At 34.7% G+C, this 70,943-nt stretch overlaps 7 protein-coding genes, 1 long non-coding RNA gene and 1 pseudogene across 17 annotated transcripts; 5 read left to right on the top strand and 4 right to left on the bottom strand.

The window, feature by feature from the left end:
• The first annotated feature begins 1,021 nt into the window (after positions 1–1,021).
• Positions 1,022–7,979, top strand: LOC122281892 (mitochondrial import inner membrane translocase subunit TIM44-2-like). 2 transcript variants are annotated; one of them, XM_043093754.1, is made up of 14 exons: positions 1,022–1,384; positions 1,564–1,670; positions 2,615–2,698; positions 2,836–2,911; positions 3,298–3,342; positions 3,451–3,864; positions 3,983–4,051; positions 4,490–4,554; positions 4,672–4,740; positions 4,840–4,912; positions 5,182–5,286; positions 6,725–6,796; positions 6,926–6,988; positions 7,619–7,979. In XM_043093754.1, the coding sequence occupies exons 1-14, from the start codon at positions 1,139–1,141 to the stop codon at positions 7,748–7,750; spliced, it is 1,620 nt and encodes a 539-aa protein (XP_042949688.1). In that variant the 5' UTR covers positions 1,022–1,138; the 3' UTR covers positions 7,751–7,979. The 2 variants fall into 2 exon arrangements, with proteins under 2 accessions (XP_042949688.1, XP_042949687.1); XM_043093753.1 differs by having other exon boundaries at positions 1,555–1,670.
• Positions 7,980–24,315: 16,336 nt separating this feature from the next.
• Positions 24,316–27,916, bottom strand: LOC122282831. Its single transcript, XM_043094876.1, has 4 exons — positions 27,737–27,916; positions 26,623–27,596; positions 24,879–25,418; positions 24,316–24,544 (listed from the first exon to the last, which is right to left on the bottom strand). Exons 2-4 carry the CDS (start codon positions 27,532–27,534, stop codon positions 24,443–24,445), a joined length of 1,554 nt encoding a protein of 517 aa, XP_042950810.1. The 5' UTR covers positions 27,535–27,596; positions 27,737–27,916; the 3' UTR covers positions 24,316–24,442.
• Positions 27,917–32,656: 4,740 nt separating this feature from the next.
• On the bottom strand, positions 32,657–34,661 carry LOC122282448 (annotated as a pseudogene).
• A 3,061-nt stretch (positions 34,662–37,722) lies between these two features.
• On the top strand, positions 37,723–43,254 carry LOC122281798 (pentatricopeptide repeat-containing protein At3g09040, mitochondrial-like). Of its 8 annotated transcripts, none has more exons than XM_043093596.1 (4): positions 37,723–40,398; positions 42,147–42,561; positions 42,627–42,758; positions 42,896–43,254. In XM_043093596.1, the coding sequence occupies exon 1, from the start codon at positions 37,883–37,885 to the stop codon at positions 40,292–40,294; it is 2,412 nt and encodes an 803-aa protein (XP_042949530.1). In that variant the 5' UTR covers positions 37,723–37,882; the 3' UTR covers positions 40,295–40,398; positions 42,147–42,561; positions 42,627–42,758; positions 42,896–43,254. The 8 variants fall into 8 exon arrangements, with proteins under 8 accessions (XP_042949530.1, XP_042949529.1, XP_042949528.1 ...); XM_043093595.1 differs by having other exon boundaries at positions 42,147–42,758; positions 42,896–42,940; positions 43,010–43,254; XM_043093594.1 differs by adding an exon at positions 41,571–41,649 and having other exon boundaries at positions 42,147–42,758.
• A 1,253-nt stretch (positions 43,255–44,507) lies between these two features.
• LOC122281799 lies at positions 44,508–46,782 on the top strand. Of its 2 annotated transcripts, XM_043093598.1 has the most exons (7): positions 44,536–44,883; positions 45,011–45,397; positions 45,474–45,588; positions 45,690–45,771; positions 45,860–45,911; positions 46,045–46,099; positions 46,207–46,782. In XM_043093598.1, exons 1-7 carry the CDS (start codon positions 44,749–44,751, stop codon positions 46,383–46,385), a joined length of 1,005 nt encoding a protein of 334 aa, XP_042949532.1. In that variant the 5' UTR covers positions 44,536–44,748; the 3' UTR covers positions 46,386–46,782. The 2 variants fall into 2 exon arrangements, with proteins under 2 accessions (XP_042949533.1, XP_042949532.1); XM_043093599.1 differs by lacking the exon at positions 46,045–46,099 and having other exon boundaries at positions 44,508–44,883; positions 45,690–45,911; positions 46,207–46,348.
• Positions 46,783–48,462: 1,680 nt separating this feature from the next.
• LOC122280762 (beta-carotene hydroxylase 2, chloroplastic-like) lies at positions 48,463–50,440 on the bottom strand. Its single transcript, XM_043091779.1, has 7 exons — positions 49,796–50,440; positions 49,640–49,699; positions 49,478–49,549; positions 49,208–49,342; positions 48,924–49,049; positions 48,774–48,830; positions 48,463–48,694 (listed from the first exon to the last, which is right to left on the bottom strand). The coding sequence occupies exons 1-7, from the start codon at positions 50,189–50,191 to the stop codon at positions 48,617–48,619; spliced, it is 924 nt and encodes a 307-aa protein (XP_042947713.1). The 5' UTR covers positions 50,192–50,440; the 3' UTR covers positions 48,463–48,616.
• Positions 50,441–55,855: 5,415 nt separating this feature from the next.
• Positions 55,856–56,914, top strand: LOC122282447 (protein FAR-RED IMPAIRED RESPONSE 1-like). The gene has a single exon (XM_043094399.1). It carries the CDS (start codon positions 55,856–55,858, stop codon positions 56,912–56,914), a length of 1,059 nt encoding a protein of 352 aa, XP_042950333.1.
• A 19-nt stretch (positions 56,915–56,933) lies between these two features.
• LOC122282446 (protein FAR1-RELATED SEQUENCE 5-like) lies at positions 56,934–58,332 on the top strand. The gene is made up of 3 exons (XM_043094398.1): positions 56,934–57,689; positions 58,095–58,172; positions 58,258–58,332. The coding sequence occupies exons 1-3, from the start codon at positions 56,934–56,936 to the stop codon at positions 58,330–58,332; spliced, it is 909 nt and encodes a 302-aa protein (XP_042950332.1).
• A 5,346-nt stretch (positions 58,333–63,678) lies between these two features.
• Positions 63,679–66,446, bottom strand: LOC122280976. The gene is made up of 2 exons (XR_006230108.1): positions 64,723–66,446; positions 63,679–64,136 (listed from the first exon to the last, which is right to left on the bottom strand). It is a non-coding gene; the product is annotated as an uncharacterized LOC122280976 (long non-coding RNA).
• Between the last annotated feature and the right edge of the window lie 4,497 nt (positions 66,447–70,943).

Raw genomic sequence — 70,943 nt, 5'->3', positions numbered from 1 at the left:
TATTAAATTATTAATTGTTCTATTGGCCCACCATCTACTTCTTGCCCAACTTGATCACATCCTTATTTGTAATGACCCACCCTATTGGCCTAGGACGAGGCCCAAGTCCGCTCACCCCACCCCCAAAAAAAAATCAAAAAAGGTATTCGATCTCTCCCTCTATGTTCTCTTTGGCTCTTTGTTGCTCTCACATCTTTCTGTTGCTATCGCTTGTAACACGCAGTCCAAAATAGTTTATTGTCGGGCTCCTCTACCATCGGTATATAATCGTGGACCCAATTCTTTTTAAAGTGATTGCGCGATGTTTACAATTCTACGATTGTATGTAGCATTGCTCTTTTCTCCAACCGTCTCTCATCCCTCGTTCCATCTGCTTCTCTCTCTTTAAAAAATATATATTTAAAAGAAAATGGTTTTAAAAAATATAAAAATATGAAAAATAAAATGTTTCTGTCTTTAATTTTATTAGTAAGCCCCGTGACACGTTGAGTGTTATAAATTATAAGGCATGATAACATTACTCGATTGAAAAGAAGATCAATTTGTTGTACTTTTAATCATTTAGAGAAAATACAGTTACGGTGCTCAAGTGTAAAAATTCATAGAAATTTTATGTCATTGTCTATTATTGAATTAAGAAAATAAATTATAAATAATATTGTCCGTCTTATATAGTTATTAATTAGATTCATATCAAAAAGTTACAGTATCAGAATCTGAATATTTCAATAAAATATTACCTTTATTCATTTTAATTTTTAAATTTGATCAATTTCAGTTATATTTATTAACATCATACATTTTAAGTAATTTAATAAAATTGACGATGAGAAATAAGATTTTTTTTTTTTTGTAATATCATAAAATTTAAATTAAAAAATATGATTGCTCAAATCTAAATGATCGAAGGCCATCTTAGAACTAAGCAACTCAATAAGTGGGCCTGTCGAACCCTTAGCATCTGCCAATACTTGACCCATCAGTAATCTTATGGTAGCATGACCGGCCCAATCACGCTAAATTCCTTGTTCAGCAATCTTCCATCCCGGTTAGGGTTTTTCATACACCCATTTCTCTCCTCTCTGGACCGTATTTAACAGCGTATGGTGCATCATTCTGAAATCTTGCAGCAGAAAGGATGGCATATTGGGAACGAATTCGCCAATCGAAGCTGAACCTGTCGTATCAATGGAGGAGATACTATTTCCAAAACCCTTATGCCTCTTCGCCCAGTTTCACCGCTGCTCATGCAAAATCGAGTCTCTCTTCCACAGCTTCACATGGAAGATCATGTCTTTCGCGGAAGCCCTTTTGGGTTATCCAAAACAGTTACAGACCCTCTGATTATTGCAATAACATGAGGCTCTTCGGTGGTCCAGCTCAGGTATCTTCTGTGCATAGTTTGTTGATTTTTTGGGGTTCGATTATATTATTATTCTGGGAATTCATTGATTTGTTGTTGGGCGTAAGAAGAAACCCGTTTGCTTCTGTTTCAAACTTGGACGTGTCGGGGTTTTTTATTAAGCGATTTAAGTCTAAATTTGTTCAATTTAGCTGTGGCAGGCTTCAAGTTCGAGGTTGCGATTGCTTCCGGCGAATGGGACTTTGGATAATCGTCGTTTTAGTGTTTTCAATAAGTTCTCAGAAAAAATGAAAGGCGAAGCTACCAGGTATTTTAGTTTGTTTTTTCGCTTTCCTTTAAGCTTGCTCCCTTTACAAATATAGATCAGCAATGATGTATTGTTATGACTTATCCTTGCTAATAAAAAGATGAGGACTTTGTCAGCTTCTTTCTTTGGTTGCTTCTTGTTCAACAACTGTACTTGTCTTAGAGTTTACCTTTCAGAATAGATACATACATTTACACGGACATGCGCCCGCGCCCACACACAGTTAGTTGTTTATACACATACATACATTTATTTATGAAAAATTATACTCATCATCCTTACACCACATACCTACTTTGATTTTTTATCTTTTTATTTTTTATTTTTTCCGTTAGCAAGGACGTGGTGTAGGGATGAAGGAGTGGAAGAACTCAATTAGATTAGTAGGAATAAAATTTTAAAAAAAAATTAAAACATTTGTTGTCTGTGGTGTAGGAGGGCTGTGTAGCAAAACGCTTTATTTGTATATAGTGGCTTTGATTCGCTGACAGTGACAGCAGCATGAGAACTGATATTGGGAACAGAAAAAATAAAGTTATAACTTTGATATCTAGATACTTGGTTGTTTATGAATCGAGAAAAAAAAAAAAGACTGATGTCTGACTGAGCCTAGGTTGATTTTTAGTTTAGCTTATGTGAACTTAAAATCTTTCCATCTGCTTTCATGGGGTCATGAGGGGAGGATTTTTGTTGGACTAAGCAGTCGAATAATGGTGTCATTTGCTTGCAATGTTATTTCTTTGCAGTTTTGGGAAACTTCAAATTTTCATATATAATGTTTTGTTGTGTTTCTGGATGACAATGGCTCAAGACCCCATTCCCCACTTTGAAGCTGAAGAAAACAAGTCTTCTCTTACATTGCCAGTTTGTTTTTCATGTCTTCTTTGAAATGTGTTTGTGATCTTTAGTATGGGAAAATTCAGTTGTCATTCTATTGGTTTCAGAAATCCAGAATTTCAGCAGTCACTTAAGGATCTGAAGGAGAAAGCAGAAGAGCTGAAAGGGGTTAAAGAAGAACTGAAAAATAGGTAATATTGTAAAGTAGCCTCCTAATTTCCCATCTAATTTAAGCTTTTATCAATTAATAGGCTGAGACATACTGTTGTATGTCAAGGCTTAGTGGACACTCAATGGAGGGATTGAGATGGTGAAATGGCGAATGCAGAACGAAGCAGACAACTGAGCAACTCTACAAGCATGTGGATGGTGTATGGAATGAGGCTGAAGCTACAGCTAAAAAGGTTTGGTTTAAATATTTCCCCATACATTGCCGAACAAGTGAAAATACAGACAACTTATGTTTGCGATGATCCTTACAATACTTATGATGCTTTGCAGTGCATGTTTCCCATCTCTAGTGAATTTGTTTGAGTGCTTGGCAGTCTGTTCAAATATGTTTAAAGGTTATGTGTTTAGCTGGTGGGGTGGGCTGTAGGATTTTTTATTTGAAAATTTTGAAGTGTCCTTGGCACTCCTATTTGAAAAAGGTTATTTTTACACGCCCTGGTTGCTGCCATGTATGTATTGCCCCTTGTTAAGTATCCATCGTCTACACTAGAGAAGTATATATATATTTTATATAAGTACACTAGAGAAGTATAATTCATGATAATTTTGTTGTTTTCAGGTTTCTGCCAACATGAAAGAGAAGATTTCAGCTGCAACAGAGGAGGTTTTCTTTCTAATTGTTCTTAGCATATTGTTGGCGTACTGCTACATGCTTTGTGTTGATGATGGATGACAATATATTAGTTATTTATATCATGTGTTATTTTATTAGGTCAAAGAAACGTTAGGAGTTGGGAAGCAAGAGTCTTCTGAATTTAGTGGTACTTCAGCTAAACATGCTGCTGATATGAAAGATGGAAACACGGCCTCATCTGGGGAAGAGAATTATGAGCAGGCTGCAGCTAGTGGAACTGCAGAAACTTTGTTCAGCAAATTTAAGTCCAGTCTTCCCTCCCAGAAGGTTTCTTTGGCCTACCAAAAATTAAAGGAAGCAAAGGTCACTGATTTAGCAAAGAAGGGATATGATATTGTAAAAGATGAATTAAGCGGTACAACGAATAAGAAAAAGCACCTGCAACATACTCCTTCCACATCAACAGGTGAAAGAAGTACAAAAACTGACATTGTTGTTGTACCCGTAAAGCAGTCTCCATGGAATAAAAAGTGGGAGGCATTCAAAGAGAAGGTGATTTTTATCCTTGATGCTAACTATACTTCAAACATCTATAAGTTTAAGATATTGTCATATATTTTGTCGTCTCTTATCTGAAATGGATTTTTTTCTGTTCTTTTTATTTTGCAAGCTTCGAGGTCACCCTGCATTCAGGCGTGTTAGTGGGTTCAGTGAACCTGTTGTCACAAAGAGTCATGAGGTAATTTTCAGTCTCATAATGCTAAACCATTCTGCTTTGTTTTCTTGTTCTACTGTGGCTTTCTTTCTTGAAATGGCTCGTCATATGCCCATTCTTAAGTTTTAAACAGATATCAAACTGCCACTTAATGGCAAGACATATCAGATGTGTTTTAAAAGAGAATGGCAGTGGAACTAAACATGATTTCTTAGCTTTCTTGTCATTTGTTTCTTTCTTGGTATTTAAATTTTGTTAAAATTTTCTAACCAGGAAGGAATTTGAAGTAGTATGTCCTTATTGACTTCTGACATTTATGTAATTGTAAATACTGATTGATGTAAATGATAGCTGATAATGACATGGTATTCAGTTTTGCTTTCTTTATAATTGACTTTTCCATTATGTTAATACTCCCTTGCAAATGTGTGCTGTAAACTTTGTGTGGGTTGGAATGGGCAGATTGCAGAAGACATGAGGGAAAGATGGGAGACAAGTGATAACCCTCTTGTTCACAAAATTCAGGAGTATGCTTTTCAGCCTTGATACTTTTTCCCCTTGTTCCAATAATATTTTGTAAATATGATTCTCAAAAGAGTTATTTCACTTTTATTCTGAGTGCTAATTTGATGTCTTTTTGTCAGTCTCAATGAAAGTATCTTTCAAGAAACAGATGCTGCAATATCAATCAAGGAAATACGTCAACGAGATCCGTATGTTCATGTATCCATTGGTTTTTGTCTTATCATTCGTGTTTCGTAGTTTAACAGTGTTTCACTCTTTTGACTTTCTATAATATTTGTGTGGATTAGATCTTTCTCTTTACCGGAGTTTGTGACAGAAGTTCAGGAAGCAATCAGGCCTGTGCTTCATGCTTACATGAAGGTGAGATGCTGAGTTTTTTGAAGAATTCTGGAATGGTTTTCCCCTCTTATTGTGTTCATTTCTTGTTGTGTTCTTGGTACCCATTCGATTTTTAATGAGTTTCAAGTACTTATCCAAAAGATTACTGGTAAAAAAAAGATGTCCCCAAAAAAAATAGTTCTTCTTTCCTATTTCATTTTTTTGCAAGACATCAATATAAAAATGTGGCTCATGTTATCACCATTTAACTTTCTCATCTCTATGGAGTTACAATTGGATTATCTTTACAGGCAGATGTTGAAACTCTGAAGAAGTATTGTGGCCCTGAAGTGATTGAACGATGTAAAGCTGAGCATAAGGCTTATCAAAGCAATGGCATCTTTTTTGATAACAAGGTAAAAAAGTTCACTCAGCCCAAGTCAGGCTTACTGCTCTTAGCTGCCCCTTTTGGATACAAGAAGTGTTTCATCTCATCTCATATCATTATTATAACTTCTCCAAATTCCCACACAAAATATTATAATCAATTTAACTTTTTTAAATCTCAAAACAAGAATAATATTAAAAAATAATATTCTAACAATATTTTATTCAACTTTTAACTTTCATCTCAACTTACTATCCAAAACGGCACCTAAGTTAGTTTTATCAATGAAATCAAAATAATGAAGAAGTGTTTCCACACAACTATCATTCCATTATATAAACACTAGGCTCATGTCTTGACGCATCCTCCTCTCTTCTTTCATTTTCATGAGTATGTTAATGCATATAATGAGCATCTATCATATATTTTAACAAAACTGAGAAGTGAGAGATTTTGGAGGGAATGAGATATAAAATGTATTTAAACCTTGTGAAACCATATTACATCTTGGAACAATAATATAAAAACTGTATGCATGTGAATCTCTTGCTTGGATTTGGATCTCTGTCAATAATATTAGTCACTGTACAGTTTGATTGGATACCCCATTTGGATACACAGATGAGAGATATGTGAACAGTAGTGAGAGAGTTTGTGAATGGTAGTGAAATAGTTTGAGTTAAGATGTTTTATGGGATTTTGGGAAATGAGAGAAAAAATTGAATAGAAATATTATACAGTTAAAATATTGTTAGAATATAATTTTTTAGTATTATTTTTGTTTTGGGATTTGAAAACGTTGAATTGTTTTTGTGTTTTGTTTGGAAGTTTGAGAAAGTTGTAATGATTAGATAATGATTAGATGAAAAAGTTGAAAATTTAAAATTGAAAAGGGTGTGTGTTTGAATGGTGTTTGAATGTTTAGATGAAACCAAATAGGGACCAAGCCCTTCTAAATTTTCACTCCATTCTACTTCCCCTTCATAGTTGGCTTGTCCTTTTCTATAAGTTGGTTTGTTACCCCTATATCCTAGCCATCAAGTTGGGTTTCATTTATTTATTTTTGAGAATACATTATGAACTTAAAAGGTAGCTTACTTACTATTACTTGTTAACATCCATTTTTAGTCCAGTGAAATACATAATCATGTCAATCAGATAACCTACAGTACCTCATGAATAAAATCTTCTGTGAAAGGTTGATCATAACGGTTTTTTTTAAAGAGGATGAGATGTCACAAGGGATTGCAAAACTTCCTTCTATGTGAGTTGCGTGTGAATTAAAGGAAAATAGTCTTTTTATTAAACACATGGACGTTTTTAGAAATCAAAATGTTGATTGGATTTATGACAATGATTTATTTATTTTTTTGAAGTATGATGAGATAATGATTTCAAGATACACACTAGATGGTAATCGGGATATATGGTTATGATATTCTAATTTATGGCTTTTCTTATTGCAGATTCTCCATATTTCAGATGTTGAAGTTAGAGAGACAAAAATGATGGGAACTTCTCCCATTATAATCTTAATGGTATGCACTTTTCAAATAAATCTTAATGGTTTGCATTTTTTCTTTCTTTCAACTTGATGGCAAGCATCTCTAAAACTTATGTGGAAAATTTGTTGGCACCAATGATAATCTTCTGTGGAATTGTCACAGTTCCAAACACAGCAGGTCTATTGTGTACGTGACAGAAATGGTTCAATAACAGAAGGGGGCCAGGTAAAAGATTATTTTTTCAAACATTATGTCGGACACCAGAATATAAATTTATTAGTGGGATGTTCATTTGTTACTTGCCACTGTTATTATTCTCTCTGAAGTGGTATGGTATAGATGTAAAATGTACTCCTAACATCAACCACCAAAACAACTTGAACCTTATGTCTCTTGTAAGTAGAGCTTATGTTGATTCTTCAGCTGGAATTTCCTTTGAGAAACGGTTGTAATGTTTAGGTTTTACAATATTGTTTTATAAGCTGGAAAATAGAGAGACGAACTAAGCCTTTGCGATCATATTAGTTGACATGAATGAAGTGGACTTCCATTTAAGAAATCATGGTTTTGGCTCTGGTGAGTTCTGGTAGATGTCCATGTGCTCGGACTTCACTTTTTGTGTCTAAAAGCGTCATTCCCATGTACAAATGTGCTTGGACACTTGTCCTACTGGTCTACAACTGTACAATGTTACTATAGAAAAATTAGCTAAGAGGTGTTTATCTGATGGCATGGATGCACCTCTAACTATTTAGTTTAAGAAATATATAACATCCTATCCTTTGTATCTCATTGCAATGTGAATCAGAAATTTTAACGATGTTATAACCCTGACATATCTATTGGTATTTCTAGGATACAATCCACACTGTATACTATGCATGGGCAATGCAACTAGTGGATGCAGAAGAACTCGGAGATGGGGCGCTCTACCCAATATGGAGGTTGAGAGAAATCCAACAATTTGGAGTCCAGGCCCTCATCTAGTTTCTCTTTTTCTCCTTATTTAGGAATGTTGTGCAATTGGAACTTCACCGGCTTTATATCCTGTCCCGCCCGCCCTCTCTTTGGGGTATAAGTTGCGCCCCTTATTTTGTTTTGTTTCATAGATGAGGGAAATTTTAGTAGATATTTACTATTTACTTGTGACAAATAAAGGTAGGAAAAACGGGTACAAATACAATATTCATTTATTTGAATGAGATGTTTTTTGTCAGTCTCGGAATTTTGATATGTGAAATGAGCCATTTTTAACATTTCAATTTTCTTCTCTATGAATTAGTGCAAGACAATGTGGCAAAGTAAAATGTTTCAAGAATTTATAAATTGATGTTGTTTGATATGTTGCGTCAATTTTATTTTACGATAGAAATAGTAGTTTCAGTATTATATTGAGCCACGATGGTTTGTATCGGTGGATCCAATTACATTGGAAGAACATTGCAAGGCAATGCAATATCCTCCTCTAAAATTACGACATTTTGCCTTTTTTATAATTAAAAAAAAAAACATAATTGATACTTGCTAAAATACCTTAAAATTAAAAATGAAAATGAAAGAAGTGGCCACAGGCCCACAGAGCCTCCCCCTTTTGCCGACTTCCATGGATGACTGCATGTGGCTACTATCATAGTTTTTTTTTTTTTTTTTCAAGTTATCATTTTAAGATTTATCCTTTATTTAAGATCTCATGATTTTAGGGACAGATTATAATTTTAAAATAAAAAAATAGTTTTATAGTGTATTTGAAATCTAATTTGAAGAGATTATGGAAAATGCTAGTGTGCCCCAAGAATTTGCCCCCTCATTTTGATTGCTCATGTAATTTAATTTTTTTATTATTTTTTTTACTTAATGATTAAGAAAGTAAATATTAATGTATTGATGTAATTTTTATTTTTTTTAAATATTTAAATATGTTTAAAAAATATAGAGAAGAAAAATGAAAAAAAAAAAAAATTAAAAGTGACATTTAACCTATGAGGCACGCCCATCGGTGGGTGCTAGAGTAATATTACCTGAAATGATTTAATAAATGATTCTTTTGGAATAATTTAAAAATGAAAAATTCTATACATTACATTATCATCTCACTTTCGTCCTATCAAGTAAGATGTTACATTTATTACCATTGAATGCTCATTTATTGCATGTTTCTTTATCATTCAATGATGATGAATATGTCATATCTTATTTAAATAAGATGAGAGTGTGGTGTATAGTATTACTCTTGTGAAAAACTGGCCAATACATGTAGAGAAGTATTCAATTTACACAAAACTTTTATAAAAGTAAACTTACAAATTAACCAGACTTAGAGGCTGTTATGGATTGAGAAAATCCATATCATCTCATCATTACAATTTTTACAAATTTCCACATAAAACATAATTAACAATTCAGCTTTTTCAAATTTTAAAATAATAATAATATTAAAAAATAATATTCTAAAAATATTTTATTCAACTTTCATCTAAAATTATCTCATCTCATCTTATTATTCAAACAACTCATTAATTGTAGACATTAGCTCTATTTTATAATAAAAAAATTTACAATATGATATCTCATATTAAACTCCATTAGTTTATAAATTTCATTTTATAAAATCGGTGTAAATCAAGCATTTTTCGTACATATAAACATCTCCACATGTAAACCAAACTTTGGGAATTTTATAATGTAAAATCTCTTCTTTTTTTAATATGGTGTCTGGTGTGGTAGAGAATTACACATACAAATCATGATGAATTCTTTTATTGAAAATATAAGGAAGGGGGGTGTGTATGGAGGGGATGAGGTAAAGAAAAACTCTAGTTGCAATCGTTTAGTGTAAACGGCGTGTAAGCGGCTGCTGACGTAGATAAAAACAAAACGCACTATTTTGATTGGAACTGAATCCCTCATCTCTCGATTCCTCCCTCAGAAGTCCCTATCGCTTCATCCCTCAGAAGTCAGAACCCAAAATCCCGTTTGCTCTGATTCTCTCTCGATTCCTCCCTCAAAAGTCCCTCTCGCTTCATCCTTCAGAACTCCAAACCTTAAGTCCCTCTCTGCTTCTCTCTAGTTTCCCTCCTTGCACCCTCCCTCTGGCTTTCATTCCTCAGAAGTCAGAACCCTAAATCTCGTTTGCTCTGCTTCTCTCTCAATTCCTCCCTCAAAAGTTCCTCTCGCTTCATCCCTCAGAACTCCAAACCTTAAATCCCTCCTCTCTGCTTCTCTCTCGTTTCCCTCCTTGCCGAAAACTTTTTCTCCCTATTTCTCTCTTCCCTCTAGATTGGCCTGACATTCCATCTCTCCCATTCTCTCAGTTTTTCATTTTTTTTTTTCCAATTCCCTTACTGCTGTCATTTTTCCAGGGTTGTCGAAGTGCTCTCTTTGGGCATAGCTTAGGAACGTCGGGAAGGAATAATATGTTAGTATGGATTCACGTTTCCTTCCCTCTCTGCTTCTCTCTCGATTCATCCCTCAAAAGTGAAAACTCTAAATTTGCTTCTGTCTTCGCTCTAGATTGGCCCGAGATTCCATCTCTCCCTAAATCCCCATTTTTTTCATTTTTTTTTATCTAGTTTCCTTGCTGCTGTCGTTTTTCCAGGGTTGTCGGAGTGCTCTCTTTGGGGTTATCTTATGAACGTGGGGAAGGAACAATCGATTTCCCAGAGAAAATCGATACTGTTGTGGATTTTTGCCCTGATTTTTCACATAAAGGTAAGATTTTCGTCCACTCATTCATTTCAATACTCTAGAGTTTATTATTTTGTCGCGTATAATGAGTCTTGGTCAAATACTAGATCTATAGGTTTCTTTACTTTTTTTTTTCTTGTTGAATTTCTAGGTGCAATTGATGCTTCTGTGTAGATGTCAATTCTGACGTAAATACACTTTTATGTATTGTTCTTTTATGTGATAGTATTACTCATGGGACTTGCACTCAGATTTGATCATATTTTGATTTTCAACGTCTATTCTACCTAGGTATGCATCATTAATTTTCATTATTTTTTTCTTTTATTTTTTTAATGTTTTTGTTCCTCTTGTGTTATTGAATGATGGCCCAGTACATGTGTTGAATCTAGTTTGTGTTCCTAGTTTGTGAAGTTGAGTTTATGTGGTCTGCTATGTGGTCTTTTGAGTGTATGGCTATGTTGGTGCGACACTGCTATGTGGTTTCAAATGTGATTTTTTTAGAGTTGGTTTGAACTGTTGGTTTTATGAGCACATTTTTTAATTTGGTGCCCATCTGTGGTGGTCTACTATGTGGAATTTTGAGTGTATGGTGTAACAGCCCGCTAGAAATTTAATTGTGAAATTTCTATTAACTTTAGGAATCTCATGAAAACTCCATAAGTTTTCACGAATCCATTAATCGTATAGGTTTTTGTCTAACTACATAGTTAGTGTTATTATTTACTATGGTATCAGAAGTGTGTTTTTGATTATTGGAGATAGTTAGAAGTGTCAAAATGTATTACGGTTTGTGTCATTAGACTCGGAGGGTTATTTAAAGTCTTATAGCACAATAACATTTTTTTTCATATTTTCGGACAAAACGTCTGTTCAAAACTGTAGATATTATTGGATAAAAAGAAATATCTTGAGGTAATTTTCATGAATATTATTGGGTAAAAATATTTTGAGTTGATTTTTATAGATATTATTAGATAAAAATATCTTAAGTTGATTTTTTGTAGATACTATTAGATAGAATATTATGAGATAATCTTTTATAGATATTTTGGGTAGGAGAAAACTACACTCAACTCTCATCTCCAGCCTCATCTCTTCCATATCTCATCCATAAGTATCTCCAGCCATCTCTCCCCACGAAATTATCTTCATTTACACTTTCCATTGAAAGAATATCAAACACTCTCTCTCGGACAGCTTTTAGGAGGTCTTTTGCACACCCACTTTGAAGCTTTTGTAAGTATTTTATGATAAAGTCTCCTTCATATAAGTTGTTCTTTTTTGAGTCTAGTTTACATTGATATCTTATTTTCTCCATTTGAAGATCATTTGGTTAGTCAAATATTGTGTAAACTATAGAAAGGTCATTCTGGGAGATAAACTGGAGAATATGTTATAGTTTGGAGTTTTTGGCCAAGTTAATGGATAGATATTGGTCCGAAATTTTTATGGAGTATTGTTAACATGTATATGTGACTATTGGTAGAGGATTTTTGCATGATTAAAGGTTTTGATGAAATATTTTCTTAGATTTAGAAACTTAGAAACTGGAAGAAGAAAAACAGTTTCTGTTTTGAGAAAGTTTAACTCTTTGGTGGTCTAAACCTATTCTAATGACTTTAATAATTTTATTGGAGGATCCTAAGTATCTTATATACATGTTATATTATTATTTTGAAGATATTTGATGCTAGTTTCAAAAATATGAAATTTTATGCAAAGAGATATTCAAATAAGCCAAAGTGTGGATATTCTTGGCTAAATTTATGTTTTGGTTAATTTCTAACCATGTGATCTTGAATTAGAAGCTTATATATGTTTTAGGACATCTTTTTAAACCATGTGATGGTTTGGTTTGAAGATCATATATTTATAAGTCATAGATCAAGAGATTTATCAAAACTAGTTGAGGAAAAAGTTTCTGTTTTTGGACTAAGTGTAAAACCAAAAACTCTAAATGTTATTTTGTGATTTTGGTGACTTTAGTTTGATGATTTAAAGCATGGTTGATATTAGGATGATATTATGAATATGTTAGAAGTAAGATTTGATTTTTGAAATTCTTGGAGATGTTTTGATTTAAGGTCAAAACTTGTGATTCAAGTGCTTGGATCTTTTTACAAAAAAGTTTGATGTTAATTATTAGCTTTTTCTAAATGGATGTTTTAAGTATGGTTTTGAACTTAGGATTGGAAGATATTTGTTGCAAAATTTTGGTTTAAGCAGGAGTTTTGAAGTTGGAAGGAATTGTAACAAAAATCAAGGGAAATGGCCTATGGATGTTTCGGTCATAGTGTGTTCTTCATAGTTGTGTTTTGTTTTAAATTTTTCTGGGTTGATATTTAAGTTTAGGACAAAATTTACATGAGGAATGTAAATTTTGAAAACTTTTGGAGTTAGTATGCAAAATCCTTAAGTTATGGGTAAAACGGTCATTTTCTCACATGTAGAGAGTAAAATGAAAATTTTACTCTTTAAGTTAGTATTTTTCATATTTCAAATTATTAGTGATTTAGTTCTAACTTTTAGAATCACTAATTACAGTTCCTCGTGGTCGCACTTGAAGTTTTATAAGAAACGCGGAGATCGAAGTAAGTTAGCTTTTAACTTACTAGCAGTCTACTGTGTATGTGTGCTAAGTAAAAGAACTACAGTGTATGTATGTATGTTATCATATATGTCATGCCATGCCAAGTTATCACGTAATTATCTATTATACAGAATTTATTCTGTCATCAATTTTTATCTGTTACATAATATATTCTGTTATGTATTACTGTACATTACAAGTACGTCATGCTAAGTATGCCATCTATTACATGTATGTCAAGTCATGTAATATTCACTGTTGCAAGTATGTCATGTTAAATATGTTGTCTATTATATGTTATGCCATGTTACGAAATGTTTCTATCTCAAGTTGGTTATGTATTTTAAGTTATGTTCAAGTCACGTTATGTTACGTCAGGGTTTCAGTCCTTTCGTATTCCAGTCACGTTTCATCTTGATTACTTATGTATGGGGTTACAACAATTGTGACGCATACACTACGTGAGACACAACAATTGTGACACGTAGAATACATGGGGCCACAACAACTGTAGAGTATGTATTTAAGCAGTTAAAGAATAAGTTTCCGTAGAATACATGGGGCCACAACAACTGTGGAGTATGTATTTACACGTAGAATACATGGGGCCACAACAACTGTGGAGTATGTATTTTTCATGTTAAGTCAAGTTTGTGTAGAATACATGGGGCCACAACAACTGTGGAGTATGTATTTACATGTAGAATACATGAGGCCACAACAACTGTGGAGTATGTATTTACATGTAGAATACATGGGGCCACAACAACTGTGGAGTATGTATTTTTCATGTTAAGTCAAGTTTGTATAGAATACATGGGGCCACAACAACTGTGGACTATGTATTTACACGTAGAATACATGGGGCCACAACAACTGTGGACTATGTATTTTTCATGTTAAGTCAAGTTTCAAATCAAGTTCATGTCAAGTCAAGTTCAGTTCATGTTTCAATTTAAGTTATGTCAATTATGCTATGTTGTACGCCAAGTTATGCTTTAATTACTTATGAATTTGATTATGCATTTATGCTTTTACTATCATCCATGCATCATTAGTTTGAGTGGAAGTTTTTTGTTAACTTACTAAGATTTGTAATCAAATCTCACTTTGGTAGTCCCAACTACCATTCCCTCCGAATGGTAGATCTTGTTACAGGACCTGAAGGAGAACCAGGAGCTGATCAACTAGACACAGTTGACTAAGCGACGGTGCGACGTCAATGTTAATATAGTAGTTAACGTAAATTATTACTTGTACAATGGAGTTGTATTTTTAGTACTTTTTGGATCATAACTATTTTGGACTAGTGTTGTGATCTATTCAATAGGTCTTTATGTATGAAGTATGTTTTAAGCATTTGGGATATTTTCAATTTGGTGCATAGTATTGCTAAAGAAAAAAATTATCCGTTGCGAATATTGCATAATGTTATATGCATGTTAGGAACATTGCATCTTATATGTCATGAACGGGGGCAGGTAACCTTGTGTTGCATGTCTCGACGCTTCAAATGTCCGTCCGATCCCAAACAGAATTTGGGGGCGTCACATATGGTTAAGTTGGTTCTTAACTGCTATGTGTATTTTTCTGTTTGGTTGCTATGTGGTTTCAAATGTGGTTTTCTAAGAGTTGGTTTGAACTGTTGGTTTTATGAGCACATTTTTTAATTTGGTGCCCATATGTGGTGGTCTGCTATGTGGTCTTTTGAGTGTATGGTTAAGTTGGTGCTTAACTGCTATGTATATTTTTCTATTTGGCTGCTATGTGGTTTCAAATGTGGTTTTTTCAGAGTTGATTTGAACTGTTGGTTTTATGAGCACATTTTTTTAATTTGGTGCCCATCTGTGGTGGTCTGCTATGTGGTCTTTTGAGTGTATGGTTAAGTTGGTGCTTAACTGCTATGTGCATTTTTCTGTTTGGCTGCTATGTAGTTTCAAATGTGGTTTTTTCAGAGTTGGTTTGAACTGTTGGTTTTATGAGCACATTTTTTAATTTGGTGCCCATCTGTGGTGGTCTGTTATGTGGTCTTTTGAGTGTACGGTTAAGTTGGTGCTTAACTGCTATGTGTATTTTTTTGTTTGGCTACTATGTGGTTTTCCAGAGCTGGTTTGAAATGTATGGGTTTATTGTTGATTGTGTATTTGCAAATATATTGTGTATTTTCTTAATGTTGGTGTAATATATGGTGTATTTGCAAAAAATTAAAAAAATTATGACATAATTGCGAAATGTTATATTATTATTTTCTATTTAGGATGGATGTGGATCTATCCTCTATGGGGTAGTTACTATATATCTTCATTGCTTTATAATATGTCATACCTCTCGTGTATATTTCTTCTCCCATGCATATATATACTGTTTAATATATACTGATCTGGGGGCTCTTTTTACTTCAATATTATGATAGAAAATGAGTTCCGCTTCTCATTCTGGGTCAAGTTTGGAGAGACTACTTTGCTATTGTGGCTCCCAAGTGAAATTACAGATTTCTAGAAAAGCAAATACTTTTGATAGAAGATTTTTCAATTGTCCAAACTATAAGATGAATAAACAATGTGGCTTTTTTAAGTGGATTGATCTTCAAAGTGAGCAAAATAGTTGCGGTAAGATGACGTTGAAATTAGCTCAACGGAGGCATGAAAGGGTACTTCATGAGCGGCTGCGCATGGAAGAATCCAAATTTAAGGCATTGAAGAAGAAGTACAAGGGAGTCTTGAAAGTATTAATCTTGACATGTTTTTTTTTTTTTTTTTGTAATAGTTTGTGGTGTACTTTTGATGTATCTAACAAATTATAATGTATCTCGGCCAGATGTGTCATATGTAATGAGAACATCCAGGGACTTTTGTATGTATTTGAAATTTGCTGCCAATTTCTCAAACTTTTTATCTTTTCTTTCTTGCTGGCACTTTGCGTAGTGACTGCATGTCACTTTCCCTTTAATCCTCTATGTTGTTGGATTTATCTGTTCTTAGCCATGTTGAGTGAACCCAGTACCCAAGCATATATTTGAAAGTCTGTATGTTGCCGTTGTGATGCTCTCAAATTTTGTTTGGGATCGGACAAACATTTGAAGCGTCGAGACATGCAACACAAAGTTACCCACTCCCGTTTATGACATTAAGATGCAATGTTCCTAACATGCATCTAACATTATGCAAAATTCGCAGCGGATAAATTTTTTTTCTTTAGCAATACTATGCACCAAAATAAAAATATCACAAATGCTTAAAACATACTTCATACATAAAGACTCATTGAACAACTAAGATCACAACATTAATCCAAAATGGTTATGATCCAAAAAGTAATGAAAATGCAAGTCTATCGTACAAATAGTAATTTACGTTAATTACTATATTAACATTGACGTCGCACCGTCGCTCAGTCAACTGTGTCTAGTTAGTCAGCTCCTGATTCTCTTTCAGGTCTTGTAATAAAATCTACCATTCGGAGGAATGGTAGTTAGTACTAGCACAATGATATTTGATTATAAATCTCAATAAGTTAATAAAAAATCTTCACACAAGCTAATGATGCATGGATGACAGTAAAAGCATAAATGTATAATCAAATTCATAAGTAATTAAAGCATAATTTGACGTACAACACAACATAACTAATATAACTTAAATTGAAACGTGAACTGAACTTAATTTGACATGAACTTGATCTGAAACTTGACTTAACATGAACTTGCTCTGAAACTTGACTTAACATGAACGTGATCTGAAACTTATTCTTTAACTGCTTAAATACATACTCCACAGTTGTTGTGGCCCCATGTATTCTACGTGTCACAATTGTTGTGTCTCACATAGTGTATGCGTCACAATTGCTGTGACCCCATACATAAGTAATCAAAGCATAACTTGACGTACAACATAGCATAACTGACATAACTTAAATTGAAACGTGAACTGAACTTGACTTGACATGAACATAATATGTACGTAAACATAACATGACGTAACATAAACTTGATCTGAAACTTATTCTTTAATTGCTTAAATATATACTCCACAGTTGTTGTGGCCTAATATATTCTACGTGTCACAATTGCTGTGTCTCACGTAGTGTCTGCATCACAATTTCTATAACCCCATACTTCGTGTACCACAGTTGTTGTGGACCCCACGAAACTGAATGTAACTCAACTTCTTGGGTGCTACATGGGTCCCCTAAAGCCATGTGTCCCTGTCGATTACCGCATCACAATACAAGTATTTGAACCAGCTGTGAGTACGTTAATACATACTCCATAATTGTTGTGGCTCCATATATTTTATGTGTCACAATTGTTATATCTCACGCAGTGTATACGTTACAATTGCTGTGATCCCATATTTCATGTGCCACAGTTGTTGTGGACCCCATGAAACTGAATGTGGTTCCATCGGCGTTAGAGCCTGGTGCGCTTCGGTGACCTGCTAGTTAGGTCACCGCCCGCTACCTGTTGACAATATTTCGTCAACTCAGCAGATTTCACACCTATTTAAACACTCCAGTGTGAACAAATGAGTTTCACTAAGATATTACCTCATCCTAGCACTTAGGGTTGTGATTGACATGAATAACTTGACTTGATTGTTCTCGAAATACAAACATTGTACTCAATATGAGACGTGACTGAAATACGAAAGGACAGAAGTCTTGATGTAACATAACGTGACTTGAAAGACATGACTAACTTGATATAGAACATGTCCTAACATGACATAAACATGTAACACATAAAATTTCATAACATGGTATCACATGTAACAGAAAACACACTTAACATGACATATTTGTAACAGTGAACATAACATGACATACATGTAATAGATGATATATTTAACATGATGTACTTGCAATGTATAGTAATAAGTGACAGAATATCTTGTATAACAAATGAAAACTCATGACAGAATAAATTCTGTATAACAGACAAATGTGTGATAACTTGGCATGGCATGACATATATAATAACACACATACATAAACTGTAGTTCTTTTACTTAGCACACATACACAGTAAACCGTTAGTAAGTTAAAAGCTAACTTACCTCGATCTCCGTATTTCTTATAAAAGCTCAAGTACGATCACGAGGAACTGTAATTAGTGATTTCAAAAGTTAGAACTAAATCACTAATAATTTGAAATATGAAAAAATACTAACTTAAAGAGTAAAATTTTCATTTTACCCTCTACATGTAGTAAAATGACCGTTTTACCCCTAATTTAAGGATTTTGCATGCTAACTCCAAAAGTCACCAAAATTTACATGTCTATTTTATCTTAAAGTTAAATATCAATTTAAAAAAATTTAAAATTAATTACAACTATTAAAACTCCATAGGGCTGAAATTTTTATATGCTATTTCCATTGATTTTTTTGTTTCTAACTTGTTTTGATCAACCTTTTGATCTATGACTTATAAAGATGTGATCTTCAGACCAAACCATCACATGATTTAAAAAGATGTCCTAAAATATATATAAGCTTCTAATTCAAGATCACATGCTTAAACATTAACCAAAACATAAATTGAGCCAAAAACATCCATACTTTGGCCTATCCGAACATCTCTTTACATAATATTTCATATTTTTGAAACTAACATCAAATATTTTCAAAATAATATTCTAACATGTATATAAGAGGTTTAGGATCCTCTAATAAAATTATCAAAACCATTGGAATAGGTTTAAACCATTTAAGATTTAAACTTTCTCAAAACAGAAATTGTTTTTCCTCTTCCAATTTCTAAGTTTCTAGATCTAAGAAAATATTTCATCAAAACTTTTAATCATTCTACAAATCCTCAAAAAATTAATCATATACACATGTTAACAATACTTCATAAAATTTTCAGACCAAGATCTATTCATTAGCTTGGTAAAAAATTTTAAAATACAACATATTCTCCAGTTTATCTCCCAGAATGACCTTTCTAGAGTTTAAATAATATTTGACTGATCAAATGATTTTCAAATGGAACAAATAAGTTATCCACGTAAACTAGACTAAAAAAGAAATAACTTGTATGAAGGAAACTTTATGATAAAACACTTACAAAAGTTTCAAAATGGGCATGCAAAAGAACACGTAAAAGCTGTCCGAGAGAGTGTTTGGTGTTCTTTCAATGAAAGGTGTAAAAGAAGATGATTTCGTAGGGAGTGGACTGGAGATATTTATGCACAAGATATGGAAGAGGATGAGGCTAAAGTGAGGGTTGAGTGTTGGTCTTTCTTACCCAATAATATTCATAAAAATTAGCTCAAGATATTTTTACCCAATAATATCCACAAAAATCAGCTCAAGATATTTTTATCCAATAATATCCACAAAAATCAGTTCAAAATATTTTCTAAAGGTAGAGTGTAGACTTTGAAGAGTGAGGTGGCTAAGATCTTTCCATGTGTCCAATTAAAACTTTTCTAACTTAATTTAGACATTCCACACAGTGATTTTGAAACTACAGTGACAATTGTTTATCAATAATTAGCCCTAAAGTGACCCTAAAAATAAAATCACAGTTTCGAACAAGCATTTCGTCCGAAAATATGAAAAAGAATTATTGCGCCATAAGACCTTAAATAATCCACCGAGTCTAATAGCACAAACCATAACACATTCTGACACTTCTAACTATCTCCAATAATTAAAAACACAGTTTTGATACCATAGTGAGTGATAACACTAACTATGTGGTTAGACTAAAACCTATGTGATTAATAGATTCGTGAAAACTTATGAGGTCTTCACGAGATTCCTAAAACCAATAGAAATTTCATAATTAAATTTCTAGCGGGCTATTATAGCCGTGATCCTGTGTTTATATTGACTAACGATCCATGATCTACTACAAGAGAAGTGGACTTTTGTGACCAAAATGACTACTTCTTACCAAAACCGTGAAAAATAGTCATTTTGGTCATTAAATTTTGATCACAAAAGTCCGCTTCTCTTGTAGTGATATATCCTAGTTCTATGTGGAAAATTATAAAAAAAATGTAACTGCCAATTTTCTTATTAGCTTATATATTTTGAACTTCGAATCACCACCTGGGAATCTTACCCAATTGGCAGTGCATGAGTCATGAAGGTTATGATTTTTGAATACTTGTTAGTCAATATCGCCAAGCTGCAAAATATAATTAGAAATTGAAAGCTACATTAATTTGGATGTTACACATGCCATATCACACTGAAAATTGACCAAGTGCAAGGGTTAGCTTGAAACGGATTCCAACCAAGCTCGACATATGCAAATAAGTGATCACCTATCTCTTTCATCAAAAGAATACAGGGCATCACGGGAGAAAGAACACCAAAATCTTCACCACCTAGTCAACCCAACGTATTAACTTGCAATTACATTCTCAGGTGAAATCAAATAATTATCTCCTCCTTCTATCTACATAAATTCTCACATCAAATACACAAAAATATAACCAAAATATTCCTACTTATCAAATTACCTCCTTCTTCTATCCACATAAATTCTCACATGAAATATACAAAATACATCCACATATACAAAAAATCATCAACTCGCCTCCTCCTTCTATTCACATAAATTCTCACATGAAATATACAAAATACATCCAAATATACAAAAAATCATCAACTTGCCTCCTCCTTCTATCCTCATAAATTCTCACATGAAATATACAAAATACATCCAAATATACAAAAAATCATCAACTTGCCTCCTCCTTCTATCCACATAAATTCTCCCATGAAATATACAAAATACATCCAAATATACAAAAAATCATCAACTTGCCTCCTCCTTCTATCTACATAAATTCTCACATGAAATATACAAAATACATTCACATATACAAAAAATCATCAACTCACCTCCTCCTTCTATCCACATAAACGCTCGCATCAAATACACAAAATACATCCAAATAAATTCCAACCCAACGTGGCTCAACCAAGTAGCGCTACATTACTACCATGCTTGTGATCCATCTCCACCCAGGAAGCTCTGGTTGTGCGTCATCCAATCAAAAAACATCTGATAGGATAAATATGTAAATATTTATAAATAACAAATAATCGGTGGGTAAGTTTCGAAATCTTACACTTTCTTGACTACTAATCATAGGATGAACACTTTGCGTGGTTCCACTACTATCCATGACCTGTTTATAAATAACAAATTTGATCACAATATAAATATTGACCAACCATTAAACTATTACATTTTTTAATACATCCAAATATGATATATGCACTTGTCCATTATTGGTGATATCTACTTTTGATGGCCCAAATAAATTCATGCATATATTTCTATATTATAATTTATACTATAAATCTTATAATATGTTAATATATTAATATATAGTAGTACTATATATTATAGTTATACATTAAAGAATATAATAATACATTCATACTAAATATATATAGTTATACTTATAGCTAGTGATTTAGCTATAACCATATTAGTATTAGTATTACTTATAGTATTTAATATAACTATATAGTCTATATTAGTATAAGTATAACTATAGTATATTATAATATTAGACTATTAGTACTATTATTTTTTAATACCATATTAGACTATTAGTCTTAGTATAAATATTAGTATTAGTATATAATTATAAATATTAGTATTAGTAAAAAATTATATAATTAATTTATAAAATTATTTATATAAATGATATTTTATTTATTTATTTTCATTCGATTCGGTCCGGTTCGGTCTAAACTCATTCGGTCCTCTCAAAATGGGATCGAATCAGACTGGATCCAATTCAGTCCGTTTCGATCTAAAAATAGTCGGTCCGGTTGATTTGGCCGGTCTGGATCGGCCGATTCTTACCACTAGTTCAGAGGTCTCACGTGAATATTCTCGCGAATGAAAAAAGCGGGAAAGAAGACCCTATCGAAATGTTTTCAATATGCACTATTCAACCTTTTCATTCGTTTTTTGTTTTTCAATTTTCTTTTTTATAAATAGAGACTAACGTGGTGTTAGGCCATGTGAGCAACTGTATCCCGTCTACATTAACCGACTGTGTAGAACTAATGTAAGATAAAATGTAGATTAAAAATTTTATATATAATTATTTTTATAAATTTTTTTATACACTCTAATAATATAATTGATTATATATTAAAAAAATTAATTTAATTAATTATATTAATAAAAATATATAAAAAATATATAAAAATAACTATACTTAACATTATTTAATATAAATTCGTTATTATTTACGTTCTCTTATAAGTTCGTTATTATTTCCTTGAGAACGGAGGAGTCATCTTTCAAAGAAAAAACAAAAAAGCAACAGTACTTTAAATTTCTTATGGAGTGGGTTCGTAATAACAAGCATTAAATGCAATGCACGAGGCAATGACCCATATGTCAGTCAGCCTAGTCAGGAGTGGGAGACAGTCTTCTAACTGCTTGCACCGTACCTCGACAAACGAACTGATCACTTTTCCTTCATGGGTCCACACATCACCTTCAAATTCAAAGCCAACGGTAACCACTTCTTTCGTGTTTTCAACATTATTGGGACTTTTGTACACAGACAAGTACCTTCAGCTTTACCCCTCCAAATAATGTCTCGTCTTCCTTGCAGCACCCACACTTTTGTCTTTTTTCTTTGGGGTATGAATGAATGGTTTTTTCGCGGATGGATTATGGTCTTTTTGGTACAATTTACATCTGTATCTAACCTCATGCATAGGACAAAAGTCCACCCATCCCCATGCTTGTTTCTTTGGCATTAGGAGAATGAACTAAGCTTAAGGCATGAATTTTACTTTGGTTTTTTAATTCCAGTTGTTTAGATAAAAAAGAAACATTTCTAACTGAGAAATCCCTCACCTTGCACGTATACATGCATCATTGCATCCACAGTATCAGAGTCTGCCCATAAATCCATCAAATTATTAAATTATTATGTATATATGAACATTGAATAATACAGATTTCATATGTACTCTGATAATGATGAGTATCAAAATCGACCTAAATAATAATCCCAACACATTCCAAAAAAGCCTTGAAGCACAAGATGCAGCCAATAATCCCACGAGAAACAATTCACGAAAGATACAGTGACTGCACCAACTGGTTGGTAGCTCACGCCCAGCCAAAAAAATAATAATACAATTACTATAGGGTCACGTTTGACCTCATCTTGGCTGACACGACCAATCGACCATCGTCCTTCTCCCGATAAAGTCTCTGCTTAGGTTAGGTTTGGATAATTGAGTTTAGATGTGATAGTAAAAAAATAAAGTTGGATAAACTGTTATTGAAATATTATATATTATTTTAAAATTTAAAAAATTAACTTTTTTATTATATTTTATGTAAGAATATGTGAAAATTATAGATAGGTTAAGGGTCCTTTTCAAATTTCAATCCAAACTAAGCCTCACAGTTTTAACTCTAGATTTTAGAGAAATACTTTACATAATCATACAAAAATAAATTTATAAATTGATATAACTTGATATGATAATTTAAATTATAAAATTACTTTTTTTATAAAATTAATCTAACTTATTACATCAAATTACCTTAATTTATACATGACTTAGATATAGTAAGTTAAATTATACAATTATTATTATTGTAAAATAAATTTAACATAACACATCAATTTATAAAATTATTTTTATATAATTTTTTTATAAATATAGCAAATTGTAACGTTTCTCTTTTCTTTTCTTCTTTTCTCTCTCTCTCTCTATATATATATATATATATATTTTTTTTTTTTGTCGTTTGGGTATAGTCCAGTCCGGGGACCAGAAATAGAAAATCTAACCCTCATTTTGGATGCCCCAGAACCAAAGTCCCAGAACCCTGGAAATCGTACGAGATAAAGAGAGGCTTTTTATGCACTTTGAATCCACCTTCCTGTATTCCATTCCGGCAAATAACAAAACAAAAGGTTGTGCCAAAGTATTTAAGAATTTTTTGACCTAACATGGGTTTGCATTTAAACTAGCCAGAGCCAACTTTCGAACTCGAGATAGAAGGTTAGAAGTAGGGCTTTGTTTGTAGCATTATAAATCGCAGTGAGTTCTCAATTTGGTACCAAACAGGCACAACAACAGAAAGTGGGACTTTGTATTACTACATCAACTACGAGTGAGAGAGTCCCAGTCAGGCCTTAACTCCCTAGCCATCTGTAAAACGTATAGACTACAATTTTTGTATGATAACATGTTCCTTTTTCTTTGATCATTTCTTGACTGCTGACAACCTCAGGGAGCGACTTGCAAAATTTGGAACGTGAAGAACAATTGAAGTAATAGAATTGAGAATTGGGGAAAAAAAAGAAGGAAAAAAAGAAAAAGAAAAAAAAGAGGACTAACACGAAGAAGAGAAGAAGCTTACATCCAAAAATCGAATAATTATGGCTATATTTCACTGATCTCACCTTCACTACATACACCCACATCTATCACCATGGTTCCTTTCTTCGCCAAGTTCATGATTCGGCAACAGTTTCTCCGTGGGGACTGCCGAAAAGCACATGAAACCGCATTAGGAAGGTCATAATTTAGCAAAAGTGAATTTCATCAGTTTTCGATTTTTGACTTTAGAAGCTCCATGTAACCCAATAGGACCTCAAAAACTGTTAGGTCGTATTGGATGGCGCTTGAGCATGTTTGTTGCATAAAATTCCTTTTAGTTGTAAAATAGCCAGATCGTTCCACGCAACAAGGTCGTGAAACAACCAAGTTAGAGTAAAATTGAAAACTAAGGGAAACCAAGAGGCAGTATGGATAATTAGACCCATTGGTGTCAGTCCTAAAACAAAAGAAACAAACAGAGATCGAAGAAACTACTTACTCTATCCCATAGATGTGGGTCAAGCTTCTTGTAAACCTCCACTCTGTCAAGACTCGCAGGATCAGCCATTTTCCACTTGCATGCAGGGTGAGAGACATGATGCCGAACATATTCACTCATCGTCTGGTTCATCGAACTCAATCTTGCCTTCGACCAGTAAAATACAAAAGGCTTTTGGCAGGGGTTTCGGCTAACTGGACGTGTGTTGAATGCATATGCGGTGTAATCTGCCTTTCTGTACCAATTCAAGAATGTCCTTGCAGGCATTTCTATCTCACGGGGTGAAAAGACTCCACGAAATATTTGAACAGCAAATCCCCACGAGACAGAAATAGTCCACCTTTTGGATTGGTCATAACAAATTGATTGTTGCATGAGCCCTGCTGAGTCCAACTTCATAGGTACAGTAAGCCGCTGGAGTGCTTGAACCCGAGTCACATTGGGGAAGATGGGCTCAACCACATCAAGGTGATGCAGTGACACCAAGGGTGCCACCGGATGCGCGGCAAGAAGTCCGAACAAGTTCCCATACACATCGTACTGATTGTCATTGAACATAAACAAAAGCAGATACTGTTAGAATCAACGTTGTTGATCTTTCCGAATAATACATTAGGAAGGCTTAATGGCAAGAAACATCTCTAGGTAAAAACCACAGACAGGGCACCCTGCTATGAGCTTTCACTCAATCTCTTGAAACAGAACCATATTCCGCAAATGACATTTGGGTAACAACGTCAACATCTGTTTTCAAGGTTACAAGGGTACCCCTAAATTGCTAATGCTGTCTACATGTCTACCAGTAAATGCCAACGAGAAATTATTCTCTTAAGCCACTATTCACCACTGGACACCACACACCTTATGAAAAACACTCATATATCTTATTAAAAGTACCTCTATGCCCTATGAAAAAACTATAAGTGTGGTGTGAAAGTAAATAGTGACTGATGCATATCACTTCTCGATCGAGGGCAATCAATTATAAAAGCCAAAAAAATGGCATTTGAAGAAGTGGTTTATGTTAACTTTCCCAGTTCTACCGATCAAAATACTTTCCTTTTTCTGTCTGTGTAGTGTTCAACAGTAGGAATGTGACCTCAAACCAACCCACAAAATGCTCGTGGGTGCAGCATTTCAATGGGGACAAAACTAGGTCCAATGCCCTTTGCACGTAGGTCCCAACTCCACCAATTAATCTAGGGACGGACAGCACTGAGCTAACGTTTTCTGCTATTGCTAGACAGCTCCGAGATGATTGCCCGCTTGATGTTAGACCCCACGGGCTCCTATACACCGATCCTATGCTCTAGAAAACGCGAATGTACACAATCTCAGGCCAATCAAACTCTTGCCAGAATTTTCCCGATACCGATATATCGGAAATTCCTAACCCCCAAAAGTGATAAAATCCAAGTCCCAGAATCCAACGAAGGGCCCCCGATATTGTACAAATTCATCTTATATAATATCGGCCGATATATCGGCCATAAGAGGAAGATGCTGGAAAAGAACAAACGCACGCCACCGACTAGTAAATAAACAAATGGAAAAGTATAGTTGTAAATATAATTATACACTAATTTATGTATTAATATGATATAATTGGTCAAAAAATAAATTTTATTGAAAATAGTATTAATTTAAATTTTAAATATGAATAAATCAGTGTTGATACGCAGATTAGTGCACGATTATACTTGTACTTATCAAAACTCTAAACAAAAAAGTCCGAGTAGCAGACCTGGTGAAAACCGAGTTCTTTGGTGAGGGGAACACCGAGTTCAGCCATGCAAGCCTGCATTCGGTCATCGGAGCCGTAGAGCCCCGGGTATCTCTGTATACATCGGTCTTGCATTTTAGCGAGCGCCTTGGCTAATGGGTAGCTGATCGCGAAGCCTCCGCCGCCGTATGCCATCCCATAAGAAAAGTATATGTTCTGCAAGTGGCTCTCCGACAAGCTTCCGATGTAGTAGAACTGGTTGTGGTCGTATTTTCTCAAGACCCGAACCAGATTCTCGGTCACGAACACGGTGTCGTCGTCGCCCATCACGAACCAGTGCACGTCCTCCAGGCCGAGACGGAGCGTCTCGGATACGATCCGCGAGATCCGAATAGCGGACCGGTGGCCCTGCCGGTTCTTGTAGGGAAACCGAGACGTGTTCCCGGAGATATTCACCGGCGGGAGGTCTACCTCGTCGCCGTCGTCGGTCTTCACCGGGTGGTCCAGCCACACTACGCCCCGCATTTCCTGGGGCTTGAACCAAAGCTTGATGTAGTTCTTCCTTTTCTCCCAGAGCTTGGCCGAGGCCGCGATGCCAAAAACTATGTTCCTGAGCTCCGTCGGGAGGGTAGACTTGAACGCCAAGTGATCCCGAATCGAGTGTGATGATGAGGTGGCGGTGATATTCGTTTTAGAAGAAGAAGATGAAGAGAGTCGGTGGCGGGAATTGGGGAAAGGCTCTTCATCGCAGGGGCGTGAGGTGGAGACGAGCTTCAGTGTGTAGACGATGTATGTGAGGGAAACGAAGAGGATGAGCCAAACCAGGAGCTTAGGCAAGGCCCGGGAATGATGACCTGACCCGGAAATGGGGGTCGATGGGCTTCTCATCTGTTCCCAAATCACCTTCTCTGAATCCTTGTGCGCCCCTTTCATTCTCCCAATTCTCTCTCCAGCTTTCCGGGTTATCTAAATCTAAATGCAGACAAAGATCACAGCTATAACAACAACAACAACAACAACAAAAAAGGTGTTAGATGCTGGAGCAACCACCAGATCTCTCTGAGAATTAGTATTCCAATAGAACTCAAACGCTATCACTTCCTAAAAATGGAGATCAGTAGAGAATAAGAAAGACCTAGAAAGAGATGATGGGAATGGAGTGAGAAAGAAGAAGAAGAAGAAGAACAGCAGAGGGAAATAGGTAAGAGAGCATGAACAGGAGAGGAGCTGGAATGCACACTCGCAGCGAATATAGCTGTATTTTTCCCTCGGCAAATGTTTTGTAGCAAATTGTTGTTTTTATTTGTAACTCGTTCTGGATTTTGCAGTGACTTGGACTCAAAAGTCTTTTGAGTTTTTTGAACATTCACATCGTATCTTTGATAAAATTTCTTATAATTTAATTAAAATATATATTTTTTAAAATATTTTCTTAAATTTTATTTATTTTTTAAAAATCTCGTATATTTTATTTCTTATCATTTTTTTATTTTATTAAAATAATATTTTTGTAGTGACTTGGACTCAAAAATCTTTTGAGTTCTTTAGACCATTCACGTTATATCTTTTATAAAATTTCTTATAATTTAACTAAAAAATATTTTTTTTTATTTTTTTAAATTTTATTCACTTTTTAAAAATTTCATACATTTTATTTCCTATCATTTTTCTATTTTATTAAAATAATATTTCTGCAGTGATTTAGACTCAAAAGTCTTTTGAGTTCTTTAGATCATTCATGTCACATCTTTTATAAAATTTCTTATAATTTAATTAAAAATATATATTTCTTAAAAGTTTTTCTTGAATTTTATTCATTTTTTAAAAATCTCATACATTTTATTTACAATCATTTTTCTATTCTATTAAAATAATATTTCTACAGTGACTTGGATTCAAAAGTCTTTTGAGTTCTCTAGACCATTCACATCACATCTTTTATAAAATTTCTTATAATTTAATTAAAAAATATATTTTTTAAAATTTTTTCTTAAATTTTATTTATTTTTTAAAAATCTCATACATTTTATTTCCTATCATTTTTCTATTCTATTAAAATAATATGTCTCTATTCTTTCTTTATTATTTTTTTCTTTCACTTCTACTTATAAATTTAACTACTCAATATTTTTTATTACGTTTCGAACTATTACTCTATTAAATATTTTAAACAAAAATTTAAATTATTTTTTTTGTGGATATGATAATATTTTTAAAAATAATTTTTTTTATATTTTCGTAATTAATTAAATTATTTTTAAAATTATTATTTAAAAATATAATCAATATGAGTATGAGAGAAAATTTAGATAATTGAAAAAATATTTATTTTATATATTAGAATAAAATATTAATAAAAAATAATTTAAGTGATGAATAGTGAGTACATTCTCTAAATTCTTTTTCTAAAATAGGAATATGGATGAATGAGTATTTTAATCAAAACCTTATAATAAATCTTAAATTATGAAAAATTAAATATTTTAAAATATCGGATTTGAATGCTTAATCACGTATTTATTGCATTATAGCTATAAATTTATTGCATTATAGCTATAAATAACAAATATCAAAATATTAATATTTATAATTTCATTAAAAACTTTTCATATTACCAAAGTATTAGTATGTCGACAAGTAAATTTATTTAAAAATAAATAAATATAAAAATTATATGAAAAAAATATTTTATTTACAGTAAAATTTATTTTTTTTAAAAGAATCTACAGAATTTACAAATCTTAAAATTATATATAATATTATTATAATTAAATATACCATTATCGAGACAATTTAATTAATTCCAATTAAATGATCAAAATGTTAAATTATTTAAAATATATCACTTTAATAAATATGATTAGATGGATAAAATATAAAATTTAGGATTTAAAAGAGTGAGATTGCGGTTTGTATTTTACCAGCTTCTGTCAGTGTATGCGAGGGAGTGTTTTTGTCGTCTCGTTTAATTATATAGTTTAGATGAGATAAATAAAATATTTTATTAAAAATTAAATAAAATATTATTAAAATATAATTTTTTTAATATTAATTTTATTTTAAAATTAAAAAAAATTAAATTATTTATTATATTTTATATAAAAATTAAAAAATTTTATAATAATAAAATAAAATAATTTAAATTTAAATAAACAAATCAGGCCTGCTATATATAAGTGATACGTGTAGAGTGAATGGGTGATGTGCGCGATCTCTGTATGGTTTTGGGTCCCACGCGGGAAAAACTTCAATAATTTGTGGTAAGAAGATGGGCCCATAAGAAACGAATTTTTCATGTATCCACCGGCGATCAGGATCTCACCTCAATAGACTGTCCGTACCCGGACCGACGAGCTCTCGTGGGTGTGACAATGATAATCCTCTTTATTTATTTATTTTCGACAATTCTCTTCGTCTTAATTTTTCACAATATTTTAAATAAATTTTTCTAGCAATTATTTAAACGAAAATTATTATATTACTGAAAAGAATTTTAAGTCTGACTAAATATGATAAAATATATAATGAACAAGGGTATACTATCTTGTTAATTATCTTTACGTGTGTGTATACGTACACGTGTGTATTTTATTCCAAGTATAAGCCTCCACTGGTTAGAGACAGTAAACAGAGATAGCGCACCACCAAATCTATGCTTTAGGCTGTCCTTTTCGTGGACCAACTCAGCACTCTTTAATCTTTTTTGTTTCTCTCTCCACTTGGGTTTTTTTTTTCAACACTGGTGAGAGGTGTGCGCCCACCTTTGACAATTTCTTTTACAAACGATTTTTTGTAATTATAGAAGGCATAAGTTTGATATATTTTTTAAAAAAATAAATAAATATAAAATTTATATAAAAAATACTTTTTTAATAATAAATTTTAATCTTTTTTAAAATTAGTGTGTAACACTTCTAGAAAGCCGATCAGATTTAGATTTGGGAGAAGCTTGGGGCTGGTTAGGTGTCATACCATTTATACACCAACAAATGAGGTGCTGCTATGTATAGCTTTAAACAAAGTAGAGAATGTGTCTGCATGCACATGATCACATTTTTTGCATTGTCATTTTTGCTCATTCTCCGTGTAAAATAAGAGTTTTACTATATATAAATAAAGTCATGTATTAATCTGCATATCAATACTGATTTTTTCATATTTAAAAATTAAATTAGTATTGTTTTTAATAAAATCTACTTTTTGATCAATCACAATAAATTGGTGCATATATTAGTGTACAAATGTACTTGTAACTAGACTTTTTCGTAAAATAAAGCATTGTCTTCTACTCCCCCTACCCTCGTCGACCTACTCTACCCGTTAGTTTGCGGTTTTATCTCCACTTCCGTCCCTTCAAAAACCCACTTTCTCCCTTCCTCTCTTCCAATTGTCGGCCCCTCAACTAGATATGAGATTAATTATTCCCTTTCTTCTTGGTTGGAGAATGTATTTTTCTTACATAAATTGTCTCAATCATTTTATGAGTTAATTTCTTTGTGATGTATATTTTAATTGGAAATTCAAAAATTTTGAACATCATATTGGCATATGGAAATGGTGGATCTCAAATATGGGCCATTATTTAGAGCATCTCAATGGATATCCAAGAGATTAGAACATCTCTATATAGGATTTGAGAAGCTTATAATCCATGGAAAACCTCAAGTCAAAAAACATACTTTTGGATCGCAATTACCATCCTTACATCTCTTACTTCGGCTTTCATCTTCTAATGAATGCTACTGCTAGTCAAGAAATGCTTGAACCTTCAGCAGCTGAGGGTTAAAAGACTCCAGAGCTAATCAAAATGAAAGATGCGAGCGAAGAGACTGATATATACAGCCTTGGGGTGATCTTACTTGAACTAATTTTATGGAGGGAGCCTATCATTGATAACCCAACTTCTAATGAGGATTTTTATGTGCCCAACGTCATAAGGAATGATGTCCTTTAGAGGTGTAAAAATAAACTGGAAAATAGGTCCAAACCGGTTGGTTTGGTCCAGCTTTTGACCTATTCGTTCTTGAATCGGTTCATTCATTTTAAAAACTGATTAAATTCGATTCGGAATCGGTTTTACGATTTCCAACACAGGATTGGATAGGTTCACATATTATATATATTTTTATTAATTTTTAATATTATAGATAATATATTTTATATTATATATTATTTTTTTATGTAAAATATATATAATTATGTATGAAATAATATATTATAATTTATAACATAACATTTTAATCTTAAACATGAATATTTATTTAATCATACATTTTAAATATAAAATATATATATTAAATACATTTTATTACCTAATAAATTTTTAATATATTTCTTTTGATAAATATATTAGTAATATACTTAAGATACTAAAATCGAAAAATCAAACTAAATTAGACCGGAATTAGTAAAATTGGAAGTACTAATTTAGGGAATAACCACTATATAATCAGTTTTAAAAAATATAAAATTAGTGTTATTAGTTCAGTTCTAAATTTTGTTTAAAATTAAATTAAATCGGATCAATCACACCTCTAATATCCTTGGCCATATGATTAGAGACTTATTATTTCGTCTTGATATACTTTTCAATGAAGATAGCTGGAATCAATTTATAGCATGACTTTGTACGTGGATCTTTTTGAGAGGGGCGATGGCGAAATAAGATAAAAGATGAGAAAAAAGGGCGAAGAAAAGAATAAAGAGATAGCGCTGGGAGAGCAGAGAGAGAGAGAACAGAGCTGATTCTATAAACTAGAATTACAGTAAGATAAATAAATCTCATATCTATTAAAATTTTATTGACTGGTGTAAAATATGTTAATGACACCCGAAAGATTCTTAGCTTCTCTCTTTAGACGAGTGTTGTCTCTGTTTATTGCAATTATGTTGTAGTGCTGGTACTACGTTTCCCTGTCGGTAATGTTGTCGTAACGCTGACTTTTTCCTATTTGTAATAATAAAGGGTAGAAAAGTTAAATGAAAGAGAAAAACTAAAAAAAGAAATGATTTTTAATTAATAAAATGGTAGTACTCAAGTTTTGAGGAACTTTTTCGGTAGGACTTTCGATAATTCTACAGCTAGATTGATTAATATTTTGTTATTCATGATATTGACAACTCAAAGAAGAGTGGGGGTCGGATTGCACACCATTAATAAAACGGTGCGTTTTTATTTTGGAGTAATAAATTGAGTTTTGGACTGGAAAAAATTTTGTCATTCTTCTTCCGCATTCTCTCTCTCTCTCTCTCTTCTCCTTTCTGTTCCTTCTCTCTCTCCACGATCAGGTCACGACAGGGCGGTGTCTTTTTGGCTAATATAACGGTACTGACGAGGCAGTGGCTTCGATGGTTTCTGCACATTCACGGCCACGACGGCCTTTTCATGATCTGGACGTGGAGGCTTACATGGGCATGACAATGCTATAAACTTTGGAATCTGATCTCCGGGCATCAGTACAGGCAAAATTTGGCTCTGATTATGCTTTAAATCCTGTTTTAAAACAAAACATTAGTAAATATGATCCAATTCATGCAGTGTTTTTTCTTTTTCATAAACTTCAAACTTTTGAAAAGATAGGTCTTCGAAAAGAAAGAAAAATCTGGGTGAATTTTATTGGCTAGGGAGGAGGAATATATATTAATATATGTACCGTGCATGTGGGTTTGGATTTGGATGTGAAGCCGCCTCGATATCTTGATCGGCGTCATGATCTTGGTCACGGGAGAAAGATTCACGTAATGATCTGAGCCTGTCCCAACGGTAGCAGAAGGAGAAGATGTCGCTCAAGCTAAAGATGACAATCAAGAGGAGGGCAGTATGTTAGGTTCCTGTTCTTGGGTTATGATTGTAATCGAATGTGGGGTTGGAAATGTAAACTGTAAACACAGTGAAGAGTGATGAGAGTGGACGAGAGGTGTTTTTGAAAAAGACTCATTGAGAGTCACAAGCTTGTACCCAGACACAAGACGTGATAACGATGTTGTTTCCAGTTCCATTTTTTCTTCCTCACTGCAGTTCCTCATCTCCTCACTGTCGCCGTTTACAATTCCTTCTTCTTATTCTTCTTTCTTTTTGTTCTCTCTCTTTTTAAATCTAATTACAATCATAATTATGTACTAATATGTACATCAATCTAATATGATTAATCAAAAAATAGATTTTATTAAAAATAATATTAATTTAAATTTTGAATATGAAAGAATTAATATTGATACGCAGATTAGTACACGGCTTTACTTATATATAATAAAATTCTTTTTTTTTTTTTGTCGTGATATGAAGCATGCCAGGTCATCTTGGTGGTGCGCGAATTGGTCCGCAAAACACTTGTACGTAGAAGAATTGGGTGAGAAAAGAGAGAGTCATGAAGTGTGAGAAATGGTTAGAAGAAAAATATAGTTGTAAGTATAATTATATATTAATATGTGTAATAATTTAATTTGATTTGTCAAAAAGTAGATTTTATTAAAAATAATATTACTAATTTAAATTTTGAATATGAATGAATCAGTATTAGTACACATATTAATACGCGACTTTATTTATACGTAACAAAATTCATAGTTAGAAACTTAGAACTAAGAAGAAATACTACGTGGAAAAATCTTATTATAAGTAGAGTTCGTGTACTAATTCGCATACTAATATTAATATGTAAGACATAATTTTAACGAAACGATATGAATTGAAAATGAAAATAATTTTCATAAAATTTGATATTTTATTCTCCTCAAAAATTTTTTTATATATTTTTTAAAATAAAAAAATATTATCAGTGTGTGAATTGGTGTGTGAATTTGCTTATACCTAATAAAACCCTTTCTCACCTTATCTCCCACTTCCCACACTTTTTTGTCAACCAACAGTTTCTTTTTCCCACCACGCCAACAGCGTTGCCCATGTATGAACCAACAGCCAAACTCCTTACTCCAGGAGCAAACTAGCCACCGTTGTGAACCACCTTCCACCTTCAGACCATGCAAAATGCACGATGTAAGCCACTAGTCGTGCCTAGCTGCAGCACCATGGGACAGCCCCCATAGCCTAGCCCCTCCATGTCCTTAAAAGGGAAGCAGCCCCACGCATACGACAGCCTCAGGTGGAGGAGAACCAGACCAAGCCCACCCACTGCCAAAGCTCCTCCACACCGCTGCCACCCTGCACGAAGAACCACCAAGCACCGCCTAGGGCCTCCACCTCACCCCGTTACTCCACACCACAGTCAAGTAAAACACACCATGGTTTTCTATTCCAAAGCAGAGCACTCTGCTAATGCCAACCGAGAAGCTAGCAAGCTGAACAGCCACTCCAAGCTGTTGACTGACCACAATTGTATGTCGGAGAAGCCCAGGGTACCACATATAATGCCGATCAACGCAGCGTTTCACCTTCAGAAGTATGAAGGGGTTCAATAGATTATAGGGCTATGTTAGCCAAGCAAGGGTGGAGGTTGGGCTTCTCCGACATGGTTTCCCTCCACCTAAAGAGAGGACTCCTTGAATATATATAGTGGACCTTGTCCACCTTTTATTTTTTTTTAAAAAAAAAAGGGTGGAGGTTGGTTCAGAGGAATGATTCTCTTGTTGCAAAAATTTTCAATGAAAAATATTTGAAGGGCAGCTCTTACATTGATGCAAAAGCTAGAGAATTCTCCATCCTTGATATGGAGGTGTATTTGGTCTGTGAGATATGTTGTAGATTTGGGGCTAAAATGGAGAGTGGGGAATGGCAGAGTGGTGGAAATATGGGGTAAAAAATGGCTTCCTTCCCATACCTCATATTGTGTCCAATCTCCCATAAAAATTCTGGATGTTGAGGCAAAGGTGGCTGAGATGATTGATGTGGGACTAAAGGAGTGGAGGGTGGATCTGATTCAGAGCATATTCACGAAAACTGAAACTGCTCTAATATGTACTATATCTATAAGCTTATTGGGGGCAAGTGATAGAATGTATTGGGGGTTCTCAAAGCATGGGAAGTTCACGGTGAGGAGGGCTTACCATGCCTTGATGCAGGAGGGGAGGGCAAGAAAAGGCAGTACCTTAATGAAAAGAAAGGATACTTATCAGTGGAAAAAGGTATGGTCCTTGGATGTCCCTGGGGTTTTTAAACACTTTTTCTGGAAAGCTCTAAACAACTTGCTCCCTACAAGGGTGAATTTATGCAAAAGGAGAGTAATAGAAGACCCCTTATGTCCTATATGTAGGAGGGAGGAGGAAGATGTTATATATGTATTGTGGTGTTGTCCTGCGGCAATAGATGTTTGGGCTGAGAATGAGAGCCCCGTGAGAAAATGGGAGAGCTATGTGACTGATTTCCCCAGTTTATGGAGGGAGATGAGTAGTAGATTATCAAAGGAGAACTTGGAGAGAACAGTTGCTATTCTAAGATATATATGGGGGTGAAGAAATGTGTTAGTTTTTGAAGGAAATTTCTCTAATCCATCCAAGGTAGTGAACTTGGCAGTGGCTGGATTAGAGGATTATCATCAGGCACATGAGAGGAATGGGGAGCAGCAGAACAGGGCAAGCACGAGAAGGGAAGCTAGAAGGTGGCAGAAACCTACTGGTATGACTTTAAAGTTTAATTTTGATGCTGCTGTAGATATAAAGGCACAAAAGATTGGTTTTGGTATCATTGTTAGAAACTGTCAAGGGGAAATAATGGTTTCTTTATGTTCTCACCAATAGAATGTGGCTTCTCCTTTCATTGCTAAGTATCTCGCTCTCAGAAGATCAATAGAGCTATGTCTGGAGTTGGGATTCAGGAGGGTTATGATGGAAGGGTATGCAAAAGGTGTTATTGATGCACTGTTATCCGAAGAGTTGGATGAGTCTGTGAATGGCCACCTGATTGAAGATGTAAAGATGCTGTTAGCACAAGGTCACAATTGGACTTTGAGCTTTATACATACAGAGGGTAATACAGTTGCACATAGTTTAGCAAAGATGTCATTACGAAATGATGGTGAGTTCTATTGGATAGAAGATGGACCACCAGAAATACGTCAACAAATTGTAATTGATAGTGGTTGTAATGTTCCAATCCTATAAATGCAATGAGGTATACTTTGATTTATATATATATATATATATATAGTAAACACATGATAACATTAGTTTAGAAAGAGTAATATCAAAGAAATTCCAAATTTTACCATAAAATTTTTGCAAAATGACATGTTACAACTTAAAAATTAATATCAAATGATGAGTTTCAATTATATTTATTTTATTAGATGTGTCATATCAATTACAAAACTTATTATTAATTTTTATTAATAAAGAAATACTTTAACTACAAAAAATTTTTAGAAAAATAATTTCATAACTTAACATAATAAGTGAGACTGTAAAATTATTTTTATTATAAAGTAAATATAATATATAACTTGAAATCACGTCAAGTCTTGAATTTGCTTACGTATAATTTTGTTATGACAGTAATATTTTACTTAGTAATAAAATTTATAGGTATATTTATTAAAAAAATATTTTAATTACATAAAATTTTTATAAAAATAAATTTATAAACAAAAATATTTTGATGTAGTACGAGAAGTTGTAAAATTAAATGAGTGCTGCTAGAGATATAAAGGAATCTCATAAAACTATCTCATACATTGATGTAGTACACTATCAGTGGCCACGTGTCTTCTTCTTCTTCTTCTTCTTTTTCCTCCTCGCCTCCCCTTTCCCTCCCTTCCCAGCGCCAGAGGTTGCCGACCACCTTGGCCACGAGCTCGTCGACCACACATGCTACAACCACCTCAGCCATGCCACGACCACCCCGTGCCTCTCCACTCTATGACCTGTGTTGCGACCACCCCACCACGTCGTGCCACCTTGGCCACCAAACAATGATGCTTGGACCGCCGGCGGCTTCTGTCCATCCTGAGGTGATCCTTGACCATCATGGCTGGTGCAAGAAGGGAAAAGAGAGAGGTACAGGAGAGGATGGGAGTGGAAAGGCACAGAGAGAGAGATAAGGGGAGAATGGAGAAAAAAAAAAGGGACATATAATACATTATTAATGTGCCACATCATACACAAAAAAAAGGGACATATAATACATTATTAATGCGCCACATTAGTGTATGAATCCCTTTATGCGATCCTTTACGCCTACATTATTTTCCAAATAAAATTCCTACCTGGTTTCCCCAGCAAGCCAATTTTCGGCAGTATCAGGATGTCTTTTTTCTGTCTAATATTTTTCACGTACGAGAACACGAGTCAAGTGTCGTGAACGCAGAACTGCAAATCACCACCACCATGCATGAAGAGACTCGGGCAATCCATCAAAACCCTACTTACCAATGGTCTCTACTCACAAGCCCTCAAAGCCTCTACAGCTCCCATCCCCTACCTCCTTGACCAAACCTACGCCCTCTTTATAAAGTCCGGCCATCCCCTCGACCCATACCTCTCCGCCACTCTCATCTCCCACTTCTCTAAACTCGGAGATTTCTCACGAGCTACTAATTTCTTTTCCGACACCCAGAACCCCGACATAGTCTCCTTCAATGCCCTCATTTCCGGTTTCGCCAGGTTTCGCCTACCCAAATTGGTTTTCGAGCTATTTGGCACGTTGAGACATCTGGGTCTGAAACCTGACGTGTTTACTTTGAGCTCTTTGGTGAAAGCTTGTGAGAGTTTGGAGGAAAACGAAGCTGCCCATGGAGTTTGTTTGAGAATGGGGTTTGGCTCAGGCGCATATTTGGTGAGTGGGTTTATTGAGAATTATGCAAGAGCTGGTGATGTTGAAAAGGCCGAGAAGTGTTTTGGGGAGTGTTTGGAAGTCGATAATGTGGTTTGGACGGCGATGGTTTCTGGGTATGTGTGGAATGGGGAGTTTGAGAAGGGTAAGGAGGTTTTTGTGGGGATGAGGGGTTTGGCTATGGATCTGAATGAGTTTTGCTTGACTGGGGTGCTTGGCGCATTGTCTGATGTCAGAGAGGGGGAGCAGGTTCATGGGCTTGCTATTAAGATGGGTTTGTTATTTGGCGCTTCGATACATTTGAACAACGCGATTATGAGCATGTACGGTAAACGGGGGAATAAGGTGGCTGCTGTTAGGATGTTCGATGAAATTGCTGATCCAGATGTTGTATCTTGGACTGAGAGGATAGGAGCTGCTTGTGATGGTGTGGAAGCTTTGGAAATATTTCAAGTATTGCACTCTGGAGATTTGGAGTTGAATGAGCATACAATGATCAATGTTTTGTCTGCCATTGCTGGCTCAAGGCTCTTAATTTCTGGTAGGCAAGTCCAAGCACTTTGCCATAAGGTGGGGTTTTTGCAGGTGATTTGTGTTAGCAACGCATTGGTATCCATGTATGGGAAGTGCGGTCAAACGAATGATGCTAGGCGCGCTTTTGATGATATGCTTCTTCGGGATTCTGTTTCTTGGAATTCTATCATTAATGTGTATTCTGAAAATGGATTGAGTGGGGAGGCTTTCAAGGTGCTTTCTCAGATGCGTGGCCTTTGGATACAACCAAATGAGTATACTTTGGCTAGCATTCTTGAAGTGGTTTCGAACTCAAATTCTGTAGAGGAGGCAATGCAAATCCACTCACATTTGATTAAATGTGGCTTCATGTCAGATGATTCCATGGTGTCTTGCTTGATAACAACATATGGTAAATGCAGTGGGATTTCCAAATCAAAAGAGGTGCTCTCAGAGATTGATGGTATTAATGTGGTACATCTCAAGGCAATGGCAGCTACTTATGTTTATGCTGGTTGTCATGCCGATGCTATAAAATTGTTCCACGCCTCAAGAAGTTTGTACCTTAATGTGGACGTCACAATCTTCAGTATTGTCCTTAAAGCTTGTGGTGCTATGACAGATTTGGTACAAGGAAGAGTGGTACAATCTCTGTGTCTCAAATTTGGATTTGATCAGGACAGCTTCATTGAAAGCACGGTTGTTGACATGTACTGTAAGTGTGGAAGCATAGGTGATGCAGAGAAGGCTTTTGGGATTACATATAAAGACAATTTGGCAGCTTGGAATGCCATGATGATGGGATATGCTCAACATGGCTGTTTTCATGAAGTTTCAAGGCTTTTTAATAAGATGTACGAATTTGGAATAGAACCGGATGAGATAACTTTTCTTGCAGTTCTTACTTCATGCTGTCATGCTGGGCTGGTGAGAGAAGCGCATACTTACTTAAACTCTATGTTTCAACTTCATGGATTAATCCCACATTTAGAACACTATGCCTGCATGGTCGACCTGTTTGGTCGAGTTGGACTCCTGGAAGATGCAAAGAGAACAATTGATCAAATGCCCTTTCACCCTGATGCTCAAATCTGGCAGATTCTTCTATCAGCTTGTAACCTCCACGGCAATGTAGATCTGGGGAATGTTGCAGCCAGGAAACTTCTTGAGCTGCAGCCTGATAATGAATCTGCCTATCTTCTTCTATCAAATCTATATGCTTCTGCTGGTATGTGGAATACCGTTGGGAAGATGAGGAAAGAAATGAAAGAAAAACTAGTTCGCAAAGAACCTGGTTCTAGTTGGATTCAAGTTGGAGGCTCTGTGCATTACCTTTTTGCGGGTGACACGTCACATCCTGCGAGTAAAGAAATATATACGGTGCTAAGAAGGCTGTATGAGCAGATACTAGCATTACCAAAACTAGAACAAAACAACGCTTTTCTACTGGAAATATGAAGCATGAAGTGAAGGAATTCATTTTTATTTTTGCAGCAAGAAACTAGCTGGGGGGTTTGTTTTTCCCGAGCTCATCATGTTTGCTTTCAGTGTCATATCATCAGGTTCGTATATGAATATCTATTCAGTCATATATATTATAGGGTTTCTTCAAATTCCTCTGACAGGCAAAGAGTGACAGAAAAATGAAAAAAGAAATAAATTTTAGCTGCGCTGCTGTGCATTCAAGTTATCTAAAACAATCCTGATCTAGAATTCTCCACGAAAATTAAAACTAGCCAGAACTTATCGCTGTAAGCTGTGCGTTGCCTGCTAAAAGCTTTAACCTACCGTGGCACTCCCTACTGGTTGCAGATGATAGGCTTAATCATTGGTTTCTTACTTTCATCCTGGATGCTGTTAACAAATATGAAGTTCATTCGACTGAAATCTACAAATGGGTCCATAATAAAGAAAAAAAAAAAAAAGAGAGATTGAAATAGGAATACATCAGATTCTGTGCTACATTTGAAAAAACATTTCTATTACTTTTATGACTCTCAAGGTGAGATTTTTCATTGGAATGTAAGTGCAAAAAAAGTAGTAGAAAAAGGGGAGACAGAAGATTGAGGTTGTATGCAGTTATCCTTGACTTTATCTGCCCTCTTTTTGGCTATGGCATTCAGTCCCTGATTTTTTTTCGCTGAATTCAGTATCAGGAACTTCACTGATCTCCCTTTTCATCTGTAAATCTTGGATAAGATCACCTTACTTTGAAGTGTCCTCAAAATTTGATATGGTATATCACTTTGTTGTGTTAAGTTAAAAAAGAAAATTCATGCTTGACAGATAAGTTGGGAGTTGGGGTTCATGCAAGCCAATAGATAGCTGTACTAGATTCCTTTCAGACCAACTTTGGTACTCATTGAATTAATAGAACGACTTTTCATTCACTTGATAATTGATTCATAATTAAATATGCAATGGTTGTGAACCATTCTGATCCTTTACACATGTGGGTTGAGGTCCTGAGGATAATATTGAAGATCAAGTTACATTATATGGGATAAGGGATCTCTGATTGATGGGAAAAGACAATATACAACTTACAACGAAAAACAAATAGATTTAGGAATGCATATTCTTAGCTGTGTTTCATTTTATGGTATGGAGTAAACGTAGATTATGGAGGCAGCTTTACCCTGAGTGGCCTTCAGTCCCGGTGAGAGCAAGCTTGGCTTGGGACACCTTTCTACACATATGACTCTTACGCATTGAAATTTGGTTGATAGGTCAGTGATGGGTGGCATTCATCCAATTTTACAGAACATTCAAACTTGACGAGAAGCTGGATGTAATCTCTTGGCTTTTGTAAGGTAGAGGTAATGTCAAGGGAACTGATGCCTAAATGCAGGAAACTACATGCCATATGAGTTTTATGACCCAGCCTTTCCTTTGAATTCCATCTCACATTGTTTCTGACCTATGTATTTACGTTTCATGCTTGGCTTCGATTATATAGTCATGATCTGACGTGCTAAATTCTTATAATGTTTCTCCTGTTTCATAATATCTGCCAATCACAAATCTTGCATATCCATTTCCATGGGCTGACATGCATGATTATCATGTCCATTTCAATGCTATGAACAACATGGATATTTTAATCATCTTTTTGGTAAAGTAGAATATATCAGACTAGAAACACTCCATTAGCGGGAGGAAAGGGGAAAAAAAAAATGGAAAAAAAATGAATTAGAACAAGAAAATTTTGTTGGTACATGATGAAGATAATCTCAAGGATTAAACGGTGTCCAATGTGATTCTATTCTTTCTACTGTGTCAAGCCTCCCTCATTTAGCTTTTCCTGCAGGAGTGCTGCCGATCTGAAGATCCTCTAGACAGCACTGAGACTATGGAATGGAAAGCATATGCTGCTATCTTAGACTTTATCTGCCCCCTTTTTGGAAGAGGCCTGCTTCCCCTCAAACTTTTGGTGATTGCAGTGGCGGGAACATCACTGACCTTGTTCCTCATTGTGCAAACAGAGTCAATTTCACCTTCTTTCTTCTAAATACTCTTGTTTGATAGATGTGGTTATGTGATCCATCGTGAGTTTATATAGCATCACATCTTCCCCAATAATACCAGTGATGGGGATGATTGATCTTGGTGAGTGAAGATAGAAACAACCTTTTCAGACTGGCGGTGGTTGGGGAGCATGCCAGCACGATTGTCTGGCTGTACAAGATTCCTTTCAGCTCAACTTGAGACAACTTGAATTCAAGGTTGATTTGATGACTGATTGATTAAACAAAATGATCCATAGTTTATTGTGCATTCTGTTTTTCAGCCTGTCGGATTATGAACACGTGTGGATTCAAGACATATCTAGGAGCTCTCTTGTAGACCTTGGCCCTGGTTTCTGGCTTTCTTTAGTGGATAAGTGGATAAGGAGTACGACAGGATTTGAATTCATATAATGGTGAGGGTTTAGTGATTTATTTATTTATTTATTGTCATTTTGACAGATATAATTTGTTAGTTTAAATCCAAGTTGGGCGGGTTTCAGGGAGCAGAGCTTATATTTATAAAATTTTCAATGACTGGCCTTATTTTCAGGGAGATCTCCTTGGTAAAATCAAATGGCTTTGTTAATACCTACAGGTCAGTCCACCTTGCTCAATTACGTGTATTCTTATGTTGAAGCACATGGTGAACCAGTTTATTTCCCAGGAGAGAGTAATGATGATGATGCTGATGGATGTAGCAACGGTTATGGTGCCCATCTCTTTAATAACTTGAGGTTTTATTTATTTTAGTGCTTAGCAACAATCATCTTGATTAGTCAACCATTTGAGCAGATTATTAAAATACGTTGCCCTCATATGATCTGTAGTCTTGAACAAGTCCTGAAGTTTGTGGTTATTTTGGAATTGGAAGCTACTGGACATTTTGTTTAAAATGCTGTTTTTTGTGTCTCCCTTTGCCGATAAATCTCTCTGGTTTTTTTTTTGTTCATTTCAGCCATCTTCTTATGCACACTGACACTTCTGCCATCAGCGCCATGTGCTGCAGAGTCATATGCACAATAATTTATAAGAAGCCTCAACATAAACACCTGACAGTCTCAATTCATGTTAACAAGAGCAGCAGCCATCCCTATAATCATTCCCAAATAGGGGCATGCTCCTCCCTGTATTCACAAACGGTGACAAACTTTCCTCTTACAAATCTTGAAAACCCGGAAACCAGCCTCATATCTAATGTACAAGTTCCATTCAAATACCCTATATTCCATCACTCATTTTTTATGACGAGAAATCTCGGAGACAGTGCAAACATAACATGTCCTTTTATTCGCTTAAAATCTGGATCCATGTAATGCGTACACACATATGAATCAGGTAAATTATCGACTTTCCACTGGTGAATGACAAAAATAAAAGGAAGACAGTTTGATGTCAGGCTACCTAAACTTTTAAACAAAACGTTATGTTAGGGGGAATACAGTATTACCAAATGATTCCCAAGACCTAAAACTATAGCCTCTTGAAGCTATATATTAATATAGCCAGAGAATAACGCTGGCATGCCTCCCAACACCCACACACCGTTCTGGTGATCCTGTTTCGATTTTCGTACCGTCCATCAATTGGCGCTCACAATTGTTGTGGGCTGTGACTTCCAAACGAACGAGGATAAGAAATTGTAGAAAATAGTCCTGAGCGTTTTGATTGTGTCTAAAAAGAGCAAATACCTTTATGTGAAGTAGAAGTCTAGAAGATGGTCGTGCCCCCAAAGCAACACGCCAACACCTAAATGAACTCATCTCAATTCATATGCAGTGTCACTAGAATGTGAGCATTTGCAACCTAGGTAAATATCTCACTTCCTCGTTTTTCAAACTTTGGTTTGTAAAAATGTCATGTTTGACCTCGAATCCCTTGGGGTTGTGACATAAATTATGCCAAATCATGCCCACACAAGTTCATTTAAATTAAAGAATGCCCCATTTTGTAGCTGCCAAAACCGCGGCAAAAATGTTACTCTTATTGGCAGCACTCGTCCACATGCAATGGCGGTCTCAGGAAGCGCTAAACACTTCCCCCCCCCCAACACAAAAAAAAAAAAAAACCACTAATTCATAATTGGCGTTTTTTGGGCCTTCGGCAATGGGTTTTTGGCCGCCACTGAAGGCCAATTTTCTTGTTGAATGTGTAACAGATGAAACTATGTGAGCTTTCATATTTTGTTTTCTTTATGAATGGCTTCTGGTCAGCCATTTAATCCAAGAATCAGCATATCTATGTTAGAAAAGTTCGGTATCTAACTCCATACATCACATTTGAGTTTTGGATTCTCTCAGGGTGCCTAAATAATATAAAATATGGAGTCTTTTGATTGTTTCACGTGTAATTCTTTTGAAAATACGATGACCAATAATGCCAATGCTCATGTGATGAGTGTTATTGATGATGCCATTAAGATTTCCCTATATGCAACTAGGACTCACCATTGATCATATTCTTAGATTTCATCACAAGGAACAAAACACTGGAAAGCAAAAGAAACGACAAAATCCCTCTAGCGAGAGATTCCTTGTTGAGGTAAAAGGCATTTCATTATTCTTTGCTCCATTCTGTGGCACTAGCACCAGTATTAATCCTCCTTCCCTCCCAAACTTCATGTTTCAACCCTACGTGTTAACCATCCCCACTCATCATTCGATTTCAGAGGGCAATGGCTGCCGTTGTCAATTTCTCCAGCCAAACCCCATGCCCACGTTTGAGCTCCAGGGCAGAGGCATGGCTCGCCCACGGACCCAGCTTGCTCTACAAAGGAACTTGTCATTTTAAGAACAACAGCAAGATAGTACCTCAGCATGGCCTTTATGTAAGAAGGCAGGCAGAAAGCAGAATGTTCAGAGGCCGCATACCAGTTAGAGCTACTTTCTCAAATAGAAACTCAAGTTCTGGGTCAAGTTCAACGTCTTCATCAGATGCAATCAACAGATTCTACACGTGCATCAATGAGAAGAACTTGAAGCAACTACGTGAAATCATATCCGACGACTGCTATGTTGAGGACTGCTCCTTTCCCCAACCATTCCAGGGAAAAATGGTCTCTTTTTTTCCTTCCAATTTTTCTTGATAATTACTCTCATTACCATAACAGGGCTTCGAATGAACTATTGCAGGAGTTTATGCAGTTTTTGGAACAACTTACTGCATGCATGGGCCAGAATGTTAAGTTCACAATTGGACCTGTTTGTGAAGGAGATGAGTTGGCCGCTGGAGTGAAATGGCACTTGGGTATTCTCCCTCCCCTTTTATCTCCTTGTTTCATCTAGTTGTTGTTTGCGTGTGCCTACAAAATAATTCATCACTGACAAAGATCTTCTGTGATATGTTAGAATGGAAAAAGAAACAGATCCCCTTCACCAGAGGCTGCAGCTTCTTTGAGTGTTCAAAACAGGGAGAAAGAATAATTATTATGTATATCAGAAGAAACAAAACTAACTCACTTTACGCAACTCATTTGCCCAAACAAACCATTTTCTCACAAGATGGTAGTTATCTGCAGGAAAGCGCAAGTCGTGATTGAATCACCATTCAAGCCAGGAGGCTTTGCTCTGGTAATACTCAAAACCATTATTCTCATTAAACAAAATAGTGTTTGACAATATTGTGAATAGTGATGGCTCTTATCTAGTTTTCGACCCTTGGATTTTGTTAATCTTGTGGGCTTAATTCCATCATTAAATTCAGATTCTGTTGAAGACTGTGACATCATTATTTGATGATTTCCCCAAGGCCACCGAATGTATGTTGTTTAAACTTCAACCGATATTCCAAAAAAACTTAGTTTAGCAAAAGCATCATATCCTTCTCGAATCACCAGGAAACATAACTGATATATACTTTCTGTAGGGTTCCTGAGTCGTCCCCACGTAATAGTACAATGGATACTAAGGATTTACGCCATTCTTGTGGCACCTTTTATCAATCCTCTACTGGAAAGCTACATAAAGTTTTGGAACGTTGTGGCTCGAGCTCTTCTCATGGCAATTAACATTGTGCGCTACATTTATAAATTCTTCTTCAACTAGACGAAGGCGGCATGCAAGGCTAGCAGTACTAGAGAGAGCAATGGCTTCACGTCACCTGTCAGTGATCAGGGAGTCATCAATGTTAATACAATTGGACCAGGTGTCTAACAACGAAAGAACCACCAATGGTCTAAGAAAAGGAGCTGGGAAAGGGCGGAGGCCTTCCAATTAAGGCAACAATGGAACCATTCTTCTCTTTTTTCTTCTTTTTTTTTTTAAACTGGTTTTCTCTTGTTTCTTTAATTATCTCCGTTGTCAGATAATTAAGGTATAGAAATACAATTATATATAAGAGCATCAAAATTTGGACAATTACCCTCCATGATCCAGACTTTGGGTATATATATTTGTCTGAATTTGCATTTCCCAAGTGAAAATTAACACAGTTGTTCATGCATGTGGGCTTTAATTATGGAAAATTTTACTTCAGCACACACCATAGACAGTCAAAACGAATAATTTTTATAATAAGATAAAAGTAGGATTAGAATGCGGTACGTAAAATTTTATTTTATAGTCTCTTCTTCACTTCATATCCAGCAAGTATAAGAGAGAAACAGCATTATTACATATTTGATCACTTTTGTTATGTCGACAATTCAAATCTTATCTTACGATTCCTACCCTCTTATGACGTAGAATTAAATATTTAAAAATAATTTATTATATTTCACTTAAAAAAAATAATAATGATAAATAAACCAGATCACTCCAAAATCTTTGCTTTTGTAACACTTAATCCGTAGGAAGTTGATATGTGCACAGGGGGGTTTTTCCCCTTATAATCCCACTTATTGGTAGGCTGGTAGCAATTCCTTGCACGTCATCTCTTCCTGGTGAAGTACGAGTGCCTTGGACGCCAACATATGCCCCCAAATCCATTATTAAATATCATAAGGAAACTGCTCCTGTCTGTTTCCACTTCGGCCTATCATCACCTTTGGGTCCACCTCATTGTATTGGTCTACTACTTATGTTTGTCTGTTTTCACTTTGACCTATCATGACCTTTGGGTCCACCTCATTATATTGGTATACTAGTTATGTTTACTACCTTCCAAAAATAGAAAAAAAAATATACAATTGTTAGCTGGGCATGCTAGGCTATATGAATTATATAATAATAATAATAATAATGAGATAATTTTATAATCCAAACAAATAGTAGTTTCACTCTATTACACAATCTCATATCATTAAAAATTTAAGACCATATAAATAATTTTAACTATACGACATGATCGCGTTACGTTTTAGATTAGTGTTTAATTTGTGCATAAATCTTGGATTAACATCACAAATTAGTTGGGTTTTGATAATCTACAAGAGGTACAGTACCTGAATGGAAGCTGGACCCTGAAAGTGCTTTGGATGCAAGACCTCGGTCCTCGGTTTTCCCTAGGAATTATAAGAGATCGATCTCCATGTAGATGAATATCTATGAATATGTTGGGGAAAATTACATATATAAGTGGAAGATAATACTGGTAGCGGTGTTTAGTAAAAACATTCTGTAAAAACTTGAAACTTTTTGTAAGATTGTGCAACAATTGACAAGTTTTTATGGCTTTCCCACCAACTCATTGCTTTCAATTTTAGCAGACAATTGCGGATCTGGCGGCTTACCTTACTTGCTCAGTCCACACACATGACATATATATGGAAGTAACCTTACACACAACGAGTCGTAGTTCATGCTTTAGGGTTATCTTGCTTGGAGGTTTTGGACTGCACGGTTCTAGAAATAGTCACTTTCAAACTGGGCAAGTCAAGTTGAATTTAATCCGACGTGTCATTTACTCATCGAGCAAATATCAGTTTTCAGGGGCGATATCTTTTTTTCTTGTAGGTTGAATTCCATTTGAGTTTAATAGAACGGTATCGAGCTATCAACGAATTAATTCATTTACTATCCTTCAATCAATTTAGAAATATGTTTAGATTGTTTTGTGGTCACGTGGGTTAATGATAATGTCATTGGATGTGAAAACCATCAAAGTTAGTTACAGAAATAGCTAATTAATAATCTTGCATTGTCTTTGTTGATTGGGTCAATATCCATTTACGTTCTACATCAATGCAACAAAATCAAAGGGCTTATCATTGCATGTAAAACGTCAATTCAGACTAAATAACTTGAAGTAAGACACAAATGAATCGTTACGAATGAGTTTAATTTACAGATTTTGACAAAAGATAATTAAGTAGTAATCCCTTTCTATAGTTGACCATTCAAGAACCTTTGGATTGCTTAATCATTCGTTGGATTTCCTTCTCCAACTCTTCCATTCCTCCAACTTCTTCTAGCTCCTGCAAATAGCATTAGAGATACATGCATAAATAAGTAATGACAGAAAAACAAACTAAAGTCCTTGGATAATGCTCTCACCTTTGGACCCAAAAACAACCCGTATGGGACGCCACGAAATCTGTCCGAGTGATGAAGCTATGCAACAACAGAAAGGGGAATGAGCATGTGAGAGAAGAGGTAGGTAGGTGGGTAGAGAGGGAATCAATGCTCAAAATAGATTGTGTTTACATGGTGGGCTGCAGCAACTCTTCGTAAATAAGGGACATTGGCAATGGGTCCTACTGGGAATCGACGGTGGACGAGCCCGTCGTGCACAAACATGTAGGCCATCCCAAACACTGTGATTCCTAGACCCTGTTTTTTGTATAAAAATAAATTTAACAATGCAAAGCAAGGTGGGGTCCATAAGTTCTCCCCACGGCACCGGTCTAAGATCCGGTGACCGGCGTATAACAGCTATAACAACGACGTCGTTGAACGGGAGAGAGAGAGAGAGGGAGAGAGAGACTCACGGCACCGAAACAGAGTCCTGGAATCAGACCCTTGTCAGAGAGGCCGTAAAAAAGAAGAGCAATCGCTGGAACCGCATTGATTATGGCGAAAACATCGTTGAGCTCAAAGGTACCGTCCCTCGCTCGGTGGTGCGACTGCAGATAAAAGTCAAACCACGTAAATCAAACCAAAATAATTACCAGCGCTCTGAACTTAAATACAAAAGAAACAGGCTGCAAATCCAAACTTAGTACAGGAAAAATTCACTGCACTGCAGTTCTATGACCGACCTCGTGCATATTCCACATTGAAGCGTGCCACAACGCTCTGTGAGCCCACCTAGCCCAAAACTCCATCCCCACCTGAAACTCAACAATACCCAGAAAACAATATATCACGGATGTATTAAATTGTCAAGTTACGCTTATTGGAAACCGAAGAATTTGACTTACAGCAGCACCCACAGAAAGAGCAAACGTACCCAGCATTTCGAAGAGTGGGAATTCTCCACCCTGTCCATCAAATGTAATCCGATACGTATTTAAAAGCAAAAACATAATTAGCAGAAGAGTAAAGAAAATTAAGTTAATTTTAGAAGAAGATAGTACCTCCATTTGCCAAGAAAGTTTGTAAAAATTGGCCACAGCTGCCGTGGAAGTGACTCCGAGGCTGGACATGATTGCAGCGACCAGGTACGTGTATCTTTCGAATCTTTTTCTTGCTAACCTCTCTGTCACACGGGAGGTTGCGACCTGGTTCTTTATATTATCAGCCGAGTCGACAGTGTTTTCCTTCTCGACTTGAATGATATCCTCTGTTTTCTTCTCCATGACCAAGCATAGTCTCAAGCTCTTGGCTTTCCAACTTTTTCTCTGCAAACGGGTAGGCAAAGTTAGTCTAAGCTCGTAGGGGATCGATCTAGAATTGGGTCGGGGAATCCGGAAAGTCCTTTGCTTGAAACGGTCTGCTATTGAGCTTGAAGTAACCGAAACACCGGTGGCCATGGAATCTCTGTTCAAAAACAGGGTACTCCAACGAGCTCCCCAAAACGAATTAAAAAGACGATGGATTGGTGGGGGTACTTAACAAAGAATTATTCCCTTCAATCTTCGTAGTTTCTGTTATATACAAATAGAAACTCAGACCCTTGAAGATATGGTCGTCCGAGTAATAATACGTCCGTCTTGTTTTAGACCACCATGGAGTCCAAGGGTAGATCGAAGAGAATGACGTTCCTTTCTTATGTTTTTTATTCCAATACTACTACATACAACCGGTTTTGCGGAACGGGTGCGACATCGGTGACGTGTCAGTACACATCAGTTAATATTTTAATATTAAAAAAAAAAAGCAGAAAAAGAGAGGGAAATCAAAATGTTGGAAAGCTGGTTTCGTTTTTCATCCTCGTCTGAAGCAGAGAGAAGACCGGATACTACCGTGGCCTGAAAACGTCGTCTGAAAGTCGCCGGCGTGGACAAAACCGGCTGTTGAGGTCTCCGTCCGTCACTACTACTAGATCTGAGGGGCCTTCATACTCATTGTGGTCTATTGATTCGGTAATGAGTACAGTTTTTATTTTTCTGTTTTGTTATTTTTATTTTTTTATTGTTGTATTCTTTCGTTTCGTTTTACACAAACTGATTTAGCCTTGGTATTTTGTTTAAAAGGTTTTTTGGTCTATAGTAATGATGTTGAAATATGGTGTCTCCAGCTCCAGTCACGGCAAAAGTAGAAAATGGTTCTTCCATTACGTGTAATTTAATGAAAATGCATATCTAATATAATTTTTACAACTATAACACACATGGACTTGAAGCTAGAATAAACTTGCTTCTATGAAACATTAAGTTTTTAATGCCCGTGATAATCTCTTAACCGTAGGGTAGTTGATTGATTAAATTTTCAAATATAACCTAAAAATCTGACTAAATATTAGCTGACTAAATATTTGCTATATTTAGTCATGAGCAAGTATTCATATTTTCGGATGACTATATTTTCGGATGACTAAATATAAATTTAACCATGTGGCTCCAAGTCTCTTTACTATATCTAATGATGCTTTTATTGGTTGATATGTATTGATATCTCTCAAGAGCAAGTCTTCATGTCTAAAACAAACAATCAGTCCACTATAGAAATTGCTTTATGAATTAAAATAGAACATGTCACTAATTATTTAGATATCAAATCCGAGGGTGAGTAGGATAGATATTTAGAGATCAAATATCTAAAGAGGGAAAAAAATTGACAACACAAATTGAATGTTTGCTAGAAGAAGATTTTGTCAACTTGGAAAACCATACTTAGTGTAATAGCCGCTAGAAATTTAATTGTGGAATTTCTATTGATTTTAAGAACCTCGTGAAAACTCCGTAAGTTTACACGAATTGATTAATCGCATAGGTTTTAGCATGTCAACCTAGTTAGTGTTATCACTCACTATGGTACTAGAAATGCGATTTTAATTATTTGAGATAGTTAGAAGTGTCAGAATACATTATAGTCTACACCACTAGGCTTAATTGAATATTTAGGATTTTTCAGTACTAAGTTTGTTACGTTTATTTTTGGAGTGAATAGTAACCTCGGTAAACATACTAAGCACAGTGTTTTTCAAAATCACAGTGTGTAATGTCCAAATTAGGTTAGCAAAATTTTATTTGAACACATGGAAATATTTTAACCACCTTACTCTTCCAAGTCTACTCCACATTTGGAAAATATATTGAACTGATTTTTGTAGACATTATTGGATAGAATATTTTGAGATAATCTTTTATAGATATTTTGGGTAGGAGAAAACCACACTCAACTCTCAACTCCAGCCTTATCACCTCCCTTATCTCGTCCATAAGTATGTCCAGCCAGCACCCATGAACTTATCTTCAATTACACATTCCAATAAAAGATTATCAAACACTCTCTCTCGGATAACTTTTAAGAGTTCTTTTGCACGCCCATTTTGAAGCTGTTATAAGTGTTTTATCAAAAAGTCTCCTTCATATAAGTTGTTCCTTTTTTAGTCTAGTTTACATGGATATCTTATTTGACCCATTTGAAGATCATTTGGTTAGTCAAATATTATATAAACTATAGAAAGGTCATTCTGGAAGATAAACTGGAGAATATGTTATAGTTTGGAGTTTTTGACCAAGCTAATGGATAGATATTGGTCCGAAATTTTTATGGAGTATTGTTAACATGTATATATAACTATTGGTTGAGGATTTTTGCATGATTAAAGGTTTTGATGAAAGATTTTCTTAGATTTAGAAACTTAGAAACTGGAAGAGGAAAAACAGTTTCTGTTTTGAGAAAGTTTAACTCATTGGTGGTCTAAACCTATTCTAATGACTTTGATAATTTTATTGGAGGATCTTAAGCATCTTATATACATGTTATATTATTATTTTGAAGATATTTGATGTTAGTTTCAAAGATATGAAATTTTATGCAAAGAGATATTTAGATAAGCCAAAGTGTGAATATTCTTGGCTAAATTTATGTTTTGGTTAATTTCTAACCATGTGATCTTGAATTAGAAGCTTATATATGTTTTAGGAAATCTTTTTAAACCATGTAATGGTTTGGTTTGAAGATCATATATTTATAAGTCATATATCAAGAGATTTATCAAAACTAGTTGAGGAAAAAGTTTCTGTTTTTGGACTAAGTGTAAAACCAAAAACTCCAAATGTTATTTTGTGATTTTGGTGACTTTAGTTTGATGATTTAAAGCATGGTTGATGTTAGGATGATATTATGGATATGTTAGAAGTAAGATTTGATTTTTGAAATTCTTGGAGATGTTTTGATTTAAAGTCAAAACTTGTGATTCAAGTGCTTGAATCTTTTTACAAAAAAAGTTTGGTGTTGATTATTAGCTTTTTCTAAATGGATGTTTTAAGTATGGTTTTGAACTTAGGATTGGAAGATGTTTGTTGCAAAATTTTGGTTTAAGCATGAGTTTTGAAGTTGAAAGGAATTGTAACAAAAATCAAGGGAAATGACCTATGGATGTTTCGGCCATAGTGTGTTTTTCATAGTTGTGTTTTGTTTTAAATTTTTCTGAGTTGATATTTAAGTTTAGGACAAAATTTACATGAAGAATGTAAATTTTAGAAACTTTTGGAGTTAATATGCAAAATCCTTAAGTTATGGGTAAAACGGTCATTTTCTCACATGTAGAGAGTAAAATGAAAATTTTACTCTTTACGTTAGTATTTTCCATATTTCAAATTATTAGTGATTTAGTTCTAACTTTTAGAATCACTAATTACAGTTCCTCGTGATCGCACTTGAAGTTTTATAAGAAACGCGGAGATCGAGGTAAGTTAGCTTTTAACTTACTAGCAATCTACTGTGTATGTGTGCTAAGTAAAGGAACTACAGTGTATGTATGTATGTTATCATATATGTCATGCCATGCCAAGTTATCACGTAATTGTCTATTATACAAAATTTATTCTGTCATTAATTTTTATCTGTTACATAATATATTCTGTCATGTATTACTGTACATTACAAGTATGTCATGTCAAATATGTTGTCTATTATATGTTATGCCATGTTACGAAATGTTTCTATCTCAAGTTGGTCATGTATTTCAAGTTATGTTCAAATCACGTTATGTTACGTCAGGGCTCCAGTCCTTTCATATTCCAGTCACGTTTCATCTTGAGTACATTCAGTTTGTGTAGAATACATGGGGCCACAACAACTGTAGAGTATGTATTTAACTGCATTGTGATGTGTAGAATACATGGGGCCACAACAACTATGGAGTATGCATTTACACGTAAAATACATGGGGCCACAACAACTGTGGAGTATGTATTTAACTGCATTGTGATGTGTAGAATACATGGGGCCACAACAACTGTGGAGTATGTATTTACACGTAGAATACATGGGGCCACAACAACTGTGGAGTATGTATTTTTCATGTTAAGTCAAGTTTGCGTAGAATACATGGGGCCATAACAACTGTGGAGTATGTATTTACACGTAGAATACATGGTGGAATATGTATTTTTCATGTTAATTCAAGTTTCAGAGTAAGTTCATACTAAGTCAAGTTTTAGATCAAGTTTATGTCAAGTCAAATTCAGTTCATGTTTCAATTTAAGTTATGTCAATTATGCATTTATACTTTTACTGTCATCCATGCATCATTAGCATGTGTGGAAGTTTTTTTGTTAACTTGCTGAGATTTGTAATCAAATCTCACTGTGGTAGTCCCAACTACCATTTTTCTCGAATGGTAGATCTTTTTACAGGACCTGAAGGAGGATCAGGAGCTGACCAACTAGACACAGTCGACTGAACGACTGTGCATCGTTAATGTTAATATAGTAGTTAAATTACTACTTGTATGATGGAGTTGCATTTCTAGTACTTTTGGATCATAACTATTTTGGACTAGTGTTATGATCTTAGTTGTTCAATAGGTTTTTATGTATGAAGTATGTTTTAAACATTTGTGATATTTTCAATTTGGTGCATAGTATTACTAAAGAAAAAAAAAATTATCCGCTGCGAATATTGCATATTGTTAGATGCATGTTAGGAACATTGCATCTTATATGTCATGAACGGGGGCAGGTAACCTTGTGTTGCATGTCTCGACACTTCAAATGTCCGTTCGATCCCAAATGGAATTTGAGGGTGTCACACTTAGAATGGTTTGAGTAGGTACCAAATCTATGTCAATGTTCTCCAGCTTTGCAAATTTATAGTCAATGATAACTTTGTTGGTTTTATATATTCCAAGTGATTGGTTGGAAAGAATTTGCAACACATTGTTTCCTCCAAGTAATGTTGATGTTTTGGATTTTTTGTAGATATACATATCTTTGATCATGTTTTATATACTGGTTTATAGATTTTAATGTGGTTTAAGTTATATAATATTGTTATTGACAATTCATTTGCCTCCCTCTTAGAATGAGAAACGGAAAAGAAGACCCATCTAATTCAAAGCCATTTAGCTCAAATCCCCTACCCGCGGTATGTTATATTATTTAATATATCGAAAACATTATTTGTTTATTAGTTGATATTTATTTTCAATACACATCAATAACTTATTACAAAACATTTTAGGACATACCATCAACTTCTCCAAACATCTCAAATTACATGCACAGTTACTATGGACCAATGCCTGCGTGGTCACTGGGTTTTTTAGCATATCCTAGTGCCAACCAATGTACAATGCACCTACAGGTAATGATGTCATATCGAGTTAGATTTTATTTTAATTCAACCTAGTTTTTTAAAGGAGTTTAATTGCATTGTTTTTTTCTTTTTGCCAGAATGGTAGTTACCCCTTTCAACATGGCATGGAAGGCCCGGTATCTCGCATTAGTATAGGCTCCATTATGAGCAAATTCCAAGGTACCGAGGATAATAGAACTGATGGTTGGGAAACCGAATCGCCATGTACATCCTCTAGAGTTGATGAATGTTTTACGGATGGACCATTCGCACAAGATAATAGACCCGATGGTGGGGAAACTGAAACCCCCATATCCAATGCCAGAGAATCTGAGAAAGTGCAAATGGATGGTGATGATGTGCCAAAGTCCAAGATAGAGTTTAATTCCTTAGAAGATTTAATGAGTTACTAGAAGGAATATGGGAAGAAATGCGGGTTTGAGGTGATGACAAAAAGAAGTGAGAGGGGAGAGGATGGGACTGTTAGATATGTTACGCTTGCCTGTGCCCGTGGTGGGAAGGTCCGGAATAGGATTTTGAATGTCTCCAACCCTCGTCCGACAGGAAAGAGTGAATGTAAAGCAAAGATTAATGCCTCAAAAACTCCTGATGGAAAGTTTCGACTGAATTCAGTTCACAATATCCATAACCACAACCTTAGCCCAAAGAAATCACGCTTCTTTCGATGTAATAGAGAAGTAAGTGAATCTGTAAAAAGGGTCCTTGATACAAATGATATGGCTGGCATCCGAATGAATAAGAGTTTCGGTTCTCTTGTTGTTGGCGCGGGTGGATTTAAGAACCTCCCGTTTCTGGAAAAGGATTGTCGTAACTACATCGACAAGGCACGACATCTACGACTGGGCGCAGGTGGTGCTGGGGCGTTTCGAGACTACTTTTTACGGATGCAGTACAAAAATCCGAGGTTCTTTGCATTAATGGACCTGGATGATGACGGGAGGTTAAAGAATATATTCTGGGTGGACCCCCACAGTAGAGCAGCCTACCAATATTTCGGTGATGTGGTCACATTTGACACCACATACCTGACGAACCGGTATGGGATGCCCTTTGCACCATTTGTTGGTGTAAACCACTATGGGCAATCAATTTTGTTGGGAGCTGGCTTGATTTCCTCAGAGGATACGGAGACATTCGTGTGGTTATTTCAGACTTGGTTGCAGTGTATGGATGGTATAGCCTTTAAGGCTATTATCACTGATCAAGACAGAGCGATGAAAAATGCTATTGCAATTGTTTTTCCCGAGAGCCGGCATCGATTCTGCCTTTGGCATATACTTAAGAAAGTACCCAAAAAGCTTGGGAGCTATGCTTCCTACAAGACTAGAATGAAAACTGCACTAATGAGTGTGTGTATAACAGCCAAAGTGGGGAAGATTTTGAGAAATGTTGGGATCAGTTCATCATCATGTACAACTTGCATGAGAATGCATGGCTGCAGAGTTTATACATTGAGCGTGAGTACTGGGTACCGACCTTCTTGAGAGAGGTTTTTGGGCTGGAATGAGTACAACTCAGCGGAGCGAGAGCATAAATGAATTTTTTGACGGCTATGTTCATGCGAAGACAAACTTGAAAGAGTTTGTCGATCAATATGATAATGCCTTGAAAAAGAAAATTGAGAACGAAAATGTAGCGGATTTCCACTCATTTAATGTCACTATTCCCTGCATCTTAAGATCTTCCATTGAAAAGAGATATCAAGATTTATACACGAATGAAAAGTTTAGGGAACTTCAGCAACAACTTGCCCGCGTTATTGACTTGGACCCAGTTTTACTGAAGGTGGATGGTACTATAAAGACCTATGGTGTGAAGGATGAAGTTTGTCTCGAAGAGTTCACTAAATTGGTTACACATTCAATGGTCTTTAGTCAGGAAGATACAGCTGCCAAGTGTTCTTGGGGGTTGTTTGAAATGAGGGGGATAGTGTGCAGACACATCTTCGCTGTGTTCAAATATAACGGGATTAAATCATTGCCTGATAGGTACATTTTGGATTGGTGGAGGAAGGACATCAAAAGAAGATACATGTTAATCCACAGCAGCTACGACACAGTACAACAATGGGAGGATTCTATAGCTTATTCAAGTCTTTTGAACATATGTTATAAGATGATTACTCATGCTACGGGTTCGAGAGAACATACTTTGGATGCAACTAATAAGTTGCATGCAATGATTGAGCTGTATTCTGGCAATCAAGATCCCCCATGTTGTCCCAATGTTGATGGTACGACAAATGTTTTAATGTTGATGGTACGACAAATGTTTTGGCTACTGTTAGTTCTTCAAAATAAGTACTCAGTCCACATGTTGTGAGAGGGAAATGGAGACGTCCATCTCTGAGGAGAGCATCCAGGATGGAGAGAGACCTACGAAAAGTAAAGGAGAAGACGAAGCGAGCTCAGGGAAAAGGAAAACACAAACAGGTCCTTATATTAATTCTTTTTGTTTATCCCTTGTTGATGCTGAAGGTTATACGTGAAATATTTGATATATTATTTTCAACGAGATAGAGAAGATACACCAGTCGTAGACGTGCACAAGAATTTATTTGGCTTTGAGCAAGTAATAATGTTGATTTTTACATTTGTTTGATTCACAAGATTATAAAATTATAGTTATATTTGATTTTGAATCATTGCTCTCATTTTGAATCAGGCTGCTCGAGAATCTATACCAGCTCCTGACATTACTGAAGCCCAGCCCCAAGAAACATTTGTGCAAAGTCAAGAAAGTGTAAGGGGATCCCAACTTGTGGTTCATCGGTATTTATAAGAGTAGTATATTTCGGCTGTAATATAATCCTTCTCTCGGTCTACAGATGCTTGTTGGGTTGGATAGATCACAACCGCTTTCGACTGTATTAGATGGTTCACAACCATCCAAAATGCAATGATTGTCGTGAGTACAAAAAGTGCATGCAGGGCACGAGATTTAGATGGTATTATGGTTTGAGTAATGCAACTTGTTTATATTAAATGTTTTGTGATGAAGTACCAAAGTTCTTGTGCATGTTGGTAACTAGTTATCATTTGGCATGCCATTAATATATTTCGGTTTTTGTGTGTAGGTTGATGCGGTTTGGCTGGAAATACTAGTTACCACAAGAGCATGTTGAAAATATAATATTGTTATTTGAGAACTATTGGTGAAATGAAATTTGGCATAGTGAACATCTTCAATAAATATGGCTTTGAGCAAGTTTAATCATTTTGGGTTGATTTTGTACAAGAGCAAGAAGAAAAGCAAAGGTTTGGGTTGATTTTTTATGTAATGAATGGTTTGTGTTGATTTTGTATAGGTGTTATGAAATGGATTGGATACACACTCATTGAGATGGAATACATGTCCTTATATTGAATTTGCTTGGCAGTTATGTTTTGGATTGATTACACATGAGATTTTGAATGTTTTGACTGGTTTTTGGGTTTATAGTTGTATTTGGCTGGAAAAATGTAAAGGGATTGCTTATAGTGCATGCAGTTGGCATAGCTTTCTGGGTTGTATATGATGAGGGGGGTTATAGTGCATGCAGTTGGCAATATGACTGGGTTAGTGTTGAATGAGGATGTTTCGGATGAAGATACCTGCGTGGTAATCGAAGGGTGTATAGGTGATGAAGATAGTGCTCACTAATCGAAGAGCTTATCTGCGTGGGTAAGGTAAGATAGTGCATGTGTTGTAGTGCATCCGTAGCATGTACTACTGGGCATGAGTACAAATGAGTCTGGTTTTGCACGAGATTTTGAAGGTTATGATACCTGTTTGCATACAGGTTATGCATGGTTTGAGTAGTCTACGAAAAGTAAATGATTGATTTCTGGAAACAAAAAATACAACCCAACCACTAATGAATGTGTCTTATATTGAAACAAAGGATTTGATTTATAAAGACCTGCATTGATCCCTCTGAATTCAGCTTTAACAAGAAATATAAGACCCAATCTCATTACAATAAGATTGGTTACTACATTAGTCAGGAATAAATAATGCTCACTGCATTTAGATACAAAAACAAAACCACCAAAAGACCTAGAAAAGTTTCTCCCGAAAATGGGGCTACGACATCTACTAATGACAACACTAGGCAGGAATTCAATACCCTCTCCTCTAATACAAGAGCAGCAAACGTCTAATACAAATTAATACTACCACTAATACAAAACCACTAAAAAGTGTAGAACTCAGTTTCCACTCCCTCTGAATATCTCCATCTTCTATGCGACGCACTAACTCCTTCTCAAGCTGATCCACTATCTTCCACAAGTCGATCTCCCTTTTCTTGAGAAGATGGACTATTTTCTCCAGATCTTTCTCCTTCTATAACAGGAGCATGATTCTTTCTTGGAGCTGGAGCTCAATCACTTGATTACTATCTGCCCACTGGAAAAACTTGCAGGAGGGTAATCCCTGACCATTGTTACACAAAGATGTTAGACAACACATAAAGAAATGGAGTGGGGAAACAAAGGATATGATACAGATGTAATTACCTTTGTATTGTACTTTAGACACCCTAAGAATGGCCTGCCAGGGTTTTTTTGTTGTAGTTGAGTATTTCAGTGTGGCTTTGACCCCACAGCAACACAATGGTTGAGCCGTGGTACGTTTAGCAAAAGATGAATAAAACATTGATGACGATGATGGCATTTCTAAGATGAAACAAAGGAGAGAAAGGAAAGACTAATTTCCCAAAATTAGTTGGTAAGTAATATATATTTGCCACAATAAAAAGATATATAACACAGTTCAAACATATTGGATACAGAAAGTACCAAAATATAACCAAAACCAAGTGGCTGTATGGCCAACTGTTCAATCATATTGGATACAGAGTACCAAAATATAACCAAAGCCAAGTGGCTGTATGGCCAACTGTTCAATCATATTAGATATAGAGTACCAAAATATAACCAAAACCAAGTGGCATGATTGCCAAATGTTCAATCATATTAGATACAGAATACCAAAATATAACCAAAACCAAGTGGCTGTATTGCCAAATGTTCAATCATATTAGATACAGAGTACCAAAATATAACCAAAACCAAGTGGCATGATTGCCAACTGTTCAATCATATTAGATACAGAGTACCAAAATATAACCAAAACCAAGTGGCTGTATGGCCAACTGTTCAATCATATTAGATACAGAGTACCAAAATATAACCAAAATCAAGTGGCTGTATGGCCAACTGTTCAATCATATTAGATACAGAGTACAACCAATATAACCAAAACCAAATGGCTGTATGGCCAACTGTTCAATCATATTTAGGATGTTGGAAACTAAAACCAAAGTAACAAGCTCAAGTCACCGAAACCTAACAATGGAATCCCAAACCAAGTCTTCAAATTTAACAGTTTTATTATAAAAAGAACTAGAAAAGCAAATAAAAATTAAACACTTCACAAGAACACTGTTAAATATTAACAATCACACATGACCACAAAGCTATACTCTAGAATGTTGGAAACTAAAACCAAAACAACAAGCTCAAGTCACCGAAACCTAACAATGGAATCCCAAACTAAGTCTTCAAATTTAACAGTTTTATTATAAAAAGAACTAGAAAAGCAAATAACAATTAAACACTTCACAAGAACACTGCTAAATATTAACAATCACACGTGACCACAAAACTATACTCTAGAATGTTGGAAACTAAAACCAAAACAACAAGCTCAAGTCACCGAAACTTAACAATGGAATCCCAAACCAAGTCTTTAAATTTAACAGTTTTATTATAAAAAGAACTAGAATAGCAAATAAAAATTAAACACTTCACAAGAACACTGTTAAATATTAACAATCACACATGACCATAAAGCTATACTCTAGAATGTTGGAAACTAAAACCAAAACAACAAGCTCAAGTCACCGAAACCTAACAATGGAATCCCAAACCAAGTCTTCAAATTTAACAGTTTTATTATAAAAAGAAGTAGAAAAGCAAATAACAATTAAACACTTCACAAGAATACTGTTAAATATTAACAATCACACATGACCACAAAGCTATACTCTAGAATGTTGAAAACTAAAACCAAAACAACAAGCTCAAGTCACCGAAACCTAACAATGGAATCCCAAACCAAGTCTTCAAATTTAACAGTTTTATTATAAAAAGAACTAGAAAAGCAAATAACAATTAAACAATTCACAAGAACACTGTTAAATATTAACAATCACACATGACCACAAAGCTATACTCTAGAATGTTGGAAACTAAAACCAAAACAACAAGCTCAAGTCATCAAAACCTAACAATGGAATCCCAAACCAAGTCTTCAAATTTAACAGTTTTATTATAAAAAGAAGTAGAAAAGCAAATAACAATTAAACACTTCACAAGAACACTGTTAAATATTAACAATCACACATGACCACAAAGCTATACTCTAGAATGTTGGAAACTAAAACCAAAGCAACAAGCTCAAGTCACCGAAACCTAACAATGGAATCCCAAACCAAGTCTTCAAATTTAACAGTTTTATTATAAAAAGAAGTAGAAAAGCAAATAACAATTAAACACTTCACAAGAACACTGTTAAATATTAACAATCACACGTGACCACAAAGCTATACTCTAGAATGTTGGAAACTAAAACCAAAACAACAAGCTCAAGTCACCGAAACCTAACAATGGAATCCCAAACCAAGTCTTCAAATTTAATAGTTTTATTATAAAAAGAACTAGAAAAGCAAATAACAATTAAACACTTCACAAGAACACTATTAAATATTAATAATCACACATGACCACAAAGCTATACTCTAGAATGTTGGAAACTAAAATCAAAACAATAAGCTCAAGTCACCGAAACCTAACAATGGAATCCCAAACCAAGTCTTCAAATTTAACAGTTTTATTATAAAAAGAACTAGAAAAGCAAATAACAATTAAACATTTCACAAGAACACTGTTAAATATTAACGATTTGGCATGACCACAAAGCTATATTATAGAATGTTGGAAATTAAAACCAAAACAACAAGCTCAAGTCACCGAAACCTAACCTGCTTCAAGACAGAGCGATGTTAGGGTTAGGGTTTCAGTCAGTGATAGGGTTAGGGTTTCTGTCGGGGCTTATTTCTGATTTGGTGGAGTGGAGACCAAAAATCGACTCTGTGGTTCGTGGGTCACAAATCGACTCTGTGGTTCGTGGGCTATTCGGCACGAAGCCGAAGATCAATGGCCTACAGGGGTTGCTCTGTGAGTTAGAGATCAAATATTTGCTGAAGAAGATGAAAGGGGTACATATTTGTGGGTCTACCGAGAAGAAGATACACAAGAAAGCGCCGGCAACAATGGAAGGAAGGATGAAGACAACTAATAGGGTGGAAGACAAAACGGAGAGGACGATGGGAAGAGGGAAGGGGGAGCGGGAGGGAGGGGAAGGGTCTCGGACCTTCAAGAGGGAATCTGAAAAACCAAGGAAGGGGGGAGGGAGGGGAAGGGGGGGAAGGGTCTCGAACAATCGAGTGGGGAAATGAAAAACCAAGAAAGGGGGGAGGGAGGGAAATTGAGAACGAATACTAATCGATACGACGCCGTTTCGGAAACGTGCCACATAGGACAACGATGACGCCGGTTCCCCAAAACTAGTTGCAATTAGACTTTTTCTTTTTATTCATATTATCTATATCTATATCTATATCTATATCTATACTAATATATAAAGTGCGAATCGCTTAAGAACAGTATTTTCGTCCAACATTTATATTTCCAATTTTACCCTTAGTTTTATTTGACAATTACGGTTATTTCCATTCTACTTTTATTCTACCGATAATCCTTTTGGTCTTTTTCCATTCCCACCAACTGATTTAACTTTTCCTGTTTATTTCCTGTTTTGCCCCTTAATTTTATTGTCCAGTTTGTTATCTTTAGTGTCGTTTTGATTCGCGGCTTCATTTTAATGTCTTTTTACAGTTAAAGCTTATCGCTTTGTCTGATAAAATGCAATCGGATTGAAATTTAAATGTCAATATTTCTTTCATTCCGTATCTTCAGCTATCTATTCTCCGTATTCTAACCTTTTAAAAAAAACATCCTGGACGAAGTTAATCGTGAATCTCATCAATTCTAGGTATGTTCTTGTTGTTTCTCTCAGTATTGCAAAGATGAATTATATTGTATGAATGTTGTTACAGTGTGTAATTAGATGATTTGCATATGCATATGTCGTGATTCCTCTGATTTCTTCATATGTTCTGAGAACACAAAAAAAAACACAATTAACAGTGAAAAAATAAAGCCAAGTTATTCCTCACCTTGACAGCCAATAAATAATAGATCCAACCTAAAAATCGAAAAATAACCATAAGAAATAAAAGTTCCTCCACCAAACAACAAATACAACCGAGAAACCCAATAATATGCCATCAAAAAAAAAAAAACTCAAACAAAGTTCCTTAATACACACGAGATGGTGAAATAAACCCACCCAAACAACAAATGCAACCGAGAAAGTCAAAAAAAAAAAAAAAAACTCCCTTTCAACAATAAAAAAAAAAAAAAAAAACTCATTCCAAAATAAAATTTCAAAAATAATCCTACGCACATATGGTCTTATCTGGTCTCTTCCACCACCAAGTACTTCCTCCTCCCCAAGCCTGACGCCTGTAGTCCCTTTCTCTTCCCTCGCATGGATGATCTCTCTTTACATCTCTTTCCTCTCATTTGTCCCTCAGATCTGCCATCGACGGCAGCTCGCAGTCATGCACGAGCACACCCACTACATTACTATTTTAGATAAAATATTATATAATATATATTATCATCTCACCGACTCACTCTCACCCACCAACTCCCACTCCTGTCGGGAAAGAATCCAAATTTAATTGCCGTGCACACCCACTCCATTATTATTTTAAATAAAATATTATATAATATATATTATTATCAGCACACCCACTCCATTACTATTTTAAATAAAATATTATATAATATATATTATTATCATCTCATATATTATCATCTCACCCACTCACTCTCACCCACCAACTCCCACTCCTGTCGAGAAAGAATCCAAATTTAATTACCGTGCACACCCACTCCGTCATTATTTTAAATAAAATATTATATAATATATATTATTATCAGCACACCCACTCCGTCATTATTTTAAATAAAATATTATATAATATATATTATTATCAGCACACCCACTCCATTACTATTTTAAATAAAATATTATATAATATATATTATTATCTCACCCACTCCTATCTATAATAAATAAATAAATAAATAGATACTGAATACACCAAGACTCTCACCCATCAACTCCCACTCTTGTCTGGATAGAATCCAAAACTGATTGCCGTGCTGTCTAACCACGATGCACCCAACCATACGGTGATGCCGTGTGACCTTGACATGATGGCGGCAAGAGGGCCACCGGGTCACAACCCAACAAAAGAAACAGAACCTAAAGACAAACAACAGAAAACCCTACGTGGTTAAAGCGATGATGATTTTGTTGTGGGTGTGGCCATGGTGAGAAAGCACCCACGGTGACTAAAAGAGAAGAGGGGAAGAAGAAAAATGAAGGGTTGTGGACGGTGGCTCCACAGAAGCACGAAGGTGGTGGAAAAGTCGTGAGGGAGAGAGCATGTGAGCGTGAGGTACATGGAACAAAGACTGCTCTAGGCTAAAGATCAGAAGGAAAAAAAATTTTGCTATGCAGATCTGAAAAAGACAACTAATATACATCAAACACCCAACAAGAAAAAAAAAATAGTAGGAATGAAAGGCAAGAAAAAAAAAAACTTGAATCGAAAACAGATGAACCCTAGGAACATAGATCGAAAGAAAAAAAAATTGTTGTTCAGATCTGAAGAATACAAATCTAATTTACATCAAACGCCAAACAACAACAAATAAAAATAGAAGAAATCAAACGGACGGGAAAACAAATTTCCTTCTACATATGTCAACATATCAAAAGTGAGTATACATGAAACGCAAGGAAAAAAATTCATTCTCCAGATATGAAACTATATCAACTCAGACAAGGAAAAAAAACTTCTACACAGATGAGACGTGTAGAAGCGAATATAAATGTAACGCAAAAAGAAAAAAAATATTTTGCAGATCTGGAAAGAAGATCAATTGATACGGCAGGAAAAAAAAATATCCACCATACGAAAAGTAGACCAACTCAAGCCGCAAGAAAAAACAAAAAATTCTACACATCTGAAAAATAGATCAAATCAGAGGCAAGGAAAAAAAAAAATTATACGAACCAAAAACACAAAGCCAATATAGATGAAAGGGAACAATTTTTTTTTTTTTTTTTTTTGTGCAGATCTTAAAACCACAACCTCAGATTTGTATGTTTAAAAAAAAATTGCGACAAACTTATAAGGATTAAAAGACTAAAACAGAGAGAGAGAGAGAGAGAGAGATAAAAAAAGCGGGAGGTAGAATGAGGAGAGGAGCTGAAGACTGAACCGTAGGATGAGAGAGAGAGAGGCAGAGCTGAAAAATCTGGAAGAAGACCAAGTGGGGCGCGGACTGTATAAGGATGGTTTTATAGTGTACCACTAGGGTTTTTTTATTTTTTGGTTAAAACGGTGCCGTTTTGCGTTTCGGAGGGGGCCGGCTGGCTTGGGGTTGACTATGTGATAGGGGAAATGGGGCTGACTATGTTAAGAGATATTATGATCAGTGACGTATGCATTCATGTTATCAGCAATGGCTGCCTAACAATACCAGCTCATGCTGCTGATCCGTGGATGCAAAAAGGCCACGTACTTATGTAGTTGGGAAGTGGGATTTTATAATCAAGTTCCCTTTTGGCTGCTGGCTGAAGGAAGACCAACCAAGGGATCATCGAAAGGAAAAGAAGAGTCATGGGGATCTTTTAACAAATATTAATGTTCCAGCTCAAAATAATTATCCAATTACAAGTTGACATGCATATATATGCAGTGTGTGTGTGTCTTGCACATGACTAGAAATGGAATTTTCAACAAACAATCGAAACTTTAATTAAATAATTATCTTATTAAAGAACATGCATGCAATTATTCTATAGTTCCACCGGCAAAGGAAAAAGATGTATAGATCTTGTCTATCGAAGGGTGCATGGCGATTCTGATCGAGTACTTGTATATATATATTTTTTTCCCATTTCGCTTCTACCTTTCTGATTGCATGCATGGTCGGATATTATTGTGTATATATGTGGAAATTAAAACTACGTACTTTGTATGTCTGGGCTTTCCTTAATTCTTAAAATTTTTTTATCATGGCCGTTTCAGGAATCCACCGCAAATGCTTTCAGCGTCAATATTATAAGAATGGAACATGAATTCAACAAGCTAATAAAGAATTAATTAATGAAGATCCAGCAGCTTGAAATTAATTAAGATCTGTCATTAATATTATTAGTACATATAATATTGAAAAAAACCAATTAATCATATTCATTTGCATTAAAAAAACCAATTGATCATATATTTTTAATTGGTAGAAATCAATGGGGGCAAATCAACAATAGCTACAAAAATTTAGAAAACTAATCGGGCTGCTTGAAATAATTAGGATTTAGTTTGTGATTTAGGAATGAGTACAGAGATTAAAACTAATATTAGAGATAAGACTGTTCTATGCGGCCAACCAAATATTGCTGGTAGGAGTTACACATCTAGCTAAAATTGGTCAAAAGATGTAAAAGAAAAATCCAATAGGGCTAACAAACCAATTGATTCTTGGGATTAAGCAATAATAAGTTCTTTAAGAAATCGGAATGACGGTGATGGCAAAAAAGGGCTGTAAAAGTGTTTTAAAACATTATCTTGATTTATGTTTAGAGATATTGTGCTTGTATACAGTTGATGCTGCTTTCTGGAGTAAACAAGAAGGGTCTAAGTGGAATGTATGGATTGGATATTGTATTTAAAATAATTATATACTTATTTATCACTTCAAACTTATGGTTATTGAGTTTTTATACATAAATATAGTATTTAGTCTTTTTATTTTCAAAATTTGTTTGATAACTTTTGAAAATTTGATAAACATTAATTTATTAACACAAACATTATAATAAAAAAAATAAAACAAAATAGCATTTCCATTTATTTGTGGTTTTTTTATAGCCTTTTATTTTATTTTATTTTTTTTTGTTTTATATATTTTATTAAAAATATGTTTGATAATAAATTCCATTCAATACATTAATTCTTTGCTTGTAAGTTTTTTTTTCCCAATAAATAGTGAAATTATTTATATCATCTTTTTTATTTATCATAAGAATAATTTTTTTTTATGTATGTTTTTTTTGTCAGATTTGTTGCTTTTGCTTTTGTTTGGCTCTTCATCAATCTGGTTGGTATCAATTTGCTGTGTCTACTTTATTCCTCTGTTTGTGCTCCACTTCCTGGTACGTTCTTTTCTCTCTCATTTGAAAAAATATTATTCAATTCTTTTATGTTTATATAAGTGCGCTTATAATTAGGATAAATTGATGATATTATATGATTGTTATGTTAATATTTACTTTTTTCATTTTTTTATGTTCAATTTTTTTTTAGATTACGCACCAAAATCGATACAGATTTTACAATTTTTCATAACTTTATGCCGATCGGTAAGACAATATTATTAAATGTTAAAATATACTTAAACATTATTAACACCGTTTTTTTTTTATCTAACTTCTTTTATGAATAAATCCAGAAGAAAGTGAAAACAATCCACGAAGAAAAAATTGGTATAGTATCCAATCAAACCAAAAAAAAGAAGAAATCCGTCAAAAAAGAAGAGAGAGATATGCTGAGTTGAAAAATCTTCGACATAATGAAATGCGAAGGCAAAGACAGTCTCAGAATGTCCTATCTCTTTCTTCAAACAACAATGAAGGGATTTGTATAAGAGAAATTGGATCGTCTTCGAATACCAACTTTTCTGGAATTAACATCGATAACAATACGTCAACTTCAGTATTGACCAATCAGGTTTATTCATAACAATTTCTTACTAAAAGAAATATTTCCTTCAATTCCTTTCTCATTCTATTCAATAAATATTAAAAAATGCTTTTATAGGTTAATTATCTAAATGAAGATGAATTGAATTTTCAAAGAACGTCAAATTCCAATTTAGGTAATGTACAAACTAACACATTTTTTCGTTAATTTTTACATTAATATTTAATATCTTATCTTTAATAATATTGTTTTTTATTTTTTTAATATAGGAAAACGACAAAGAAGATCTCCTTGTTTTAGACAAATATTACACACTATAATTCTTGAATCAAGTTATTTACCATTAGTACCGTCATGTAAATATTGTGGAGCAAAAAAATTTTATCATGAACCAAACAATTTTTGTTGTGCAGATGGAACAATATCGTTAGCGTTTAGTCAAATTCCTAATGAACTATATCAGTTATTTACTTCTAATTCAAACAAATCTGAAAATTTTCGTACATACGTGCGTACATATAATAATAAATTTGCCTTCACATCATTTGGAGTTAAGTTTGATACAAATTTATATAGAAGAAATAGAGGAATTTATACATTTAGAGTTCAAGGACAAATCTATCATTACATTAATGATTTAATTCCCGAAGATGGATATCCTTCGTACTTGCAACTATACTTTTATGATACTGAACATGAATTAGAAAATCGTGTTAATGATGCAGAAAGATTAGATCCTTCCATTATTAGTCAATTGATGGATATACTCAGAATTAATCCATATAGTCATTTCTTTCGAAACTTGAGTAACATTCCAAATCTCGAAAATCATGTAATTCACATAAGATCAGACGTTGGATTAGATCAACGTGTTTATAATACCCCATCAGTATCGCAAGTTGCAGCTATTTGGACTGAATCTGACAATTATGTAGAAGAAACAAATCGAAATATTATCGTTTTCAGTCATACAGGTCAAAATCATATTGTTCAATATTATTTTGGTTGTTATGATCCACTTCAATATCCATTATTATTTCCTCTTGGTGATTCTGGTTGGCATGAAGGAATTGAAAAAATAAAAAAAGGAACAATATTGCTAAACAATCAAACATCAACATTAAATGATTTACACAAATCAAGTAATGCAGAGGAATTATTTCGAACTGAAGAAAAAGGTAATAATAATTTTAAGAGTTAGACTTTGTCCCCTCCAACTATTACTTAATTTACAAGGTACCCCTAAAATTATTGATTGCATCAAAATATCCCCTCTTATTTTCAAAACATCCCAATCGCCCTCTTCCATCTACAACAAGCATTAAATCGAACGAAAATGTCATTTGTGTGCTTTTCACGTGTATTTCCTTCAATGCAAAAACAAAATTACCCTTCACTTCATCAACAACATTGTCGTCTGCATTTCCCTCGAAAACAAAAGGGGTTGGTTGATCTGCTTTCCTATTTTTTTATCCCCACGAAAATTTCTCTTTTCACATCGTTTTCAAATTTTTTCCATACATCTCGCAAGTCCAATGAAAGCAGCTCCGGTGTACATAATTGTGAATTAAATGATAGTCGGAGGGGGCAAACTATATTTAACTCTAATTTTAATTCTTCTAATTTTGTTATCTTAAACTTTTATATATTTATATTTCTAAATTTTCTTCCATAATTTTTGTAGTTTTGAAGAAGAAGAAGAAACAACCAACAATTTCATGCCGTGAATATTATTGTTTCAAATTACAAATAAGACAACATAACAAATCAATTTTATTATTATCTGGTCGTTTATTACAACAATTTGTTGTTGACATGTATATTAAAATTGAAACATCAAGATTAAATTATTTTCGTTCAAAACAACAAGAAATTAGATCAGATATATATCAAGGTATTGTTGATAGTATTTCAATTGGAGAAACTAATGCCTCCAAAATTGGAAGACGAATTATCTTACCTTCATCTTTTATTGGAGGTCCAAGAGATATGCGCAAAAGATATATGGAAGCAATGGCATTAGTTCAACGTTTTGGCAAACCTGATATTTTCTTAACTATGACATGTAATCCAAGTTGGAAAGAAATTTTAGATGAATTAAAACCACATGAAGAAGTTCAAAATCGTCCTGATTTAATTGCACGAATATTTAAAGCAAAATTAGAAGATTTAAAAAATGAATTATTTAAACGAGAAATTTTTGGTAAAGTTGCAGCATATGTTTACACAATTGAACATCAAAAAAGAGGCTTACCACATGTTCATTTTTTAATAATACTACAAAAAGATTGGCGAATTTATGCACCTGAATCTTTCGATGAAATTGTTTCAGCAGAAATACCTGATAAAACAAAAAATGTACACTTATATAAAAGTGTTGTTAAACATATGATGCATGGTCCTTGCGGAATATTGAATCCAACTAATATATGTATGAAAAAAAATGGAATTTGCAAAAATCAATATCCCAAAAAATTTACATCTAAAACAACTGTTGGAATTGATTGTTTTCCGTTATACAAACGTTCTAATGACGGAACAATTGTGAAAGTTAGAGGACA

This window comes from Carya illinoinensis, chromosome 11 (genome assembly GCF_018687715.1).
Source record: "Carya illinoinensis cultivar Pawnee chromosome 11, C.illinoinensisPawnee_v1, whole genome shotgun sequence".
NCBI lineage: Eukaryota > Viridiplantae > Streptophyta > Magnoliopsida > Fagales > Juglandaceae > Carya > Carya illinoinensis.
The sequence above is the reverse complement of the archived record's forward strand: the minus strand, read 5'-3'. Positions and strand labels throughout refer to the sequence as shown.

Bases quoted from the DNA above. Each gene is read 5' to 3' on its own strand.
- LOC122280762 (XM_043091779.1), bottom strand. From the start codon at position 50,191: ATGGCCACCGGTGTTTCGGTTACTTCAAGCTCAATAGCAGACCGTTTC. The intron at 49,550-49,639 runs GTAAGTCAAATT...GTTGAGTTTCAG, and splicing joins CTCTTTCTGTGGGTGCTGCT to GTGGGGATGGAGTTTTGGGC. The intron at 49,050-49,207 runs GTGAGTCTCTCT...TACAAAAAACAG, and splicing joins CAGGACTCTGTTTCGGTGCC to GGTCTAGGAATCACAGTGTT.
- LOC122282831 (XM_043094876.1), bottom strand. From the start codon at position 27,534: ATGAAAGGGGCGCACAAGGATTCAGAGAAGGTGATTTGGGAACAGATG. The intron at 25,419-26,622 runs GTCTGCTACTCG...AATGACAATCAG, and splicing joins AAGAACTCGGTTTTCACCAG to TACGATGTGTATGGGAACTT. The intron at 24,545-24,878 runs GTAAGTAGTTTC...GCTTTTCGGCAG, and splicing joins ACCCACATCTATGGGATAGA to TCCCCACGGAGAAACTGTTG.
- LOC122282447 (XM_043094399.1), top strand. From the start codon at position 55,856: ATGACAAAAAGAAGTGAGAGGGGAGAGGATGGGACTGTTAGATATGTT.
- LOC122281799 (XM_043093598.1), top strand. From the start codon at position 44,749: ATGATGCCATTAAGATTTCCCTATATGCAACTAGGACTCACCATTGAT. The intron at 45,772-45,859 runs GTATATCAGAAG...AGTTATCTGCAG, and splicing joins GGAGAAAGAATAATTATTAT to GAAAGCGCAAGTCGTGATTG. The intron at 45,912-46,044 runs GTAATACTCAAA...CATTAAATTCAG, and splicing joins AGCCAGGAGGCTTTGCTCTG to ATTCTGTTGAAGACTGTGAC.
- LOC122281798 (XM_043093596.1), top strand. From the start codon at position 37,883: ATGAAGAGACTCGGGCAATCCATCAAAACCCTACTTACCAATGGTCTC.
- LOC122282446 (XM_043094398.1), top strand. From the start codon at position 56,934: ATGAGTACAACTCAGCGGAGCGAGAGCATAAATGAATTTTTTGACGGC. The intron at 57,690-58,094 runs GTACGACAAATG...ATTTTGAATCAG, and splicing joins CAAATGTTTTAATGTTGATG to GCTGCTCGAGAATCTATACC. The intron at 58,173-58,257 runs GTAAGGGGATCC...CTCGGTCTACAG, and splicing joins TTGTGCAAAGTCAAGAAAGT to ATGCTTGTTGGGTTGGATAG.
- LOC122281892 (XM_043093753.1), top strand. From the start codon at position 1,139: ATGGCATATTGGGAACGAATTCGCCAATCGAAGCTGAACCTGTCGTAT. The intron at 2,699-2,835 runs GTAATATTGTAA...TGGCGAATGCAG, and splicing joins AAAGAAGAACTGAAAAATAG to AACGAAGCAGACAACTGAGC. The intron at 4,052-4,489 runs GTAATTTTCAGT...TGGAATGGGCAG, and splicing joins TTGTCACAAAGAGTCATGAG to ATTGCAGAAGACATGAGGGA.